Raw genomic sequence first — 67,747 nt, 5'->3', positions numbered from 1 at the left:
CTACCGCCCCTGCAACAGCTCCTGTGCAAGAGATATCCTTCGTGAGGTCAACTGGATGACCAACGTATGCAAGACGAACTTGGCGTCCATTCCTGCTTGCATAGATGGCCATGCGCTCGTCGGCGGCTAGATCTGCTGCTCGTGCTATGGCAAATCCGTTGGAATCGACCTGCAAAAAGAATGGGCCGGCGATACAAACAACCACGCGCAAGCTAGTTGGCCCGTGGCAAATGGCATTGAAGCTACATGCCACTGAGGCTGCCACTGCCGCGACTGCTACGACATTGGGGCCATCCACACGCATCGGCGTGCCCCCGATGTTGAGTGCCGCCGCAAGGCCAATTGACGAGCCCATCGACGCTGGGGTAGTCGTGGAAGTACCTTTGTGGTGGACGAAGGCGTTGATGGCGTGCTCGACGAAGGCGGCGGCGGCAACCTGGACGACGCCGGCGGCAGCGACTTGCTTTAGAAGCGGCGCGTATCCAAGGCGTGCATCCATTTCAGCATCGGCGCGACGAAGGTGGTTCTTGGTTGGGCCAGCGTGCTCCGGCTCGTGCGCATTGCGGGCGGAATGAGCAGCCGTCGGTGGCAGCAAGGGTTTGGACTTTGCCGAGCGCATTGAAGGCGGGGCGGGGGCGACCACCAGTAGCCGGAGCCAGGAGAAGTGTTGGAGCGGCATGGCGTCGGTCGTTGAGCTCGTAGTGGAGAGGGAAGGCGAGGTTGGGGAGCTTGCGTCGGGCTAGGGTCGGTAGTGGGGAATTTGGGGGGAGGCAGGGAAGATGGAGTGCAAGTGGAGGGCCGGGTTGACCTTTATGTCCTAAGGAGCATTTAATAAAGACCAAAAAAAATTGTGGGGCCGAGGCCGCCCGCACGCCCATTTTACTTGTTAAAGGGGATGACGGGGGATCGAACTTGAGATCGATGGGGGCAGTAGAGGGCCCTGACTAGTGGGGTAGTATGACGGATTCTGATCGTACAGTCGACGGGATCTTGATATAGCATGACTGTCGGGCCCCGCCAGACCGACAGTGTTGCTGGCTATCAGTGTCGGTCACTGTCCAGCCCGCCACTGATAAACATTTATGCACATTTTAGTTTTCAAGATGCAAACCCATAGTAAATATAGGTTAGAACATATGAAAAAATTTATGTTGTCACCTTCTGCGTTACTTGTTCTGCTCAAAGAATTTCTGGAACAAATTTACTATATTTACTACATATTTTTGATTTTCAGCAATTTTAGGGAGTAAATGAAAAATCACTTTTTTTTGATACATTTACCACAACAAATTAATTTAAGAAAGGTTATTTGGACCCATTGTAACCTAATACAACTTAAACACATTGGTTTCAATGAAAATTAAATGTATTGTACTTCATTACCGTGATTTACATTTAACTCAAAAGTAAAAAAATGTTAATAATATGAAATAGTTGTCAGAAAATTATGATTTTTTGCAAGTGTCAATATTTATTGATACATTCATCACATAAAAAAAATCAGATCATTATCTAAATTTTACAATGTACTTCATGCACAAACCACCACAAGCCCCTGAGGTGTTTCAGAGAGATGTTGAAAAAATGAACTCCATTTGACATTTGGATTTCAAAACTTTGTCCAAATCTTGTGAAATTTTGTACAATAACCACATTTGGTATGTATAGCATGTGTGCAAAAGCATTTTCAATTTGGAGATGTTTTCTTATTTTTTGAATTTCAAATTCATTTAAATTTGATGTGTTGGGGCCAAAACTATACCAAATATTTGTTTTCAAGTTAGGAAATAGCTATCATAAGTACGTAAACATGGTTAGTACTTGACTCACGCAATAAAAAGTGAAAACAGTATTTGAGTTTTCAAGATACGAATGTGTTTGAATGAATTTAAATCATAGTCAACAAAAGTCAAACTTCTCCGATGGATTTGAAATTGCATGAGTGGTCTTAAATTTTCATGTACATTCCATTTTTGCAATCAAAAACTGATTTGGAGGAGGTTGGTTTTTGAAGGTTCTTCCAAAATGACCCATTTTGGTGTGCTTCGGCCACAAAATGAACCAAGTTTAACGTGGTCAACGAAAGTCAACCTTCTCCGATGGATTTGAAATTTCATCCGTGCTATAAACGTTTCATTGACATTCCATTTCTGCAATCAGAAAATGATTTGAAGAAAGTTGAATATGGACTAATACATCTAAGCCTCAAATATCACTAAATACAAGAAAGTCTCAAATATTGCCATAGTACAACTCAATACAAGTATTCATAGTGCAACTCAGTACAACTCAATACAACTCAGAACAATTCAGTACAACTCAATACAACTCAGTACAACAAATCAAACAATCTTATACAACCTCCCAATGGAGGCGGTTCTCTTCCTTTTCTTCGAGGTGGTGGTGGTGCTTCCTGTCTTCTTCCTGGAGGTGGTGGCAGTGATTTTCTGAGCGTTTCTGACATTACTCGGCTTTGGGACAGAGGTGGTGATAGTCATGAAAGCATGCAGGGGCAGATCAAAGTCATCATCTTCACTGGCTTCATTTGCTTCAGCATGGACAGTATGGGTACGAGGTGCATTTTCTTCAAAAACTTCAGTAGGGGCAGGAGGTGAAATTTCTTCAGGTGCATTTTCTTCAAAAACTTTAGTACGGGCAGGAGGTGAAATTTCTTCAGTTGCTTCAGCAGGGGCTTCCCAATCGTCGACAGCAGGGAGAGGCTCTTCGTCTGAAAAAGAGTCTTCTTTCGTAGCAGAATATTCTTCTGAACCTGAATCTTCATCCCAACTAGGATCTTCTGAACTATCATCTTCTAATTTGGCCTCTTCTGGATTTCTTAACTCTTCCGCTTTCCTGGCCTCTTCTGCTTCTCTGGCCTTCTCTTCTTCAGTTTTCTTCTTACCACGCACCCTATCATCAACATGAGCAATATATGAGAAATATGTCAGCAAAATGACAATAATGTAAATAAGAGTAAAGCTAACCTTTGAGGTCTCGGAGGGCTGTAAGCACACTTCGAGGAGCCAGCACGATGGCCCAATATTCTGCATCTCTTGCACCTTTGTCTTTTTTAGGAGGTTTCACTTGGCCATCAGCTGCAGCTTCGGCTTCAGCAGCTTTGCCCCCCTTCTTTTGCCCTTTAGTTCCTTTTTTCCCATTTCGCTTCAAAAAACTTTTGAAGCACACATGTTTTGGCCTGCCATGCTTTCTACCTATGTTGGGAGCAGCAAGATCATATCCAATGTTTACTTCAGGCCATTGAGATTGGTCAGTCAGTGCCGGGATCTCTTCTGCATATGCTGCCTTAAATCGGGCAATAGAGTAATAGGGTTGCAAATATTGACCCATCATCAAGTCAGGTTTCGCTGCCAGTACCACAATAGCATGGGGACAAGGTTTTCCAGTTGCTTGCCACTCAAGACAAGTGCACTCATGTAGGTCAATCTTCACTACATGTCTTCTCTTCTTATCAGTGTCTAAAACTTCTGCAGTGTAGGGGGAGGCATTGACAACATGAAGGTGCCCAAGCCCTCTACTCCTGCATACCACCTATTGGACAACAGATGGTAGCTTATCACCATGCAACATACTGGCAAGAGTTTTTCTCTTATTCCAGAGATTCATTAAACGAATCCTCAGAGTGTCCATCAGCTCATGGATAGGCAGATCTTTGATATCTTTTATCCAGGCGTTAAAACTTTCACACAAATGGTTATTGATGTGATCAACCTTTATATTAGTGTTGTGGGCACTCCTGTACCACAACAATGAATGGTAAGTCTTCGGATACACACCAAATTCAGGGCTCGTTGCCAAGATCTTCTCCATATGATACTGGAAATTGTGTGGGTTGTAAGCTCTTGCTGCTGGCCACATCCTTCCAAATACATCTCCTTGAAATTTCTTGATCAAATTAAGCCACAGATGGTCGAAGCACTCCCTCTGCTCCGCATGTGGAAAAACCTTGTGGACTGCATTCTCCAAACCCTTTTGTGCATCAGTGCATATTGCTAAGGGATGCATTTCTCCTAAGGCCTTCTTCAGTTGACTCATGAACCAAGTCCAATCAGCCTCTGTTTCTGACTGAAACAAACCATGACCAACAGGAAACATCCAGTTGTTCCCATCTAAAGCTACCGCACAAGCCAACTGTCCAAGCCACTTTCCATTCAGTGCAGTGGAGTCTATGCTAAGGTATGGACGGCATCCATCTTTGAAACCATCCACACAAGGCTTCATTGTAATAAAAAACCTATCAAAGTAAACCTTTCCATCTTTTTCATAAGTATCAATCTCTACCACACTCCTAGGACTTCTCTTTTCCATCTCTGCTTTGAAGTTGAACAACATTCTAAAGGTGTTGCCCCAATCACCATAGAGTTCCTTCACTTTGCTTCCCTTTCCAGACAGTACTGTAACTTAGTGTGCATTTGTAATCCTTCTCCAACTCAGACTTAAGCCATTTGGCAGTTGAGTTTGGTTTTGTACTCAAAATCTTCATGACCTTCTCTGCAACCCATGCTTGAGAAGTCATCCTTGTCACTCTCCTAGCAGTTGTCATACATGTATGCTCATGTGGCATCTGATTGACCCTAACCGTAGTTTGATCAGGCATCCTTCTTGCAGACATGTACCAAGGACATGGCTTCTGTTCCCCATCCACCCCCTTGCATTTCATGTAGTACCTGCTTTTCGATGTCCAGGCAGTATATGTGGCAAACTCCTTATTGACAGCAAATGTCTTGAATGACATCTTCAGTTCGTTCATAGTTGGCCACATCTTGCCCACTGCGAACTCAGAATGCTCTTTGTCATACACACACTGCAGCTCCGCTTCATGGTCATCATCCACCTCAGTACCGCCTTCTTGAATAGCCTCTTACAGGCAGCTTCGTCAGCAGTAGAACTTGCAAAAGGTACATGAATTGACGGCCTAGGCGGGGGTGGCGACGGTTCTGCCCCTTCTTCCTCATCCTTGTCCACTGGAATTCCATATAGAGTGAAAAACTTAGCCTCCGAAATTGTTTCAGGAACAAAGTCTGTCGACTCCTCTAAGATAATTTTGCTCCAATCAACATTTGGACCTTCTCCCCTAGGTCTCAAATCAGCAGGCACATGTTTCGGGGCCCAATTCTCCGGATCCCTCACTGGAGAACTCCTAGTTAGGAATGCTTCATCATTTACCGCCTCTGCTGCCTTAGATTCAACATATCCTACAACCAACTTTGCAGAGGCTCTAATTAGCTCCGCATAAATCCTCACATCTGGAGCCTCCTTATCTTCTGTCCGCCCAGCTGAGAGGTAGTGGTGATTCTCACAAGCTTCTGCCGCTTCCCATATGAACACAACTCAACCTCCTACCCTTTACCCCATGGAACAATTTTCCCAATTTCCTCTATGAATCTCCTGACTATGATGTCCCCCACTTTAACTTTCAAATTGACCATATAATTGCGTTCAATTACATCTTCGCTACCGTCATCAAGCTTCGCAATGCATGGGCGGAACTTCATAGGCACGTTCTTAGTACCATCGTCCTCATCAGTCCTAAAACGAACACAAAATTTATCTACCAATCCGCGCTCTACTACAGCTAAATTGAACCGAACTAAAGCAAATCCCCATGGAAGAAACAAAATTGCAGGTCCGTACTGAAGAAATTACCTCCTTCCAGGTTCAGGCGGTCGATCCATCCTTCCAGTCCACGACCTGGCCTGCGGCGGGCGAATGCGTGGATAGCAGGGCAAGGCTAGGCGGCTGGGGGGGGGGGGGCTGGCGGCCGGCGGCTGCGCGGGGAGTGCGTGCCGTCGAGGTGCGTGTTCTCCAAGGGAGGGGCACAGGTGCGTGGCGGCGGCGGCTAGGGCACACGATGGGGAAAATGTGTACGAATAGAATGTTCGGGCAGGGCCACCCAGGTTGAAGGAGGATCCGACGTGGCAAGTTTGTGGGACCAACGCGGTCTGATTTGATTCTCCGTGGGTCCCAGCGGTGTCACCTGGTCTTAAGCTAAGACAAGTATGCTTAGAGCCGGCCCCACATGTCAGTTTCGCACATTTTGCAGTTACACCCCTCCGGTTCGGTTCTGGCGAATGGCTCCCGTCCGCAAGGTCTGTATGAGCAAAGCTTCGTTCATGCGGTCGCTTTTGTGTTTGAAATCGTTCATGAGCTCGGTATGAGCCATTAGCCCCTTGTGATACCCCACGTAATCACCGCTTCTTAGGAGATCTTGCACGCTAGTCACTGTAGGCTGTAGCCGCTGGACTGTCAGCGCTGATGTTAAGTTTGCTGTGTAGCTTGATGTTAGAATAAGCACGGCGAATACCCATATGATAATCATAAACCTTGACAGGTTGCTCTCCAGCTTCTTCTCTAAAATTAACATGTTTCACGTAGGGTTATTACTTCATTTAACCTGTTAAGTATATCAAATCTCCTCTCCCTATCAAATCAGTCTTTTAGGTGAGATGACTAGTAACATGATATCAAGACCAAAGGTCTCAAGTTTGAGTCTCAATCCCCCTGCATTTTTTCAATATTATCCACGTCGGGCGTGGGGGAGTTTCTTTTTTCTTTCCACATCAACGTCGAATGTGAAGGGGTGTTAAGTGTATTAAATCTTCTCTTATCAGATCGGTCTTTTATGTGAGATGGCTAGACGGGGTATCTTAACAATCACATCCCAGCAGAATTTTGCAAACGGACAAAGGAAGAACAAGTGATTAACTGATTCCATCGATCCACAGAATTCACATCCTGTAGATCCACTCCATCCCCTCTTACTAAGATTATCTTTTGTCAAGATCTTGTTCTTGACTGACAAGTGACAACCGGCAGAAATCCTAACTTTGAGTGGCAGCTTCAGCTTCCACAACTGATCATAAGAAATCACAGACTGTTTATCTTTTAAGAAGTTACAAAGGGAAATAACAGAGAAGAAATGGCAGTCTGTTCGATTCTAATGAACTGACCGGCACGCACCTTCAAACAGCGATAACAGAAGAATTCTTAACGTTACATCGCAGCACCAAATACACATAGATACAGCTAGGTCCTGATCAGCCAAGAAACGAACTTATTGCACATTGCTGCATCCTTTCAGAAATAGATGACCTCTTAAAATCATGTGTAATAAACTTAATTCGAATAGATGTAAATAAGAGCAACTATTTAAAATCCTAAATAAAAAACAATTACTCCCTCCAATTCATAATAAGTGTCAGGGATTTAGAACAAAGTTGTAGTAGTTAAATTGGTCAGGTGACCATCATATTTGTAAGCTATTTGTAAAGAACAAACTGTTCTAACATATTCCTGTGAAAATAAGGAAATTACATGCTGAAGACTATGATTATGTACAGGTATCCATCTATTTACAAAGAGTACTCATTTACAAATGGATCTAGGGAACATTCAAGTACATTGTTGCTAAAACAGGACTCATGTCTCACATCATTCACTGAGCATCTGGCACTTCCCTCACAGATTCGTCCCGGACAGTCCCCATCTCAATAATCTGAATGTGTTCTGCAGGCACAGAGCCACTGTGCCTGCCATTCGGCTGCACTGGCCCAGGCTCTGTGTCACCAGCATTTTCGCCGCTCTCATGGACACCTCGCAAGTCCTCATCACCGGATTCAGGGACGGGTTGTTGATCAAGGATGGGGTTGTCGCCCATGCCATTCTGTGACAGATGGGAGTCCTCGTCGACAGCACTGTAGCTGTCGCTTACCACATTGGCCTTTCTCAACCCGGTGCACTTGGCATGAACCAGCCTCCCAATGCTTATCAGCAGCATGAGAGTGGACATGGATCCCGTGATGATGAAGAGCCCGGAGAAGCTCTGCAAAGTGAGTGGCGCGGAATCGGTGTCGGTGACCGTGCCAGCATTACCCATCAGTGGTGAAGCTGTACCGAACCATTTTGCTTCAATTTTTGAGCCCTCATCGTTCCCTCCTGCTAGGTTCAGGATGGCAGTCGAAAGATTGCGCACTAGTGGAGAACCTAGACGGAATGCCTGAAGATAAAATGAAAAATACATGATGTTAGTAATTAGACTTTATCCCCAGAATGCAGCATAGTGCTGCAATGGAAAATGGTGGATATAGCAAAGGCATTAAATGTTGAGAAGCTTACAAAACCAAATCCAGGAGTCTTGTATATGGACCTGAGCATCTTAAAATCAATTTTGTATCGAGGGTCAGAGAGGAAAGAAGTCAAATAGGGGATCTCATCAACGATAGCCGACACCCCTCCATTCTTGGACCCCTTCTTCAAAGCATCAGCATATTCTTCTTTGTCTGTGTAGTTCCTTAACTTAGTTTCACTGATATTATGATTCATCAAGAAGGACCGCACAAATGAACCATCTTGGTATCCGACAAAGTCACCATTGAGTCGGAGCTGGTTCAGATCTGTCACCGAAGGACGGAGCCTCTTTGCGGTCAGAATGGATGACAAGCTTGCTGTATAGCTCTGTACTAGAATGAGCACTACAAAACACCATATCACCACAACAATTTTTGACAAGGGGCTTTTGATGCTTTGACCTGTGCATGGAATAGCCGAGAGATTATATTGTTTTCAAACTATAGACAACTAATCAAAATACTTATATTGTATTAAATGTTGTCAGGAAGTTTAAGCTTGAAGTGCTAACCATGAGAAAATGTCAAAGTGGAGAAAACGAAGTAGAGGGCATTGCTACACTGTTTCAAACATGATCCTTCGTACTCCTGATTTCTGGGTTGTTCGATCATCCACACAACAAATCCAGTATACAAGAAGGAGACTGCAGTTGCAAACCAAAGCCTCCCACTTAAAGGCTTCACGAATGTCCACCGGATTGTTTCAGGTGCATCCTCAGCGAGCACAAGCATAGACACACCAGACTGTGTGTATGGCATTGTAAAGTCTGTGCCACTCACTCGTTCCGCGGTTATGGTCACATCGCCTACTGCTCCATCATACACCTGTTTATCCCCAGAAAATCAGCAGAGATAAAAGCTATTAAGGGTCAAGAAATTAAAATGGAACAAGTCGATACTCATAAAAGGATGAGACACAACTATGTAGAAGTAAGCCTCACCCCCAAAGACACGTTGCCTACTAGTTCGTCATAAGTACCTTCGAAGAGAACAAATTTATAGCATGGACGAGGATTTAAATTCCTCATAGCTGCCTCGAAGATATCAATGCTGTAGCCAGTGATGTTTTGTTTCTTGGAAATAGGATCAATAGCATTCACAAAAACACGAAAACCGGTTTTCTTCGGCACAGCAATCTTAAGCATTGTCTTACCTCTGCAATTGATCTTTGCTTTTACAGCTACTAGTTTTCTGCTGTTTCTTCTATCGGTTTTTGGACTATTGAAGGTGATTGTGTCACTTCCTAGCGTAAATCCAAACTTGGCACGGCCTCTAGAAGCTGTTTTAGGATCTTCAAGCCAGAAGGCACAAGATGTTGAAGAGATGCTGGAGAGGGAGAGAACCGGAATGTTGTTGCGGCGGCCCAGGTGGATGATGTGATCTGCTTTGGTCAGTGTCTGAGGACCCCAGATGATGGCTTGCACTTGGGCATTGTTGATCAGGTCCTTGGCTGCAAAACATACACAACATCAGCCAAGTAATAACAGTCAAGCTATTGACTTGTTCATTGAAGTTCCACATCAATGTGGGAACTGGGAACGATGCGGTGCATTCTTTTCACACATCCTTCTCTGATTTTCCAAATGAGTAAATTCCGCACAGAAAAAAAAATGGAAGGAAAAAAAATTTGCCCTGCGTCTCTGTAGCGAGCTAGTGGAGGCGGGCCGGGTCCGCGGGCACGGGGCACGGGCACACGGCCATGGCACACTTGCGGAAGGTAGGATGCGCAAGGAAGTCAGTGAAGAGAAACGTCGGGGTCTAAGGGACGAGGCCAGGGGACTCCCCTTGCGTTGTCTTCGCCAAGACGGCAATATAGAGGGTAGAGGAGGCGCCAGAGAGGGAACCTTGTGGCCGAAGGAGAGGAAGATGAAGGAAGCCGTGGGGAGGATAGAGGCCATGGCTGCGCCGGGTCATAGAAGGACAAGGTGCTGTAGGGTGGCCGGCGGAGGATGGGGGTGACATCTTGGCGCAGGGAGCAGGGGAGGAAGCGGCGCGTCCGGCCATCGACGGGGACGCCCACGCCGCGTCCGCTGCCTGTCTGGCTCTCCGGATGCTACGCCGGGCCGTGGGCCGTGTGGTGGGCTCCGAGGGCCGTCAATGGCGCCGAAAAGTTAAAATGCACCCTGGGTCCGGTTAACCACGGTCGCTTCTTTAGGCCCCTCCCCTCCTCCCGATCTGGCCGCTTCCCCCCTCCCGATCTAGATCGGGATCGAGGACGACGAGGAGGCTCCCGATCTGGATCGATCCGACGAGGAGGCCCCCTTCCTTCTCCCGATCGATCGCTGGCAGTGGCGGCCTGGCGGGGCGAGCGAGGCAGGCACGGCACGGCCCAGTTATAAGTGGGCCTGAGAGGCGGACCGTGCCGGGCCCCGGACGGCCTGTTGGCCACCTATAGTCCGTTGACCAAGGTGTTCTTTTTCTCGCCAGATCATGAGTAGAGGAGGCCTGGGCCGATTGAGATGGGTTGCCTACCGAAGTGACGGGCCAAGCACGGTGGGCTCACAGGCTTATTTCGGCCCCGCCCGTTAGCCACCTATAGTCCGTTTACCAAGGTGTTTTTTTTTCTCACGACCCACCTTGGTCACTCTTTTTTTTTTTCGGGTAAACGGTCACTCAACTTACCAAACATTTGAATGTAAAGAAAGAAAGAAAAACTTACCAAATGTTTGACCTCGAAAATAAAACTTACCGAAAGTTTACACATGGCCATTGAACCAAGAATACGGGCTCACACACATGGTCAATGACTTATTTTTTAGTAAAATGCACTCTGGCTCGTGGAAAAAAATCACTTTGGTTAGTTACTCAACTTAGGAAACGTGTACCCACGGTTAGTGAAAAATACACGCTCAATTCCCCAGATGTTTGGAGTTCTAATGTTCTATAAACTTGTAAAATCTCAAGTCAAATAAAAAAAAAGCTCAAGTCAACACTCAATTTTATTGTAACAATACTCCACCAAACAATTCATAAAATTGACCCGATTCAGCAAAAAATAATCCCTATGAAATTTTAATCAAATCTAAACCTTTTGCGCAACAACCCTCGCCAAAACTCATTAAGGTTGGTCACGTCATCTAGCAATGTAGTGGGAGGCCACATGCATCAGGATTCAAGCATTGAGGTCCGTACGTATAGGATTTGGCACCAGGACCATCAATGTATAATCTTGCCAATTTTTTTGCCAAATCTTTGAAAGTTCATTCACCCTCTGAAAGTTGTTTTTGCAGTTATGAAAGTTCACCAAAAAAATTCTAAAAATCATCGGTTTTGTTTTGATGTAGACATTGAGAGGTTTGGCATTGCATTGGATCCAATGTCAATATCACAGGATATTGATATTGAAATTGAATGCCAATATTTTTGTTTGGATGTTTCGGTATTCGAATTCCAATCTTGATATTGAGGTCGAATGCCAAATCGTGTTTGGATGGCAAAAGAGATGAGTTTACATTGAGGTTAAATAACATAGGGCCTGTAGGAAAAAATAACACATGCCCTGCGATGACAAAGAGAAAACCGCTTCCTCAAAAAATAAAGAGAAAACCTTATCTAGAAGGCACGGTCTCAGTCAGTCCCATTCATCTCTGCATCTCACCAACAGATCATCTCTCTAATGTTTTGGCCATGAAAAATCAAGCGAACGATCCCACACAATGGACAAATTACAAGCCCATCTCTTGTTCAGTTTTCTAATCGATTCATATTGGTAGAGAGAGATCCTATCATCCTATGCCCGCTGCTTGGAAGTGATGTGGTTCCGCCGGCGTGATGGGCCAGATTCGATGAGGTCAATCACTCGAGCAGCAAGACACGGGCGGACACTGCGGGCTCAACGGCGGGAGGAGAAAGGTAAGATGGGGGACCGGAGACAGAAGAAGAATAGGAGAACGAATGGCACCGGAGCTCATGGAAGTGGACCGCCGCTGCTGTTTAGGGTGCAGGCGCGCCGCCGCTGCGGAGAGATGGGAGGGGAGGACCGGAGGGAGGGCGTCGCCGCTGCTCCAGACTAGTCTGCAGGGAGGACGAGGAGGGCAGCTGCCTGGAGGCTGGAGGGCGCGCCGGCGGGGACAGGTGAGGCCGGTGCTGTTCAGTGGTGCCGATGCGCCGCCGCTGCAGAAAATAGAGAGAGATGAGAAGGTGTGGGAGCGTGACTGGGTGAGGAAGGAGGGGAATCGGGGAAAAACCGAAAAAGGAATTGCACGGAGCGAGCGTCGAAGGTGGGTCTCGGTGGAGCGGCCCGAACTCCCGAATGTCGAGCAATGTCGAGGCTTGACCATCTGAATTGGGCCACGACGATTTTGTACTACGGAACCCAGCCCTCGAGCCGGAATACCTCGAACGAATATTTTAACCCGCCAAACAGGTTGAATCATGGTATTCGAGACTTACGCAATACCAATATCTAATATCAATCCTCAATGCATACATCCAAACACAGTGCAAGAAATTTTATCCATATACTACAGTTTCTGAAAGAAAAAAAAAGGTGTATCTTTCTAAATATATACAGTCTCGTCTAATTTCTGAAAAACAATTTTGTATAAGTCCACCTCATTGGCTTTGTCCACGGTCATACTTGTAACGCTAACTTTTCGTGCAGAGCCAGCTTAAGAGACACCTTGTTAAACAGATTGTTTTTGTTATCTACTTCTAGCTAGATATATGAGGGTGAAATAGTAAACGACATATAAGGGCGAGTGAACGGAGTTAAGTTATATATTCATCTTTCTTGTGAGCGTCTGTGAGCTAGGGCATATAGGCCATGTTCTCCTATGACTTTGGTGGTGTGTTTCAGCGGACGAACCACACGCGATGACCGGGCCGATGGCTACTTGGCTAACCGGGTCGCGCGCTGGAGGCTACTGACTTTGTCGTGGGGGAATAAATCACAATGAATAGTGATATTAATTCGTATGGAAGGCCTTTGTTTGTGCTACCTGGTACTCCGAAGTTTGTTTTTGGAGTATCGGGGTACCGTAAAAAAAAGTCACAAATGGTCGTGGCCGGTGGATATTCTTAATTTTTTGTTTGAATGTTGTCGATTCATTTCGAATCTATTTAAACGTTGAGCTAGATGATACATCTACGACTCTGGAAGTACACTTAATTAAGATCCTTTTTTTTTCAGGTACACTTAAGATCCCTGTGGTGAATGAATCCAAAGATCCATGTACGGCCGTTCCAATCGATGATTGATTAAGCATCTTCAATGTGTTATCATACAAGCATTACAATGGGTTCTATGTTAACTAACCAATGAGAGGTGATAGAATATAAGTATTTGTTCTCTTTCTTGAAGCTTGTACGCATAATCTACTACATAGAAGTACAACCATGTTCTCTTTCTTCATTTAATAATAGTCACGTCATCCAAATTTTCAAAATGACAATTTTACCAACACCTATCTTACAATTATTGGAGATGCCTTTATTAAATAGCTAGCGGAGAGTATTAATTGGAGTGCGGTTACCTGCATGCGATGCCGTGACGATCTCTCCACGGGAATCCCTGACGAGCAGCTCCACCCGCGGGGCGTAGCTCGGGTGCTCGAGGAAGAAGTCGTCCAACGCCATGGAAATGCAGTCGCGCCTCTCCCTCCCGGCGTCGCTCGTCAGGTCCAGCACCACGCCCACCCGCACCGCCGCCGCCGCCGCCGCCGCCATGGCTGCCGGCGACGATGCAACGGTGCTCGAAAGCACGAGCAAGGAGAGGAGGAGGAGGAGGCCTGCTGCAGGAGCAGCGACAGCGCGGGGGGGTCGCCTTGCTGGGCGGCGGCACTCCATAGTCTCCATGTGGTTGAATTAAGACTCTAAATGTAGGTTTCTTTCTCGCTCTACTTGGATGTATACGGCGGTTGAGTTGGTGTATGGCAATACGTGGCAGTATGCATGGGTATATGTAAGCTGATTTGTACCGCGTAGCGAGAGCGACGTACGTCGACCCGGCCGGCTGCGGTGTGGCCGGTGGCGAAGTTTCCTGGAACATTCTTCCAAGTTCCAACAGCGCAGCTAGCCGATACAAAATACATGCTGCTGGCAAGATGTACCTTGTGGAGGGCGGCGGTCCCCTGGACATAGCATAGTCCTTTCAGGCAGTGGCCGTTTAGTCCATGGTCCGTTGGATGGTCGGTGCAAGTTCCCCTCCCCATGTTTTTTTTTCTTCCTTCTGTTGCTGTATATCCCTCTCGCTTTTTGCTTTGTATTACTCTTCCTTTTCTCTCGCCAAGCAAAGAAAAAATAGGCAAATTCTGAATATACACAGTAGGTAAATCACCAACTGTACTTTTTCCTTAAAAAAGGCAAATGCTGGCCTGAAAAGAACAAACATTATACTGGCTGTAAAATAACTAATGTCAGCATTATAAAACAAGCTAGTTCCAGAAATTCTTTTAAAAAGCAAATATGCTAGGTATGCACGAAAGTAAGTAGTGAATCAGTGAAAAAAACAACAGAGTCGGTTGTAAAATGGTGAATAACTATTGCAAAAGCTATGACATGCATGAACAGGGCCGGCCGGAGGAGAAAGCAAAAAAACAAAACAAATTAATAAACAGAGAAACGAAAAATCCCAGGTAGTAGACCCGTCCCTTTGGATGTTGAAATTCATGGGTCAACGGAATTGAACCTTCAATTCAATTCCGTGATGAAATGGAGTTGCTACACTCTTCTTTTCTCGATCTCTTAGATCCGAAGCACCATGATCTGCTATGACTGAGACAATGTATATATGTCTGCTAGCTTTCCATTGGAGGAGTAACACTATTTTTTAGACAAAGTAAACGGCGCCATCGGCCTCAAAGACTAGTTTTTTTACGGGCGAAGACTAGTTAGTTACTGTACTTGTTTAATCAACAACATAATGAAGCCTACGTACGTCGCCACAATACTTCCGAGCGCACGGAAGCTTCCTATACGTGTGAGTGAGCTAGCCCATCCATGTCGCCGTCTCTGATCCGCTTATTTCTTTGGTTATTTGTCGGTCAATTTTACGTCCTGCCAGAGATTGATAGATTTTCGATGACGTGAAGGAGATAAATTATTAAGCTAGAAAACAAAACATGGACAAATACAATGGAACAGACGTAATATACTCTTTACAATATTTCGTGCTATGACGTAGATAAGACAATTGAAAACCAGACATGTCCACGTTACGTACGTACGTGTCACATTCTTTTGGCAATGTCACATTCTACTGGCAGATCTCCCACTCCGGCCATCTTTACACCCTGCTTTGTCATTTGCAAAGACGATGTTATGCAACACTGAAGAAAGCATGAACACGTCAAGTTGCGAAGTCACTCCAAACGGAAATGGAAAATTGGTCTGGGTCAGAAAAAGGTCGGGTTTGAACAGGGAAGAAGAAACTGCTTAGCAAAATACGCTTCCAACATGGACTTGCCATGTCCCTCCAAATAGTGAGTCCATCATGTCGGACTCAGAGTAGTTGGTTAAATTAATGAGGTAAATCACATGTCACATGTACAAATAAGGGATAAAATTAAAATGGGGTAAACACTGACACAAAATTGCCAGACATGGGGTACAAAGTGGAATTATTCACTCAAAAAATAATAATGCCAGCATGCGTGATTAAACTGATAGAGTTAATTCCACTTTTTACCCCCAAGTTTCAATTTTTTGACAACTTTTACCTCATTTAGTGAGATTTTCGTTTTTTACCCCGTTTAACAAAACTTGTGCCAGAAATTACCCTATTTTAGATTTTGGGCGGAATCCCATTTTTTTTACAATTCGGCCCCACATGCAGGCGTACATGGCGTGCCAACTAAGATGCCAATGTGGATCGAACGGGTCCTCCCAGTGAACCGAACCGGTCCACCCCACGAACCGGACCAGAACCAGCCGCAGAGGCCTGCACCCCGCAGGACCGGTCCCAACTAAAAAGTTGTTGAGACGGTTGGCTGGGATATCACACCAGTGATGAGCGAGAAGCTTGAGTCAGCTAAGAGCAAAGCAAATTACAGCACTGCTTTTCAATGTGGTGCTGGGATTTGGCAAAAACTGTGCAAAGAAGACTTATGAAGCTAGACACACACGGCCGGAGTACATTCATAGTGAGTACTAGACGAATAACTGCGCTTCCCTGCGGCGTTGTTTGACACTCTTTTTTTGGGACAGTCATTGTCTAGCTGATCTCATGAAACAAGTTCATATTGCCACACTCAAGAAACAACATAAGAAATCTCACGAGTTATTAATGGGAAAGAACACCAAAAGAAGGTAAAATCTCCAAAATCATTCTCGTTTCCCATAAATGGAAAAGGTCAAAGTTCTGGAAATGGTTGACGTAGATGGAAACTCCGTGTCCCATTTCCATCTTGCGGTCTTGCCTGGTGGTGGCCGGAGAAGGATCGAGTGATCCACCCACGGCTCGCGACATCGTGCTCATATGCACCCCACATCACTATTAATAATCCTTGCGGACAACACCAAGTCCTGGCCTGGATGCACATCATAGAAGAGGAGGAGCAAGTTCATTTGAGATAAGTAGCTCAAATGAGCACGTATGTTCGAAAGCAGGATACAGAGTCATTTACTTAAACTACTGCAAAATATTCAAGCTAGCGAAAAGGTTTGAACAATGAAACAAAATGGAAAGAAGAAAGAACGAAAGTGGGGAGAAAGGGGAGAACTGAAGAGTGGAACTCACTGGACGACAACGACAGAAGGAAGAAGCGATAAGACCCAAAGCAAAAGGAAGAAGACACGAATCTTTAAGATATTTCGGACGGCCAGGACGTCGTCCGTTTTTCAACAAAAAAGCAGGCGCCTGTAGAAAATAGCATAAAAACATGCACAATTTTGCATGGCATAGAAAATTTAGGACTGCCGTTCCCAGACCTTGGATTTCGGATCCTTCACCGAGCTCAAAAAGATCAAGCTTGCAGCCGACAGAGGCCTTACATGGCAAATCTCAATGACCTGATGAAAACCACTACCTGAAATCCTGAATCCTGAACTACCTTAGCCGCACTAAAAGAATCTTGAGCTAGAAAGACTCACCGGCGATGGATGAAGATGACTGCGTAGCCAGCCTTGAGAAAATATCTGCATTGCACAAAAATTTGCAGGTTACAGCAAAGCAGAGAAGCAAAGGGGGGTAGAAGCTGTCGCGGTACATACTCGGTGGACGCGGCCCCTCGCTGGCCGGAACTGAAATTGTCGATGTAGCGCACGCAGCGCCAGCTGCTCCAGGGGCACCGTGGTGCCGACCGAGGTGACGCAGACCACCCCGAGCCCGAGGGTCCCTCCTCTGGTCCCTGCAGCGCGTACACAGTCGGGTCATCAACATGAGCACCCGAACCCAGTCCTCTGTTGGTCGGGCGAGATGGGGGAATCCAAATTCGGGCATTGGAGGCGGGCGAACTTGCCGGCGGAGCGGGGCAGGGAGGGGCGGGCGACAAAGGCGGCGAGGCTGGTGGCGACGGCGTCGCGGTCGGAAGGGCGCGGCCGCGCGGAAGAAGGCCGCCGCCTCGTCCGGAACCCAGCCTGAAGGCACAATCGGGTCATGGTTTTACGACGACAGATGTGGCCACGTAACGCAAATGAACGGTGATAAAGTGACCACGTAGCAGCAGGGAGACGGCAGAGGATTCTCCGCCCTTTAGACCAGAGAGAGGCATGCATTGCTAGCCATTGACCGCATCGAGCAAGTCTGCATTGGAGTTGCAGGAAATTCCCACCACCGACCACTGGTTAACATCGGTCCTACGCGGTATGCCTGAACATGCATATATATATATCCACATAGTATAATATATTTTCCACGACGACCAGTACAGTACATATATGCGCTTGACTTACTGTTACTGGCGAACAGCAAGTAACAGTAGTACTACTACAACACCCAGACTCAACAAGTAAACACAATGGACCGCCCAACGATCATCACCATTCGCCTGCTGCTCGCACTCCTGATCTGTTCGCTCGCGAGCACCGCCGCCGCCGTCGTTGCATCGCCGGCGGCGAAGGTGCGGGTGGGCGTGGTGCTGGACCTGACGAGCGGCGCGGGGAGGGAGAGGCTCGCCTGCATTTCCAAGGCCCTCGGCGACTTCTTCCTTAAGCACCCGAGCTATGGTTCCTGGGTGGAGCTAAGCGTCAGGGACTCGCGCGGGGATCTCGCCGCGGCGGCACACGCTGGTAAATTAATTAACCACATATTGCCTCCTCTTTTTCTGAATTAGCATGTCCCTCTACTCCTCTAGCTCCATCCTCCAAGCTAGGTAGGCTCAGTTTAAGCAGGAACAGAAGTTATTAACTTCCTCCGTCTCATAATATGAGACACGTACGCATCCTTAAATTTTCAATTTAATTAATTAAATATGCATGTTTAAAAAAAATACATCATTAGATTCATTATCGAAAAAACTTTCTAACGACATAATTTTTTAATTATTTAATTTCTATTTAGTTATCTAAATTGATGATCTAGTTCCGATGCGTGCGTGGCTCGTGTCATGGGACCGGACTGTAGTACTCCGCGTGCACTCACGGAATCCCGAGTGGCCGGGCGCGTATACAAATGACTTGCGCAGAGGGGTACCACAAAGTACTTTTGGCGTCTCGCATGCAGATATGAAAGTGGGCACTTCTCGCATGCAAGTGGGGGGATACAATACTGTACGTACGTGAATCTCCATGCATCGATCAGCGTTCCTCGTCATTAGCCAAAGTCATGGGAGTCGAGAGGTGCGTGCGTGCCTCCTGCGGTCAGGCAGCCATCGTGTGTGGTTGCCCACTAGCTTGCCCGAGCATGCATGACGATTTAATCAAGCGAGGGCTCCATCTCCTCGAAGAGAACCTTAATTTGTTGTCGCTTGGGACAGAAGAAGTATAACTTTTCGACTTTGACAGGATTTTATAAGAAAAAAATAACATATGTAACATCAAACAAATGTAGACATATGTGATAACAATCTAATGATACTAACTAATATACTTTTGTTGTCCACAATATTATTTTTCTATAAACAAGGCCTGATGATACTACATTACTTTGGGGTTGTATATATTACTTCATCCGATTCATAAATAAGGGTTTTGGATTCAGTATAAAGTTGTACAATAAAATTTGACTTAGAGCAAGAAACGGAAGAAGTATGTAAGTGCATATCTATGCACGAAATGCATGGTGTGTGTTAGCTAACCTTTTTTCTTGTCCTTGCAACATAATGCCCTGAACCAAGGGAAGAGAGAGAAAATAACTAACCCCGATGCATGGTGCGTGTTAGCTAAACTTTTTTTCTTGTCCTTGCAACATGATGACATGAACCAAGGCAAGAAAAAATAACTAACCCCCTTCCTTTTTATGGGATTAATTCAGGCTTTCTCTCCCCATAGCAGGTAGGTTTGTCAGAGACGTATTTTTTGAAAGAAAACTGTTCACAAGGATTTGAACGCAGGATTGTACATCCACTCCCCAACCAATGTCAGAGACGCATTTTGGATCTAGGGATCCATGGATCCCTTATTTCCTTTTTTTTTTAAATGGAGCTACAAATGTTCATCATGTACCTACCAAATTTCATGAAAATGTATTTTCATTTGTGGGATACCACAGGAAAAAAGAGAGAAATATATATGGATCTAGAAAGTTTGTACTCTTTGCCACTATAGATCCACACTTCTTTTTTGTAGCTTACCGGTGAAAGTATTTAGTCAATTTTACAGATATGTACGAGCTTGAAACAATACACAAGACATTTTTTTTAATATTTTTGTAAACTTTTAAATATGTTATTTCATTTCATTTTATATATATTTTGTAAAAAAAATTACTACGATCCGGGAGCCAAAACGCCTCACTTAAGTACAATTGTAAAGAGTTTGCATTCAATCTGACAACATATCACAGTATGTGACACCTCTAAAATTAAATAAAATACATATGCGACTTGTACTTGGACAAACGGTCATTTTGGTCCTAGGGCCGCCCCCGCGGGAAGTCAAGAAGCCGGCAGTCAAGTAATACAAAGTTGCTCTGAAAAACACCTCTTGGTGTGCCGGTGCAGTCGTTGGTGCATTATTACATCCAACATGTTTCAAATTCCGGTGCTTACAATTATACTTTAGGAGTTTCCTCTAGAGTATTTCCATAAAAAAAGTAATACAAAGTTGCTCTACAGTGTCGGAGAATGTACTCCGAGGTAAAAAAAATATACAGAATGTAAAAGAATGCAAAAACAGTTACAGATGTTCTTGTCCTTAGGTTTAAAAAAGAAGTTTGTTGCTTAAAAAAATGTTTTCTAAAGCACATACGTGTCTGGTTACTCCACCTAAAATGTTGTTCACTTTTTCACAGAAAAAAAATTTGGACTCGCAAAAAACACAAAATATGTGAACATGTTTTCTTTTCCTTCCAAAGAAAAGACGTATGAGTGCTTTTTTTAGAACCACAAATACTGTTAAAGGACTCTTTGGCGCTTAACAGCGCTCTGCGGACGAAACTGGTGCAAAAAAATCCCAGATGAGACCCACCCTGATTTCTCTCTACCTGCCTTCTTCCACGATCCCCTGCCTTATCTCTTCCGATAAAAAAACTCTCTTCCCACAATCCCCACGTGCACGATGCTTCTTCTTCTCTCCTGACTTTCTCTACCTAGCTGGAGCGAGGAGGTGGCGGCGGAGGTGAGACAGGGCGAGTCGGAGAAAGATGCAAGGTTCTTGGGGTTAGAGGGGTGGCGGGGGCGGTGGTGGTGGCGGATGGGGCAGGGTGGTGCGGCGAGGCGACGCGGGAGCGCGCCGGCTGTGGGTGGCGGTAGACAGCCGGTTGGGCCAGGGACGGCCGGCGGCTCTCTTCATATCGCGGCGGAGGCTGCCTGGTCGGGACGACCACGGCGTTCACACCGGTCGGAAATCGTCCGCCCGGCACGGTGGTCCGCCAGTTAGTTCTCCCCCAAATACTGTACGTACTGGTAATGCAATGTTTATTTTTTTTACTCCCTCCAGTCGGAATTACTCATCGAAATATTACATGTATCTAGACACTTTTTGCACATCGATACATTCGTATTTGGGCAAATTTGACAGGAGGAAGCAGTCGTGAGTACTGCGTGCAGTGCAACAAACTACTTTTGCGATCTGGTAAAGAAAAAAAATACTATTGCGGATGACACAAACGCCTCAAGCCCGCAACCTAGCATCAGCGGCCGGTGGCGTACTCCCCAGGCCATCGCTACGCTACGCCGCTCCCTCGCCCGCCCCCGGCGGGGAGATGCCGACTCCAAAGTTCTCCGCGTCCCGCCCTACCACCCACTGGCTATGGCCGCACCACCCCTATTCCCTTACTGGCCCAGCGCAGCCATGGGTTCAATCTTCGCCGCGGCCTCCTCCGCGTTCGCCGTCAAGGTTCTGAGCCTCAGACAAGTGCGCCCTGGCCGGGTCCGTGGACGGGGCCCTGCCTCCACTGGCTCGGTACAGAGCGGTAGAGCCAAAAATTCCATTCTTGTTTAGCATCTCTGAAGACTGAAGTGAATGCACCGAACGGTTCTCACTTTCAGGAAACTTCAAATGAATGATGGGACTGTTATACCTATTTGCTTGGCTATGTCTAATTTTGTGATTCTCCTATGTGCTTTGCAGTCAAGGACCTCATCGAGAATGCACAAGTGCAAGCCATCATCCGGGGCCCTCAGATACTGACCGAAGCAGATCATGTCGCTCGCCTGTGCCGCCGCAACCACATTCCGGTTCTCTCCTTCTCCGGCAACTTTCCAACATTGTGTACCTTCTGGCTAGAACATCCTGTAACAGCTTCCAGAGGCCATGCCACGATTGGACTTGCACTTGGAAGTGACACTATAACCTTCCATAATGCGAAAGCAGGTAGACGAATTGGCAGAAAACTACATACGATAAAATCAAGAAAGGATTGCAGGGGTGAAACAGTGCTCAAGATTGCCGTGCCAGATAAGAAAGGTTTTTATGTTTTTGTGAATGCTATTGATCCTATTTCGAAGAAGCTAAACATCACTGGCTACAGCATTGATGTCTTCGAGGCCGCTATGAGGAATTTAAATCCTCGCCCGTGCTATGAATTTGTTCTCTTCGAAGGTACTTATGATGAGCTAGTAGGCAACGTGTCTTCAGGGGTGAGGCTTACTCCAATATACTTGTGTCTCATCCTTCTAAGAGGATTAACTTTTTAACATTTTAGTTCCTTGTCCCTAAATAGCTTTTCATCTCTGATGATTTAACAGGTGTATGATGGAGCAGTAGGCGATGTGACCATAACCGTGGAACGAGTGACCAGGACAGACTTTACTATGCCATACACACAGTCTGGTGTATCTATGCTTGTGCTTGCTCAGGATGAACCAGAAACAATCCGATGGACATTTGTAAAGCCACTAAGTGGGAGTCTTTGGTTTGCAACTGCAGTCTTCTTGTTCTATACTGGCTTTGTTGTGTGGATGATTGAACTACCCAGAAATCAGGAATACCAAGGATCAAGTTTGCGACAGTGTAGCACTGCCCTCTACTTCGTTTTCTCCACTTTGACATTTTCTCATGGTCAGCACTTCCAGCTTAAACTTCCTAACAACATTTGATACCTCATTGTTTGTTTGATTAGTTTATCACTGTAATTCTAATATTATATAGTCTCTTGGTTATTCCATCACAGGTGAAAGTATAAGAAGCCCCTTGTCAAAAATTGTTGTGGTGGTATGGTGTTTTGCTGTGCTCATTCTAGTACAGAGTTATACAGCAAGCTTGTCATCTATCCTGACCGCAAAGCGGCTTCGTCCTTCAGTGACAGACCTGAACCAGCTACGGAACAGTGGTGACTTTGTAGGATACCAACATGATTCATTTGTGCGGTCTCTCTTGATGAAGCACAATATCAGTGAAAGGAGGTTAAAGAACTACACAAATAAAGAAGAATATGCTGATGCTTTGAGGAAGGGATCCAAGAATGGGGGGGTGTCAGCTATCGTTGATGAGATTCCCTATTTAACTTCTTTCCTTTCCGACCCTCGCTACAACAATGATTTTAGGATGGTGGGCTGCATATATAGGACTCCTGGCTTTGGTTTCGTAAGCTTCTCAACCTTGGTATATTGGTAATTTGTTCTTGCAGGGCTTAGTTGCTAACTTGCTAACATTGTGTTTTTATCTTCAGGCATTTCGTCTAGGTTCTCCGCTAGTGCATAATCTTTCAATTGCCATCCTGAGACTAGCAGGAGAGGATGTTGCTGGCTCAAAAATCGAAGCGAAATGGTTCGGCACAACTTCACCACCAATGGGTGCTGGCACGCTCACTGACACTGATTCCGCGGCTCTCACTTTACAAAACTTCTCTGGTCTCTTCATCATCACCGGATCTATTTCAACTCTCATGCTTCTGATAAGCATTCTGAGATTGGTTCGTGCCAAGTGCACTGGCTTGAGAAGGGCCAACATGGAAAGTGTCAGCTACAGCGACGCCGAACATGACTCCCATCCGTTGCAGAATGGCATGGGTGACAACCCCAGCCCAGATCATCAACCCCTCCGTGAAGCTCGCAATGGAGATTCCCAGGGTGTCCATGGGAGCGGCCAAAATGCTGGGGACTTAGAACCTGGCCCGGTGCAGCAAAATTGTATGCATACTGGCTCTGTGCCTGCGAAACACATTCAGATTGAGACGATCATTCTCTGAGACGAATCTTCTAGGGAAGCGGCAGATGCTCGTGGGTCATCTCTTGCCACTGAAGCGATGCTACATTCCACACCTTAGATTAATTAGATAGAAATGTGGTACATTGTAAAAGGATCATCGGTATGACTTTGTGGGCACTCAGGGCATACCCACATCCACATGTACCTAAAAGGGGTGCACCGACACCCGGTTTGGAATGGTTTCTTAATTTCTTTGGTATATTTCACCATATCTATACCACTAATGACAGTGGTTTCTTGTTTAATGCATCCATGATTGATTCGCGGCTATCGGCATCATCAGCAACCAAAAATCAGGGGTGTTTGGTCATCCCAATGGTGCCGAATAGGGTAGGAGGTGGCCATGATTATGGCAATGGTCAAGGTAACAGTTGACCTCACATGGTTTCCTGCTGCAGTAGCCCAAAAGGGTGTTGTTTCAGAATGTACATATAGACTATAGAGCTAAGGAATTGAAGCAACTTCGATTCTGAGTGTTTAACAATCAGGCAACTAATAAGATTCTAACTTGGCACACGCCTAGTAGACTGGTCGCTATCCTCTTCGAGAAATAAGACTGGGTGACAACAAATTCAAGACGTTAAATCTGGGGAAAATTAGATATACATCAGCCACTAAAACTGCTATTTATATGGTTTGAAAAGCAAAGCATTACTGCAGTGAGGCGCCCATCACTCCTCAACTTCTTACACTCACTGTCATAAATGCACGTGCGTTGCTATACAGAGTTAAAAATGTACATCACATATATTAGTTTCTTTAAAATATTTATGTGCTCATATTTTTTCGATTTTAAGTTAACAATAATTCTCTAAATATTTATTTGAATTTTTTTTATCTCAAAAGTATACGTCAAACCAATCAACTATAATAAAAAGATCACGATACATATGTAACATATTAATTGGATGGCAATCAAATAATTATCTAGAAAGTAGTCCGGATATTATGAACAAACAACCACCAACTTGAATCTTTGCAAGTGTAAAGATAAAGATTCTCTTGGCAGATTGGCAAATTCCCACAGAATATGAAGTGTCTTTTGTTTCTTCGATGCAGGCTATGCAGAACAATGTCGGCATCTCAGCCACTTCAAAATCTACCTATGCAAGATGCTACTACTTAGTAACAGTTAAATCATTTTATGTATCTCTCCTCCACATATGTAACAGTTATTGGAGACGCTCTAAACTGGTGTTGTTTCAACATGTACATATAAAACTAAGGAATTGGAGAAACTTCGATCCTGAGTTTTACTGTGTGGTTACTGCCCCAAGGTATAAATCAGACAAATGTGTTTAACAATCAGGCAACTAATAAGATCCTAGTAGACTGGTGGTCTATACTCTTCAAGAAACAAGACCAGATGACAACCAATTCAGATGATAATCTGCGCATCAGTCACTAAAACTGTAATTCCTAACTAAATTATATGGTTTGGAAAGCAAAGCCTCACCGCCATGGAAACCGGCAATGAGGCACCCATCACCCCTGAGCTTCGACACTCATTAGTAGATTGGCAAAAAAAAATATTCTAGAATACTAGTCTTCTGTTTCTTCAATGCAAGGCTATACAGAACAGTGTTGGCATCTCAGTCAGTACTGCTCATCTCGATCTGGATGGAGTGCGCGGGCACAGAGCCATTGGGCTCATCGTCACCAACACTTCCGCTGCTGCCATGGACACCCTGGGGAACATCATTTCTGGCTTCATGGTGGGGTTGAGCAGTCATAGACCCATTGCCCATGTCGTTCTGCCCTGGACTAGATGCTACGCCGCCTTCACTTTCACCATCCCCATCGGCACTCTGCATTTCAGAATCTCTCACTTTGGTGTATTTGGCATGAACCAACGTGGCAATGCTTATCAACAGCATGAGACCTGAGATACATACAGTGATGATGAAGAGACCAGAGAAACTTCGCAAAGTGAGAGGTGCCGAATCTGTGTTGGCGATGCCATAACTCTGCAACGGTGGCGGTGTGACTAACCATTTTGCTTCAATTCGTGCGCCCTCGCCTCCGCCTGTCAGGTTCAAGATGGCAACTGAAAGATTATGCACCAGTGGAGAATCTTGAGGAAATACCTGAAAGCAAACATATGATGCTAGTTAGACCATATTGTGTAGTCCAGAATGCTTGTTGTAAGGATGTAGAGTGAATCTGATGAAGCACTAGAGTGGGAAGCTTACAAAACCAAGCCCAGGTGTGTTGTATATGCGCTTAACCATCTGGAATTCCTTCTGGTATCGAGGGTCAGAGAGAAAAGATGTTATATAGGGGATCTCATCAACAATAGCCGACACTCCTCCATTCATGGACCCCTTCCTCAAAGCGTTAGCATATTCTTCTTTCTTTCCATAGGCCTTTAACCTCTTTCCAGTGAAACCTTGATTTGTCAAGACCGAGTGCAAAAATGATCCAGATTGGTATCCGATATAGTCATTAGTTAACAGGAGGTGATCAAGATCTGTCACTGAGGGCCGGAGCCTCTTTGCGGTTAGAATGGATGATAAGCTAGCAGTGTAACTCTGCACTAGAACTAGCACAACAAAGCACCATATCACCACAACAACTTTTGACAGAGGGCTTCTAATGATTTGACCTGTGCGTATTATAATGAAGCAATTAGAGTATTTCAGGACTACAATAACCACTTATGATGCATAGAGAACTGTTTGATGAGTGCTAACCATGAGAAAATGTCAAAGTCGAGAAAGAGAAGTAGAGAGCTGTGCTGAGCTGTCTCGAACTCGACCCTTGGTACTCCTGGTTTCTGGGCCCCTCTATCAACCACACAACTAGGCCAGTGAATAAGAAGCCACCAACAGTTGCTAACCAAAGTTCGGTCGTTAGTGGCTTTAAGAATACCCATTCGATTGTTGATTCAGAGTCATTCTCGGTGAGCACAAGCAGTGAAACGCCAGACTCGGTGTATGGCATTGTGAAGTCCACATGGACAGCTCGATCAGCAGTTATGGTTACATCACCCACTGCTGCATCGAAATTCTGGTCGTACGGAACAACAGATACGATGTCAAGTACATGATTCTCAAAAAATAGCATGCAGGTAAATACAAGGAGCAAGGCTCACCCCTGAAGTGACATTGTGCACGAGCTGGTCATATGAGCCGATAAAGACATTGAACTCGTAATCAAGATCATATGGTAGCTTCTTCAAAGCTGCCTCAAAGACATCAATGCAGTAGCCAGTGATTTCTTGATCAGTTGCATTCACAAAAGCTCTAAAACCTGGTTTTTGTGGCACAGCAATCTTGAGTTTCTTCGAATAGCCTCTAGCCAAAGTTCCTGTGTTCCTTCCCGCTAAGATTGTGGCATTCATTCTCTCAGTTTCTGGATAACAAAGGTTTTATTATCATGGATAACAAATGTTCTCAAGCGCTATGGGGAAGAAAGAGATTTGTATCACATCAATAAGCTAGCCCAATTCCTCCACAATGACTAACAAATGAGAATGTTCTCAGGTAACCATAAAAATAATTCCTCACACAGCAGAGGGAAGATTGCATGTTTTATGTGATACTGTTACAGTTACGTTCCTGAGGAGAATTAGTGAATTACACATAGTCCAAGGGTGCATTCAATTTGTTTTCTAGTCGAGAAACATGTGAGATACTACGTACTACTCCCTCCGTCGTTAATTAACTGTTGTGGTTATCCACAACAGTTAATTTGGGACACAACAGTTAATTTGGGACGGAGGGAGTAAGCAAGGCCACAACAGTTAATTTGGGACGGAGAGAGTATTATTCATTGCATTCATAGCGCATTAGAATTCTGCTATAGGAGAATTCTTCGTACAAAACTATAGCAAAAATGCAAAGGCAGCCGCAAAAGCAAATTAGACGAAGGCTAAGACCCCCAGATTAAAAGGGAAAATTATGCCGGGTGGACGAAAGATTGAACAGCGAACCTCCTCGATGATATCTCGAATCGGGATTTATTTGGAATCCCCACCTAGGTTTGGGCATAGGCGCGGCGGAGCACACGCACGCCCGCGGGTCTGCCTCTTCGGCAACAGCAATCCCCAGTACCCTAACTACGCCCCTGCAAGCCGCCGCCGGCGGCGGCATGCTGTGATGTTGGAGGTTAGAACAGGAGAGGTAGATAGAATTGCTTGTATTGCAACCGGCGCGGCGGCGAGGTCCTCCTCCGTAAGGAGCATTCTGACCGTTGTCCGGCGAGAGCTGTGTGGAGCTGCGCGTCCCACCCGGCCACCCCTAAACGGCTTTTTTTTTTGTTGAGCGAACCCCTAAACGGCTAAACCTATCGTCTTCTACGCTCGCCAGGCCACCCGGCCCATCCATCAATAAGGCCGGGCGAGCGTTGGCCCAAAAAACAAACATTATGTGATTCTAAAAAAAATTATGTCAAAAAAAATCATGCGTTATTTAAATTTGGCTAAATTCTATCGTGACATGACAGATGCATTTTATTCATTTTTTCCTGATTTTTTTTACTTACATAGATTAGACCGTTGTCTTTCATTTCGAAAAAAATTACTAAATCAACTACGGCCATTTTGATTTGCAAGATTCCAACGAAGTGAAAATATGTAAAAGAAAAAGACGTGACTAGGAAGCGGCCGTTGGCTGGTTAAGACCGGCCAGCCAACAGGCCAAAATAGGTAGTTAGTTTCCAATTCAAATAATTAGACTAATACTTATAAGGAAAACATTTGATGTCGCTGGGCAACGCACGTCCCAGTTTTCAACGTCAGTAGCTTGCCCTCGTATTTAATTCCGTTTGTTCTTTTTTCAAAACACCATAATTTTTAAACCGAGCGTCCAAATTATAATCCGTTTTCACCGTTGGCTCTATCGCGACGAGATCTTCAAAACTAGATCTCAATTGGATATATTTTGACAAATATTTTTCGAAAAGCAACTTTTTGTTAAACAATGCAACTTTCTCATACTTTTTGTGCAATTTTGTCAAGGCCGTTACATTGTGCCGACAACTTTTCACATACTAGCAATATTTGTTGCTATACTGGTAACTTTGACTCACGTACTATCGACTTCTGTTCCTGTATCAGTAACTTTGACCATCCAATTTTGACGCTGTACTGGTAACTTAGGTATTTTATTATACCGATAACTTTGACTACCAGCATATCAGCAACTTTGGCTACTATAGCAGCAACTTTCACACACATACTAGCAACTTTGGTTTGTTTACTGGCAAATTTGATTTACGTACTAACAAGTTTGGTCTCCATATCGGCAACTTTGGCGGCTATACCGGGAACTTTTCACATAATAGCAATTTTAACTCAATAATAGTAACATTGGTTTCTATGTCGGCAACTTTGACTACCGTATTATCAAGTATGGTTTTCATACCGGCAACTTTCACTCACGTAGTACCAACTTTGACTTTTATACGAACAACTTTCATTCACATAGTAGCAATTTTGGCTTTTATATTGGCAACTTTGACTACCATACTAGAAACTTTGGCTTCTATACTCACAAATTTTCATTCACATTCTGGCAACTTTGGTTTCTATATATACCAAGAACTTTTACTGTCATACTATTGACTTTGTATGTTGTACCGGCAACTTTTACTCACATATACTAGCAACTTTGGCTGCTGTACCGGCAACTTGCACTACATACTAGAAACTTGGGAACCCATACCGGCAACTTGGACTCACATACTAGCAACTTTGGCTGTTATATCGGCAACTTGGACTCGCATACTGGCAACTTTGGCTGCTATACCGGGACTTTGGCTCGCATACTAGCAACTTTGGTTTCTACACCGGGATCTTTGACTCACTTGCTAGCAACTTTTCCTGCTATAGAGACAACTTTCACTCAGAAACTTTGGCTCATATACTCGCAACTTTGACTCTTGTGCTAGTAACTTTGATTCACATACCGGCAACTTTGACTCATATACTCACAATTTTGACTCACGTACTAACAACTTTAGCTCTTATACTGGTAACTTGGACTCTTATACTGGCAACTTTGGCTCCCACATGGGAGGATTTTTTGCTCTTCTCTAGCAACTTTAGCTCCATCACAAACAAATCTAGAATGCCTCGGTAACAAATTTGTGTGTTTATGCTGGCAACTTTGACTCGCATACTAGCATTTTTGGCTTATATATATGCCTGTAACTTTCACTCACATACACGTGACCACTCGTCTCCTCACTTGATAATCATGTCAATGTCGTCTAACGTCGACGGATACGCAAATGTAAGAAAGTTATCCACATTTTAGGTATATTCATACCTTGTAGTACAAAAACAGTATCACAAGCAAGTTAACAACAAAGGAAGTCAAGTTAGGGCTGAAAAGTTGCTTTATTTTTAAAGAAAGTTGCTTTTCAAAAAAACTTCGTCAAAACATATTCATATATGATCTTGTTTTGAAGAGCTCATCGCGAGAAACGCAACCATGCAAACGGATTAAAATTCCAATGCGCGAGTGAAAAGTTATGGCTTTTTGAATATTTCAAATCGGAAATAAATGCAAGGAATTGCATGCTCTACTCTCTGCTTGCATGCAGCCATGTGGTGTATTAAACTAAACGACAAAAAAAAATCACGTGTGGCCTCCGCTGTGGCTGGTCGAACTGGCCAGCTCAAGCGTGGGCTCACGGAAAAATAAAAGTGCAGCTGCATTTGTTAGCCGTTGGGAAAACAAAAAACACAAAAATACAATGTTATGTTCACTCCGGTCTTATGGAATCTTATTTGCAACATGTCTGTCTAATTGCAGCAGATAAAAGCAAAGAAGTCTACAAGAAGTTTGAGTGGATGGAGAAAAAATGATATATAATGCAAAGTAGTCCTTCTGAAAAAAGATCATACTTCCTCCGTCACATATTATGAGACTCAAATTTGTTCAAATATGAATGTATCTATACCCAAAAAACGTCTAGATATATGTAATATTTCGTCACTTGATATGGGACGGAGGCAAATTAAACAGCTCACGTAGAAAAACATTCCTAAGAATTTCAGTCGTCCACAAATTTTCTACAGTAAAAAATCACTTTTTTTTGTCTCGTAGTACTTGAGTCTTTAATTACCAGCTGCTTGTACCGGCGCCGCATCTGCCGATGCCTTCCCCATAGCGAGCAACATGACGAGCAAAGCGACGGTGAGCGGGCACTCCATTTTTCTGCGCGGCCGGTCGAGTTCACCACCACACCGTAACACAAAGATCGTGCTTGTTTGTGTATATATATTTTTTGAGAGAGGATTTGTGTATATATAGACACTGAGAAGAGTAAACAGTGTACTACACATTTGGAACTTTGCCCGGAAATCTAATTGCGGTAAGCGCGAACAGGCCGGTCAGGATGTCAAATTTCCGCATAAGTTCGCGGTCGAGGCGCGGAACCTGTCGATTGGCCTAGCTGGCTAACTGTCCAAACTCCCAACTGACCCTTTCCAATTCCGACCGGAAGGAAATCGGCACGGCACGGGACGGGAGTACCAATATGGGGTCAGCTCATCTCACCATCACTGGTGTCACAACTCACAAGCTCTGCAGGCACCTGCACATTATGGTTGTGTGCTGCATATTCTCGCCATCAATGGTATATTCCCCTCCGTTTCATGTCAAGTGACTTAAATCTGTCTAAATATGAATATTTTTAACTATAACCAAAGACCCCGTCCCGTTTCATCTTCATCAAAAATGAAACGACAGTCTTACAACGTTAACGACCAAACCGGCGCATTACAGCACACACATCCTAAAGGATCAACAGCAACAACAAAACAGAAGAAACGACATTTTTTCAAGCGAAAGCAAAACGCCAAGTATGGTCCAAATATGAATGTATCTACTCACTCCGTCCAACAAAAGATGTCTCAACTTTGACTAAATTTGAATGCATCTATACACTAAGTCATGTCTAGATACATCTAAATTTTGACAAACTTGAAATATTTTTTATTGGACGGAGGAAGTATGTTTAAAATCGTCTAAACACGTATGATAGAAAGTCACTTAATATGGACGGAGGGAGTACGTATAATCTGACTTTGAAGACCCGATAAATATAAAATTAACGGTTCAGTGCATATATACGGTGCTCGCATATATTACCTGTAGTCAGTAGTCGGTCTTGGCTTGTGCATGCATCTGATTGAGTTCAATTCGTGCGTGAGTTCTTCCAGAAGGAAAATTCGTGCCTCAGTGGTCCGGGCTTTGCTTCTTCCGGCGCTACGTGTAGAGTGTTCCTGAGGTCAGACATATACGTGTAGTGTATAGTGTGGATGTGGGTAGTTGCGCAGAAGCTTTGAAGCGGCGCTGCGCACTGACTGACTGCAGGCAAACTGACAATTAACCCAGAAGAATGGAAGAATTCAGGGGTCGTTGAATCTACCGTTACATGTGGCTGGCTGCGCTTGTTCACAATGTTCAGGTCTGGTCCGTCCGTGTGGACGACGGACTTGAAAATAATCCGGTCTTCGTTTGTCCGGTCACATACATGTCATTCCAATGGTATCCTTAAATTTTGTCTAAAAATGTCCTTATTTTAATTATTTGGGGGAGCAAATGGACATGTGTCCTCTCCATATCCGCTCTCATCACTCATCCACGTCCCCAAAATTCTTATCCCAAATTAGCTTTTCCTTCTCTTTATCATTTCTTCTTTTCTTTTCACCTTTTCTTCTCATTTTCCGTTATGGGGCCGGGGCAGACAAAAGAGCACCGGACAATATCCGGACATCCCAAACCTCCTCCAAATTTGGGCAAGTTTGGGGATGTGTCCAGACAAACATGACATTTTGTCCGTTTAGGAGATGTCATTAGAAGATGATTTTGGAGGCAAAATGTTCATATCACCAAATAAGACATTTGAAATAGCTTTAGGGATGCCATTAGAGATGCTATAACTCATCCAGGCATGGCATCTCTGGCCATAACTACGTACGCAAGTTTACTTTGGAGCGTTCAGTTCAGTTCAGTTCAGTTGCATTCCAACTACCGAGATGAAAATAGCAAATCTCGTTCCGGCGTCTAGCTAGCTAGAAAAAACCATCGTGCTAGTTCCTTTTAGTCCAACCAGCAGCACGTACAGCTTAATTAATTAATTGGCTGATCTGATTTCTCGTTAACATACTAGCAATATCGACTGTTCATCATAACCAAGCATCAATTCCAAGTTAACTCCACGTGAACTCTCACCAATCAAATGTGGAAAAAAACTTTCGTACATACATATATTGTACAAAACTGGACACGCTATATTTTTAAAAAAGTTTTGCTACATCTGATTTGCCTGATTTTTGGTTAAAATAAGTCGATTTCTCAACCGTCAGAAATGATTTGTGCTTTAAGATTCGAAACAGATGGTAAAAAAAGTGTAGAATGAGATTTAAATATTAATTCAACGATTCTAATTCGTCAACTTCAGTTTAATCATTTTAATTAAAAATCTGACAAACTTAGTTAAAGCCACACCCTTAAAATAAGGTGACACATTATGTCTTGAGTAACTCTTATGTCTTCGCCCTAACATTACTACAAAAATGTCTATATCTCACGGCACATCAGTAACGGGTCTGACGCGACCGTTACTGATGAATAACATCAGTGTCGGTCGCGGCCGCGACCGTTGCTGATGAACAGAGCGGGGTCCGTCCGTCCCCGCCCAGCCATACATCAGTGACGGTCGCGCGAGGCGACCGCCACTGATGTACCATCATTCGTCGCGAAAGACATCAGTGGCAGTCGATTAAGAGACAACTGTTATTGATGAACCACACATTAGTAACGGTCACCCTAACGTGCCCGTTACTGATGTGTGGTACATATCAGTAACGGTCGCTCTCGGCCCGATCGAGGTCGCTACAGGAAACCCATCAAATCAGTCATTAACACTGCCTGGAAAGTTGCGAGCAAGGGAAAACTAGCTGGTAAAGGCTATAAAGACGAGCCTCACCACAACCACAAGTTCCCTTGCCAGCAACAGCCGGCCGGCAGTGTGTACTATGGCTACTACTGCTGTCACATCCTTATGGAGAATGCCAGCATGTTCAAACCTGAGTGGAAGGGGTCAATCGCGGCTGTGGAAGAGTACTGGCGGCGCCGAATGACAATGGCACACCGACCTAAATGGGTCGTGTATAACATTCAAAGGGAGTTCGCCCATCTCATCAACAATGAGGTCATCAAGCTTAGTGGGGACTTCTACGAACGCGTGGAACAAGTGGTGACTAAGGTTCACCCACAACAATAGCTTCAAACTTGATTTTGCTATGAAATTTTGACACTTTGTAATCAATGTCGTGAAGTGAGATACATTTGTATTCTTTATATGCTTTAAATGATGCGGCTTTATATACATTTGTATGCTTTAAATGATGTGGATGTGTATTTTTTGTGCTATGTTGTGCCAAATATATATATTTTTCTGTGTATTTTTTGTGGTTTTAATTATTTTTTTAATTACTGAAAATGTATCAGTGTCGGTCGCTCGCCCGACATTGATGTGGCAAAGCGACCGTTACTGATGTACCAATAATCAGTGGCGGGCGCGGAAACGTGATCGTCACTGATGATGCGTATCATCAGTAACGGTCGGTCCGTCCGCCACTGATGATGGTAATCAGTAACGGTCGCCCTGATACCCATCATTACTGGCAGGAAGTTAGTAACCGCGGCCCCGACCGTTACTGATGTTGTTTTTCGACCGTTACTGATAAGCCTTTCTGTAGCAGTGTAACCCGAAGTGGTATTTTTGTGCACATGGCTCGTTTATTCCCTGAACTCGCCTTGGTAGATGATATTCTTCGATCCAGCCGTGATGCCACCGAGGCCAGCGATTCGATTCGGGGCAAAATAACCTTCGACGGTGGTGAGTTTAGAGAAAAAACATGCCGCATGGACAAAACTATCGGTTTGGATCAGGACATGAACAAAATTTGTCCCATTTGAAAGTTGAAGGAAAACAAGGTACGGAATTTTCTTTCTTCTTCTATATAAATGAAAGACAGTGTCTCTTATATCCGTAAGTAAAATTTTCAGGAAAATGGAATAAAATGCATCTGTCATGTACGATAGAGTTTAGCCGTATCCGATGGAGCCCGCCAGCACGGGGCCCACCGCCAATCCAACTGGCGCGGACTCGAGCTCCGCTTGCTGGAAATCCTAGCCCGGCAAGCCGAAGTCGCAGCCCAAATCGCGGCCACCCAGCGCCGCCGGGAATGGGAGGCACCATTGTTGAGGAAAGGAGTGTTGGTGTTTATTGATGACATATTGATCTATGCATCCACTTGGGATCAGCCTTTGGCATTGGTGAAACAAGTGTTTCAGATTCTGGATACTCATCAACTGAAGGTTAAGTTTTGTAAGTGCAAGTTTGCCCAACCTAAGCTGGCTTTCTTAGGACATGAGATAAGTGCTGAAGGAGTAGCAACAGATAGTGGCAAGATTAAGGTGATTCAGGATTGGCCTATTCCCACTAATGTCAAGGAAGTCAGAAGTTTCTTGGGAATGGTTGGGTATTACAAGCATTTTGTTAAGAATTTTGGCATCATTAGTAGTTCATTGACTAATCTGCTACGCAAGGGCACTGTGTTTGTTTGGACTGATCAAACTGAAGAAGCATTTCAAACTTTGAAACAAGCTCTAGTTACTGCACCAGTGCTAGCTCTGCCCAATTTTCAGGAACCATTTGAAATTGAGACAGATGCTTGTGATTATGGAGTTGGGGCAGTATTGATGCAAAAAGGGCACCCAATTGCCTTTCTGAGTAAAGCCTTGGGTCCTAAAAACAGGGGGTTATCTACTTATGAGAAGGAATGTTTAGCGATTCTTATGGCAGTTGACAAATGGCGTCCATATCTGCAAAGGAGTGAATTTGTGATTAGGACTGATCAGAAAGCTTTACCACATCTGGATGATCAACGGTTGTCCACCCCCTGGCAGCATCGTGCCCTCAGTAAAATGTTGGGTTTGAACTATAAGATTGTCTACAAGAAGGGACTAGAAAACAGAGTTGCAGACGCCTTATCTCGCAAGGTTTCCATGCAAGAGGATGAGTTACTAGCTTTATCTATGTGTCAACCTGCTTGGTTGGATGAAGTTATGCAAGATTACTTAACTGATCCAAAGGCCCAATCTCTTCTAGCAGAATTGACCATTACTCCACAATCTGCTTCTTTTGAACTGCTTAAAGGCATTATTCGTTACAAAGGCCGAATCTGGCTGCCTGAACAGTCTTAGTTAAAGGACAAGACTCTCACAGCATTACATGCTAGTGCACCTGGTGGTCACTCTGGTTTTGCTGTCACTTATCATCGTATCAAGAAACTCTTTGCTTGGGCAAGAATGAAGAAAGATATTCACACTTTTGTTGCTACCTGTGCAGTCTATCAACAGGCAAAACCTGAACGGGTGAAATACCCAGGTCTCTTAGCTCCTCTGCCTATTCCTGATCAAGTCTGGAAGGATGTGTCTATGGACTTTATTGAAGGCATTCCTACTTCAGCTGGCTACGATTGCATTATGGTAGTGGTGGATCGATTCTCCAAATATGCTCATTTTATACCACTCAGACACCCCTTTTCTGCAGCTTCAGTGACCTTGGCTTATATGAATAATGTGTACAAGCTCCATGGAATGCCAGTGTCCATTGTCTCTGATAGAGATAAGATCTTCACAAGTTCCTTTTGGAAAGAGTTGTTTCGGCAGATAGATACTACTCTCAACTTCAGTACCCCTTATCACCCTGAAACTAATGGACAAACAGAGAGGGTCAATCAGTGTTTGGAAGGCTTCCTACGTTTCTTTGTTCATGGGTGCCCCAGCAAGTGGAATCAGTGGTTGCCCCTAGCTGAATTCTGGTATAACACTAGTAAGCACTCTTCTCTTGGCAAGTCTCCATTCGAGGTGGTGTATGGCCAGGAGCCACGACACCTGGGGATTGATAGACTGGAATCTTGTGCTGTACCTGATGCAGTGGAATGGTTGAGAGATCGAGAGCAGATGCGCGACATGTTGCATCAGCTCTTCACTCGGGTTCAACTTCGTATGAAGAACCAAGCTGACAAGAATGGAACTAAACGTCAGTTTGCTGTTGGGGACTGGGTTTATCTGAAGTTACAACCATATGTTCAGAGATCTGTAGCTACAAGGGCTAATCAGAAACTCTCATTTCGCTTTTATGGTCCTTATCAGGTGCTGCAACATATTGGGTCTCACGCATACAAATTGCAGCTTCCTTCAACAGCCAAAATCCATTATGTTGCACATGTTTCTTAGATTAAGAAGGCGCTTCACCGAGGTGAATCAGTTCTGCCCGAATTGCCTGATCAGACCAACTTGCCTGCTATTCCTGAGCAAGTATTGGACCATCGTCAACAGCTGCGAGGTGCTTCTGTTGTTTCTCAGGTTTTAATCAAATGGGCGCACCTCCCTCCAACCCTAGCAACCTGGGAAGATGCAGTTGCTCTTCGCACCCGGTTCCCACGTGCTCCGGCTTGGGGTCAAGCCGTTGGTAAAGAAGGGGGGGATGTTACGAACCCTGATGCTGTGGAGATGTACCATGATGCTACAGAAGTGTTGCCAGAGGAAGAAGACACCGAAGTTACTGATGGAACTGAATCTACCCAAGGAACATCTTCAGTTCCGATTGACAACAGCCTACCCGAAACCGGAGTTGGGCCCAGCCCACCTAGGCCCAAGCCCAGGAGGGAGAGGATCCCGTCCAGGAGGTACGCGGGGCCTGAGTGGACCAAGTAGCGTATATGAAGGAGCTTCTTGCGCAGGAGGAAAGGCATCGAAGAACAGGCAGACAACCGGCATCTTCTCATCCCTAGAGTGTTCTTCTCCTCAACTTGTATCTCTCCTCACCTTACTCTGATTCTGGATTGAGATCCCAAGACATGTATCGCTACTAAATCATAGAGTGAGACTATATCGTGGTGCGTAATTGAGAGATTATATTGTGGTGCATAATATTATGTTGGCCCTGCTGGAATCGTCGACCTAAGTTGATCCTAAAAGGATGCTGTGTCGAACTTTAGACCTTTCGGCTTTGGTAGAAGCTTCTTGCAATGTGCAAAATGCTCTAATGTTATACCGCAAACATACAGTACTCATCAAGCTCTGCGAGGTTCATGTACATGTAAAACTACACACCTTCAATCCATAATAATTGTCCGGTGTACTAAATCAGCGGCACTTATTATAGATTTTTCCGAATCGGGCTACCCCATTTTCCATTCCAAATGAAACGGAAACAACAATTGTCTCTTACAAAGCAAGGTAGAAGAGAATGGGAAGCGGATTCGGGCACCAGCAACCCATTGTAATACAGCCGGCTCGGCTGTAGAACTATGGGTTACACTTATTATAGATCGGAGGAAGTAACTCTTAAGGGATTGAAGAAACTTCGATTATGAGATTACAGTATGTGGTTACTACTCCAAGGTAAAATAAGATTCTACAGGATTCAAGAAACTAATGTAGTATAAATCATACAAATGTGTTCAACAATTCTAACAATCAGGCAGCTTATAAGATTCTAACAATCAGGCAGCTAATAAAATTCTAAGTTTCTAACAATTAGGTCGTCTATTATGTCCGAGAAACAAGACCAGATGTCAACAAAATCAGACAATAAATCTGCACAACAGTCACCAAAATTGCTATTCCGAGCTAAATTATCAGTCATATAAATCTGCAGATTGGCAAATATGTTAGAATTTGGTGGGCCTGATCAGCCCAAACCCAAGTTTTAATAAATTCTAAAAATTTCAAAGGCCCAAAGTGAGATGCGGGGTGTGGGAATGTGAATAGTCCCACATTACTGAATCATATGGTATTTAGTGAACACCAATCCACCTTGGTAAATGATGTTACTTAAATACCATCTTACTCAATGTTTAGCCCATCTAAGGGGACCGAGGAAATATTTTTTTCTAGACTGACATCATCTTTGTTTTTGTCTTTGGAGGTCTTTTTTTTTTACATCATTCCATCCCACAAGAAAGCTCCTCATGAACCGTCTTGGGTCCGCCCATCTCGCCGACAAAAAAGTATTGCATGACCGAATAATTCAGGGAGCAGCCTGACGAGTCATCTACAAAAAAGGACCCTCCCCGCTGTGCGCCCACCTTACATTATCTCCCAGGTTCTTATTGATGAATGGTCAATACCATTGGCCCCAAGGGAAGATCTTCAGACAGAGATTACATTTGGAATCTAAATTAAGTGATACTCACTCCGATCCTAAATTGTTGTCGAAATATTACATGTATCTAGATATTTTTAAAAAATAGATACATCCATATTTGAGCAAATTTTAGTCAAAAATTTAGGATTAGAGGGAGTAGTTTAGAGTGAGTGAGACCAACATATAAGAGATCTTGCTTCTCACCTAGTAAGCAAGTGAGAAAGGGAAATCCCTACACGAGCTCCTCCTCCTCCTCCGCTTGCCTCGTCACGACGCGCACGTCGCGTTTCGTGGATCGAATTCAAGCCGGATCGGGTCGGTGCGGGGCCGGACTTCCTATCTTTTTGTCACGCGCGCGAGATATTTTTGGAATTTGTTACGGACGTGTTCAGATTTTGTGGAGTCGGTTCAGGTTTTCTAAACCGAACCGACCTATACCTACGTGACTATATATACAGCCGCCCCGTCCCTCCGATCGGTACGCAACACAACCGTGCTAGGGTTTCGCCTGTCTCTCGCTTTTGCGCCGTCGTCGTAGTCTACTCCATCCCGAACGCCGGCGTGCACCAGCGATCAGAAGAGCAGGTCTCCAGAACCTTTCGCCTTTGCAATCCTGTACGGGAGAGAGCGAATAAGATTTTTGAGAAGCGTTCCACGCGATTGCGCGCTTCCATGCAACCACGAGTCGTCTACCTCCTCGAACCGGCGGGTGCACGACACGCCGCCGTCTTCATCAGCAACTTCGTCAGGCGAACGCAACTGCAACGGCTTCCTCTCCACTACAACAGTTCGTACACCGTGATTTGATTTACTGTTTAGCTATGATCTGCGAGATTATACTATTGTTGATTGTGTTGTTGAATACCTCTAGTATATTCGAGATGCATGTGCTAGTTGGTACTGTCATCATGTCTATATTATGAAATTAATCATTAATTTGTTATTTTTGAAATTGCTTAATTTTTCAACAAAATATCCGCAGAAGAGGCTGTTAATAACAGCGCGTCAGCATCTCAGCCAGTACTGCTCATCTCGATTTGGATGGAGTGCGCGGGCAAAGAGCCATTGGGCTCATCGTCAGCAACACTTCCGCTGCTCCCATGGACACCCTGGGGAACATCATTCCTGGCTTCATGGTGGGGTTGATCAGTCATAGACCCATTGCCTATGCTGTTTTGCACTGGACTAGGACATCGGACAATATCCAAACCTTCAGTGCCCATCTTCGAGCAGGACTGACAATACGGAAAACGCAAAAACAAGAATAAAACTCTTGTTGACGCCGTCCGTGGGATTCGAACCCACGACCACACGGTTAAAAGCCGTGCGCTCTACCAACTGAGCTAGGACGGCTCGCTAGTGAATAGGTTCCGTCTTTTATTTATTTCTTGTATAAATATATCCTCACATTTTATGTAACTTTGCCTAACAACATAAACTCATACTTTTATCTTTTTCGACGTAAACTCATCATCTGTGTTCAAACCATTTATTCTCTCTTCTCCGCGATGTCTTTTTATTTTCTTTGGGATATCCTAGGTATAGACAACCCACGGGCCATATCCCACTGTTGGTGCCTTGGTTCGGTAAATGTGCACCCCAAATTTTTGAAAACAAAACTTCAGCATATATATTTTGAGAAAAATTGGAGTTTCAATATTCCCTGTCCATAAAGTTTGAACCCGGCCCAATCTCGAATTCGCACACCCAAGACCAAGAGCCTGCCTTCTAGACTTCTAGTTCTCCCCCCGTTCACAAACAAAAACGAAGTTAGTTTTGCTTCCCCACGTTCGAAACTCGCCCCCCAAATTCTCTAGAGCCGCCGTCGGATGGAATCCTCCAGACGCGCCCGCCTCCCATAAACTCGTCCCCCCGTGGTCTCCCGCCCGCCTCTCTTCCCCAAATCAATTTCAAATCGCGCGGCGTCGGATCGGCGTGAATCCGCGGCGGCGGCGGCGGCGATGGAGGTGGGCGACCTGCACAAGGTGTGGGAGATCCGCGCGCTCAAGAGAAAGCCCGACGAGCCCTCCGCCCGCGCGCTACTCGACCGCATCGCCAAGCAGGTCCAGCCCATCATGCGCCGCCGCAAGTGGCGCGTCAAGGTCCTCTCCGAGTTCTCGTATGCGCCCTCGCCAGCAACCCTAACCCTAAGCCTTCTCCTCATTTCCCTTCGGCCTATCTCTCGTTCAGTCTCGTTTGCGGGGTGTGTGATTTTTGTTGTGGCATACCAGGCCTAAGAACCCCAGGCTGCTGGGGCTCAACGTCAACGGTGGCGTCGAGGTGAAGCTGCGGCTGCGGCGCGCCGGCCGGGACTACGACTTCATCCCCTACGAGGAGGTGCTCGACACCATGCTCCACGAGCTCGCCCACATCGCCCGCGGGCCCCACGATGCGCAGTTTTATAAGCTCTGGGACGAACTCCGCAAGGTTCCTATTTTGATGTTTCTGCTCTCGTATTGCCTTGGAAATTTTATGATTCCACTTAATAGCGGTTCCATGCTACTTGTATATATGCATTCGCTTGGACTCTGTAGCTTGTCTGCAGGAGGCTATAAAAATGTAAATTGTCCATAATCACCTGCAAGTTAGTACGTTTCATGAAATCTTAGTTCAACCGATTTTAAGCTTAAAAGCACTTAACCCAGGATTGATATTTTTCTTTGGATGGTTTCCTCCTGTGCTCATTAACCAATAATACATATGGCATGGAATGGAACTGACCATATTTAGTACTCCCTCCGTTTTTTTATATAAGGCGTGTAAATTTTGTGCCAAATTCCGAAATATAAGGCGTGCAGCATTGGCGAGGAGAAAGTCGGCAGCCCAACGGGAAACGGTGCAGACGTGGAGGAAAAATCGGTAGTTTGCTTTGGGTGGTTGCACGCATTTAGGAGTGCAGGAGGCAGTATGTTTCGTGGGAATTGACCTGCACGCAGGTAGTTGCGGTTGGCTGGCTCGCCCGTGGAGGGAATCAAGTACCTGCGCTAATATTCATGCCAACGGATACACGCCTTATATAAAGAAACGGAGGGAGTACATATACTGTCTGCGTTCTGAATTGAATTAGTCATAACAGAAGTATGTAAGTTAGTAGCCCCTTTCTTTATTTGTTTGAATCATCATATTTTTGTCTGTATGGTAACCTACCTCACCATAGCAATTGTTCAGAACAAAGAATAAATCAATACTGTTTAGATTTTAGAAACAAGTGTTGGTTATTCAGAGGATCTGTCACAATCGAACGTGGGATGCTACAACAGAATTGTTGCTTGGAGTTTGAGTTATTTAGTACTCCCTCCGTTCCATAATTCTTGTCGAAATATTACATGTATCTAGACACTTTTTAGGAATAGATACATCCATTTTTGGGCAAATTTGAGACAAGAATTATGGAACGGTGGGTGTACATATACTGTCTGTGTTCTGAATTGAATCAGTCATAACAGAAGTATGTAAGTTAGTAGCCCCTTTGTTTATTTGTTTGAATTATCATATTTTGTCTGTATGGTAACCTCACCATAGCAATTGTTCAAAACGAAGAATAAATCAATGGAGTACTATTTAGATTTTAGAAACAAGTGTTGGTTATTCAGAGGATCTGTCACAATCGAACGCGGGATGCTACAACAGAATTGTTGCTCGGAATTTTTGGTAATACAAATAATATGACTATTCTATACAATTATATATAAAATGTTGAATTTGAGTTATTGTAATTTTCAGTAATTTCTGAGGTGTGAAAGGCAGTTTCTGTTTTGCCTGCACAGTTGAAATTTACCTAGTTTTTTCATTACCATGACAAGCTTATGCTGCTTGTGAATAATGATTCAGGAATGTGAAGAACTTGTTTCAAAGGGTATCACTGGACCAGGACAAGGGTTTGACGGTACAGGCAGGAGATTAGGTGGATTTTCAATACATCCACCACCACCATCTCTCCGGCAAGCTACATTAACTGCAGCACAGAAAAGGGCAAGGAATGGGGCTCTATTGCCATCCGGCCCAAGAAAGTTGGGTGGAAATAATGATATTATGAGTGCACTTAGTCCAATACAAGCTGCTGCTATGGCTGCTGAGAGGAGAATGCAAGATGACTTGTGGTGTGGATCACATGATCAATCTGGCATTGATGATTCAGAAGATGTTGTTATTCTTGAGAAACCACCTAACTGGCCAACAAGGGACAGAAAAGACACAGAGGATGGAAAAAACGCAAAAGGTGTTTCTTCGAGCGGTTCTGGAGAGTCCAGCACTTCATCTGGATTTCAAGTTGGAGCACAAGGTGATTCCTCTTCGTGTAGGACGACTGATGCAAGCATGAGTTCTCTCTGGGAGTGTAGTTCTTGCACTCTTCTAAATCAGGTAAATTGACTGGCTCATTTTGTTTTCTGACACTGTGCCCTGAAGTTAGTTTGAAACACATTCATACCATTTCACATACAAAACTAAAAGAATGGTGGCTAACTTGTTTGCTAAGCAGAGGTTTCATAATACAAATTCTCTTTTATATTCTAAGTGGTGGTTCTCACTGGATGAATTTCATTATGATATTCTAGCATAATCTTTGTAGGCCACCGAACACAGCGAGTGTGTAAAAGATTCCGACTCTAATAGTGAGCACATATCTATGTGGTGCTTTTGCTGTACACTAATCCAAACTTTAGGTGGACATCCAGCTCTTGAGAATTTGTTTTAAACTTGGAAGCTGCATATGGTACACCTATAGACAAACTGGATTACTGATGATTTTGTTATTGCTATATTTGTTTCTTCACATTTGATAAATTACATTTGGACAAATAATCTCCTTCCAATATTCTGAATCCACATTTGCAACATGCAATGTAGTTAGTACTAGGCTAGTTAGTACTTGTCATTGGCAAGGTTTAACTAGTACTCCCTTCGTTCCATAATTCTTGTCGAAATATTGCATGTATCTAGACGCTTTTTAGGAATAGATGCATCCATTTTTGGGCAAATTTGAGACAAGAATTATGGAATGGAGGGAGTATTAATTACTCCCTCCTCCCTCCGATCCATAATAAGTGTCTCAGAATTATGGATCGGAGGGAGTAGACTGTATCAACAGTGTAAATTAAACTCCCTTAACTATTACTCCCTCCGATCCTAAATTGTTGTCGAAATATTACATGTATCCAGACACTTTTTAAGAATAGATACATTCATATTGGTCAAATTTGAGTCAATAATTTAGGATCAGAGGGAGTATAAACAATTTATGTATTGTCAAATGTCAATGCAAAGTGATATAACTTCTTTTTGAATTTTCCTGGATATATTGGTATTCTTAGGCTAATTAACACCTTCATTATGATAAGTTATAACTCATTTTCTTGTCTGTGCACACTATCATCAATGTTTCCTTTTCAGAGATGTTTGTTTCACTGTATTTTTTAAATAGCAATGGCTTGTATACTATGTATTCTAACTACTAGGGTTGGGCATATGGTTACCAAAACCAAATACTACGGTATATGGTACTCGTACGGCTTACATATTGGTAATCGTAGGAAGTTTGGCTGCATCCGTATAAAACAGGAATATTCATTTCTTTTACTGAACTAACCGAACAGGCCCAGCCCAACCAGCAGCCTCGAGCTAGTCCTGGGCCCTTGCCTCTTGCGCGGCTGGGCCTGGTGCTTGCCATGCTTCTAATAGTGGGAATAGCTCATGAGAACTTTGTTGTGTTTTCCATCTATCCTATTTAATCTGCATACACACTAAACATGCAGGGTAAGTCTATTACTAAGATCATATGCATGGACCATGATGATATGTTGTGTTTTGCTTGGCTCCTCTTTGATGTGGCTGCCTGATGGATTGCTAGACATGTTGTACTAGATATTTTTTTCCACCCAAACACTTTGTACTTCATAGTTAGATAATGTTGCAATGACTCAATTTTCCAGGTGTGACAGGCAGTCGACAAGTAGTTTTAATTTTGCATCAACTTTGGTTAATATTGTACTTACCGTGCCAAAGTAGTTTGGTATTTACCAAAACTGAACCGTATTGTTTTCTCCTACTGTATTTACCCAAGTATTAAAACTGTATTTACCAAATTAATTGAATGGACAACCCTACTAATTACTGATGTTTCCCTTTCTTTGATACATTTAATCTGAACTTTTGTAGCCTCTGGCACCAATATGTGAAGTTTGTGGGACAGCGAAACTTAAACTTGCAAAAGCCAAGTACACAACTTGGTCATGTAAATTCTGTACCTTAGAGAACAACACTAAGCTTGAGAAATGTTCGGCATGCGATCAGTGGAGATACTCATATGGACCACCTGTAGCCACATATGGTTCAAGCTATGATTGACATTCAGCGAAAGCTACAATAACACGGTAAGTATATACTGAGTCAGGTGTTCTACAATTATTTTGTCTATTGTTAGCCATGTTACTCGTGTCTAAACACTCACATAAAAGTCTTTTCTAGAGATGGCAGAAAACATAGCACTTCAATCACTTGCTTAATGCATCGGTATGTAGTGTGCTATGCGGCTACGCCCAGCAGAGTAGTGGTTTATTTTGCTGGTAACTTTTGTAGGACACTCTACACCCAATGGTCACCCTGAAGCCTGAACGTATGGTGATACAATTTGGACCATTGGGTTTTTGTCCTTATTTTGTTTTAAAGGGTTAACACCAAAAGTGGTACAGTTGTAAACTGCAAGGTGATACAAAGGGTTTGTGCAAATTACTAGGCATGTGTGGGCTTTTAATGAGTTTAAGGCTTACGGTGTTGCATAACATCATGATTTCGTCTGAAAGACAAGTGTCAATAGTGATGCTCTATTTTATTCTAACAGCGATTTCATGTGGTTTTGGCAGGATTACAGGTTTGGGCAAGCACCTGCTGCAATGTCCATAGATTCCCTTACCAGCAGCAGTTGCCTCTGTTACCACTGCATATCAAGTTTACCAGGTTGCAGAAAAGAACATCTGGTAATATTCTGTGTGCCTATTAACTTAGTTCCCAATTCCTTCTTGGAAGCACTGAATCATGGTTATGCACCGCCCAGGTAGTTTCCAGAGCTTGTACGGTTGCACCTAAACGTGGTGTGTGTGTGTGTCTATATATAACTCATTTTGTGAATCCGGAATCAAGTTTTGTATCCTTTGGGTGGCCCAGCTGACAATTATAACTCATTTGCAAAGCAACTACTCTCTCCGTTTCGAATTAACTGACGTGGATTTGTATAGATTCTTATACAAATTCATGTCAGTTAATTCGGAACGGAGTGAATGTAGTATGTTGAATTTGAGTGCCCTCTGATTCGGTCCTCTTTGATTTGCATGATTCCCAGCACATAAGAATAGAAAAAAGAGTATAAATTAGATATCATGGTACGATGAAATCTAAAATATATATTTTTGCAAGTATGATTGCATCGCATGAGCAAAGCTCGAGAATGTTCTTTTAAGATTAGTTGCTTGCCATAGTTTTGGTAGAAATAAAGAATCCACGAGGTTGAAGGCAATAAATGATAGAAATATTCTTCAGAATATCATGAATAATTTCTGTGGTTTCACCTGTACAAAATCTTATAAAAATAAATAAATCATGGAATACACATGAGGGTTGAACGTTGCAAAAATTCCTACTCCCTCCGTCCAACAAAGGATATCTCAAGTTTGTCAAAATTTGGATGTATCTAGACATGACTTAGTGTATAAATGCATTCAAATTTAGTTAAAGTTGAGACATCCTTTGTTGGACGGAGGAGTAATAAAGATCCCAAAATTTCCATGGAATCGGTTTGACTAAAAAAGGTACGAGTATAGTTTTGCTGATTGCAAGGTCGCTCGTGACGCATTGCTCTCCTTTGCTTGGTGAAGGTCATTGTTGTTATGTTAGTAGCTGAGCACATCATGGTTAGTTTAAAGGTTTCTTTTCCATTATTATATCACTATATGGCAGGAACTGGAAAGCGAAGCCAACAGACTCGGTTCATTGATACTTGCCGAAGACACAACAAATATTCTTCGTCACACGTTCTGGGTTAATTAGCTCACTGCTGATTCAGGTTTGTGGAAGACTTGCCTGCTTCGTTGTCACGGGGAGGTAGTCGTCTCCGGACGGCCGGCTTCATACGTTGACATCTCGTGCATTTTCCATACCCTTTTTCTTGGTTAGGCACCAATTGATGATCATTCGGGCACGTGCTGCGAAAGCGAGCATCTTCTGTCGTGCATGAATGGCCAGGTGTATCTGATTTATTATTTTTGAAACGGAATCTGATTTATTATAACGTTATGCTGGATAGGTTCTTAGCAGTACGCGCTTTGTCACATCCGCTGCAAAATACTTCTCTTTTCTTTGCAGAGCTACGGCCGGCCACACCAACCTTCGTTAAGCAGAAAAGGGAAGTACTCCCGTAGCAAGTGACGAAATATTACATGCATCTAGATGTATTTTGATATAAGTACATTGATATTTGAACATGAACAAATTTGAATCACTTAGAGCATCTCCAACAGATGATGTAAAATAGGACTTGTGCCCAAAAAACCTATTTTTAGGGCACGGGCAGCAAAACAATACCCTCTCCAACAGATGATGTGTCTTATAATTTTAGCGCATGCCTCAAAATTTCAACCCAAGTGATCTATATTTAGGGCAGTGGCCTTTCCTCCCCCCCCCCCCCCCCCCCGCGCGCGCGCTTTCTCCTTCCTCTTCCTGCGCCGCCGGCAGGGCTGCCGCCGCCGCACCGGCCTTGACCTCCATTCCCCTTCCCCCGACCTACACCGCAGCCGCGAGTGCGCATCGCGGCCGGTGGGCGCCGCCACGGCCCAAGGAGTAACCGGCAGCCACGCCCGATGCCCAAGATGCCCCGGCCGCAGCCCAGCAAGAAGGGAAAATGGGGCGCGATGCCGGCAGCCGAACAGTCAGGGAAGAAGAGGAAGGCGGGCACGGGTCGCGGCCATGGGCTCGCAGGTACCGTCGACGAGTCGCCGCCGCAATTCATGCCGCCACCCGCACCTCCTACCGCTCCACCGTCACCCGCGTCGCCGGCAAGGGACGCTGACGGCCGAACCCCGGTGACGCTGACGGCCGCCCCTAAGGTGTTCGATGGAATGTCCGGAAGGTAAGTTTTTTTTTTCTGTTTTCTATTTCTCATTAGGTTTCGATGTTGTGTCAATTTCTATAGCTTGGACGATGAGGAGTGTCAATTTTGATATTGTAGCTTCGACGATGATGAGTTCATGGCATTGGAGGTACCATGGGTGGCATGGGAGGCATTGGAGGCACCATGGGTGGATTCATGGCGTCCATGGTTGCTCCCATCCCTCCATTTGGAGCTTCCACAAGTGGTTTCAATGGAGGTATCGTGGGTGATGGAATGGGTTCATTCAATGTTCCCATCAATGGAGGCAATGAAGGCAAGGAAGGGGAGACACAAAATGATATTTGAACTATGTTTTGTGCTATGTTTGAACTATGACTTTGTGATATGTTTGAACTATGTTTCCTGCTTGTGTGAACTACGTTTGTGAGTCGCTGACCTTTCATATGTGCTTGGGATGGTGAAGCTATGATCTTGAATTATGCTACTCATATGCTTGTGTGAATGACATGTGATCATTTGTCAACTATCTAGGTTCATACGTTCATCACATGTGTGTGAATTTGTAAAGTGTCAAGTGTTGCCATATGCGTGCCCTATTTACATCATTTTGATTTTTCTCGGTGCCCTATTTTACATCATCTGGAATGGTTTCCCTATTTTAGGACATGAAAAACTGCACAAGTGGTGCCCTATCCTAATTTTTCAGTGCCCTATTTTACTTCATTTGTTGGAGATGCTCTTAATATGAGACAGAGGGAGTACAATTTATTACTTCCTCCGCATAAGTGTTGTACTAAATCAGTTACACTTATTTTGGATTGAAGGAAGTACTTTTTTTTACAAGTATGACATGTCATCATGCGCATGCTGCTAAGTGGAAAATCATAATCCTCCAATCAGCTAGAATAGACTTGTGACTTGCGAGAGAGAAAAGCACATCTATTAAACCAAAGAGAAGATCATAAGGGCAATTTGGACGTCCCAAGTTTACTCATCCTTGTTTCTAAAGACTTTGGCATTGCGTCGCTTCCAAATATTACATATGACTTCAAGGACAACCAAGGATCACACCTTGTTCTTTCTGTCAAGGCACCAAAACTCAGTTGCCGGTATCCACTTGAAGTGTGTCTCAAGCCTTCAATATCTAGGTGACTGAAGCATAAGGAAGCAGCGGGCCATCCTCTTTGCAACGAAGCGGAACGGTTCTTTGAATCCGCCTTTCATTTGTGAATAAGCGGCCGGTTTGCAAGCCATCTGAAGAGTTCTTCCATATCACCAGGATAGAGAAATCATACGGTCTCGAAGTGAAAGCTTGCAATAAGCTAATCTTGTGGGTAAGGGTTTCTCATCGACGCGCTTGACACGTCAATTTGATCTCCATATTCAAATTAAACTACTATGGCTGATGACAGTCTCGATGGAAGAAGGCTAATGAGTCAGAGGACAAAGTATCAAAGACTGAAAGGTTTGGTCAAAGCAAGTGACAAAACAAGACGCAAGAGGGAGGCCACTCTTCCACAAGCCAAGTCATTTCCCGACTTCATTTGTGAGATTGCACCAAAAAGATGGAGGCCAACAGAAATGTCCTCATAGACAAACAGCTTGAGGCGGGCTCTAGATCGAGGCCATTGCTCCAACCATAGACAGGAGGCGGATGAATTCTCAGCCGACTCGATGTGCAAAATCATCTCCGTAAGGTCGACTTTTCAACGAAATCTAAGATCCACTTTTTGCATGCTTCTCTTTACCACTTATCTATTTTTTTAATAATGCCCATAAGAGTAGAACGCTGCCAACGATGGAGCATGGCCTTTTATCTATGAAAATGGCCAAAGCAAAATGCGGCAAGATTTAGCCAAATGGTGTTTTTATAAAGAAATTTTTCTACAAAATTTAATTCTACAAACCAAAAAGTTCTATTAAAAAAATTCAGGAATAATGGTAATCTAAAAAAATACTCCCTTCGTCCGGACTTACTTGTCTCGTATCGTAGTAGTAATTTTGGTTGGAGTGAGGATGAATTTTGCTGAAATCACAAAAATTACAGTCCTACAGAAGTCGCATAAAGATCATACGATCCAACGGCTCAAAGTACTCTTTTCTTGAAACCAAAAGGCTACTTTGCGCATCGTGACCATGGGCATGGTGCCGTGGCGTCTCGTTACCGGATAAGCTCGTGTCGTGTTCCCCTGTCCAAAATAGCCATCACCAACAACCCAACATCGTACGGCAGAGATATACTACAGTTATAAGCAAGAAGGCGCCACTCATCACTGCGTGTCACGCAGCAAATTCGTTTTGAGCTCTCTCCTTTTCGGCTTTTTCCTCTCTAATGCCAAGCGAAGCAGCGGACGCCCTTCCTCGTTCCGGCCCGGCCGACGCCCTGTCCCCTCAGCTCAGGTCTTCCTCCAATCCCACCCAACTCCGTTAACCAGAAATCAGACGAGCCCCGCCTCCGCCGCCGCCGCGGCACACCAAACCCTACGCTAATCAGCTCTTCTCCCCCGTGCTCCCCAACACCGACGAGGAGAGCGCGCGATGCGTCCTGCCGGGAGTCTCCCGAGTCCCCAGCCGGGCACGCCGGGGCGGCCTCGCCGGCGCCCGGATCTCACCCTCCCGATGCCGCAGCGCCCAGACGTCTCTTCCTCTCTCGCCGTGCCCCTTCCCCTTCCTCCCCCGTCCTCCCTCGGGCTCGCTCAGCCACCGGCGGCAGCGGCAGCCGCAGCAGCGCCGCCCCCGCCCCCTCTCGGGGAGCTGGAGCGGGTCCGCCGCGTGGGGAGCGGCGCGGGCGGCACGGTGTGGATGGTGCGGCACCGCCCCACGGGCCGCTGCTACGCGCTGAAGCAGCTCTACGGGAACCACGACGACGCCGTGCGGCGCCAGATCGCGCGGGAGATCGCCATCCTCCGCACCGCCGAGCACCCGGCCGTCGTCCGCTGCCACGGCATGTACGAGCGCGGCGGGGAGCTCCAGATCCTGCTCGAGTACATGGACGGCGGCTCCCTCGACGGCCGCCGCATCGCCGCCGAGGGCTTCCTCGCCGACGTCGCCCGACAGGTGCTCTCCGGGATCGCATACCTCCACCGCCGCCACATCGTGCACCGCGACATCAAGCCCTCCAACCTCCTCATCGACTCCGCGCGCCGGGTCAAGATCGCCGACTTCGGCGTGGGGCGGATCCTCAACCAGACCATGGACCCTTGCAACTCCTCCGTCGGCACCATCGCCTACATGAGCCCCGAGCGGATCAACACCGACCTCAACGACGGCGCCTACGACGGCTACGCCGGCGACATATGGAGCTTCGGCCTCAGCATCCTCGAGTTCTACCTCGGCAGGTTCCCCTTCGGGGAGAATCTCGGGAAGCAGGGGGACTGGGCCGCGCTCATGGTCGCCATCTGCTACAACGATCCGCCGGAGCCGTCGGCCGCCGCGTCGCCCGAATTCCGGGGATTCATCAGCTGCTGCCTGCAGAAGAACCCAGCCAAGCGGCTCTCTGCCGCGCAGCTGCTGCAGCACCCGTTCGTCGCCGGGCCACAGCCGCTGCCCCTCGCCGCCCCGCCGTCGTGACGATCATTCATTTCGTATGGATCTCGATCCAGTTCTGCACTCCCGGTCCCAGGATCAATCCAATCCAAATACAGCGTCAGGTCGATCGTTGGAGTTGAGGTGGGGGGAATCTTGGGAAAATTTCTAATCGAAACATTTGGGGTGTTCTCGCCCATCATCGATCCATCATCCGTTGTCCCTGCTTTTCTGCTCCAGTTAAGTTCTTTTTCCTCTCCTGTTTTTCGTGATGCTTCTTACTTCCAATTTATGGTCAACCGTACGCCTAGTAGTTTCGATTTACGATCTTGTTTAGCCAATGTTGCAAAGAAATCAGCCCCCTTCACAAATCTCATCTGTACATGTAGCAGAGCAATTATACATGCCAAGGAAACCTTTTGTTAGCAGTATAGATTTAGTGTTTGTTTGATAGAGCAGAGAAATTGTGGTGGTGCTGGCAGCGTTCTGCTCCTTGCAAGTTGTAGCAGCTCAATTGATAGGTTTTATTGGATTCTATGCTGATTGGATAGAGTGGAATCTGGAAATTTGGTTGTAAAGAAGAGGAGTATTACTATTGGTGAAAGTTGCCTCTGAACCTCCTCTGCCTTGTCTGTTTCTGGGTTCAGGTTTGCCTTATGTTTGCCTGCTTTTGGCAATCGACATGTATACTTCTATATGGTGGGTTATTTCAGGTTTCAAATTAACCCTTCAAACTTTGAAAGGAGAGACTGTCAGCCCAAGCATATCGCCAAAGAGGGTATTCTGGCCATCTAATTGTTACACTAGCATCCGCCTGAAAAATGGAATACTCGTCGCTGGCGGGGATGGGAAGCTCTCTCCATGGCCTCAGAACCACCTCACCTTTAGAGCCCTACCCAGGCAATTAACGACATGGTCTTATGTGGACAGAGGATACGTGCTTCTCAAAATTTTGCCGAACAGCTGATCAGCTAGGTAGCGATTAATATCTGCCTTTACTATGGCCTATGGGTATAGCGATTTGATTTCTGCGTACAAAATCAAGACAGTGATTTGCCTGTCCGAAATCTGTTGGAGCAAATAATACAAAGAATTAAACAAGAGAGAACTAACTGAGTTGCTATATTGAACATAAACAGGCAGAATATATTTTGACCTAATAATGAAATTATAGACCCTTGTTGTACAATATCAAGAGAAATTACGGGCCCTCTGTTTCTTAATATCTGTACATTTGGAGTTGTCATAAATCAATTCTTCTTTGACCGATTTGTAGAAAATATATCAACATATGTAAAACCAAACAAATGTGATATAAAAATATATTTGCTAATGGTTTTAGTGGTACTAATTTTGTGTTTGTTTCTAAGAACTTTGTCAAAGTTGACAAGCTTCGACTTGAGACAAAACCAAATGTATAGATATTTCGAGACAGATGGAGTATCTATTGGTGTGAGATAAATGTTTCCACCAACCACACCATGCGTGCTGCTCCATCTGTTCCTAATTAGTTGGTGCCGGCCTTTTTGCAAAAAAAACCCTGTAAATTTTCGAAATAAACCTGCAGTCCACATCTTCAATTAAACGTGGATTGTGCGTTAATTCGAAAATTTACAGGAGGGTTTTCGCGAAAGTTCTAATATAACGTGGAATGCATGTTTATTTCCGAAATTTACATGGGTTTATTTGCAAAAAAGCCGGCGCTATTAGTGATGGAGGGAGTAACAATTTATACCTCTTCTCGACGTTTCTTCACAGCTCAAGGTTTTAGTCATAGCTTCTGCAGTTCTCTTCTACACCAACTAGTATTAGCGAGAAAATGCAAGAAAGAGAGAAGATGGGAGTTTTTTTGGCAGCAATAGAGAAGAGAGGGCTTAGGTTGAGGATAGAAGACATCGGGAAGGGAACACCTAGGATGAAGCAACCAGGGTGTGCTCGGTATTTTTTGCCCTCGCAAGAAATCTGAAGTAATTTCACGGGGCAGGTGAGATGCAGGCCCGTTGGATAGCTCGGGGGTGAAGGATCGGTGGATTGGGACCCGTATGGAAGCGTTTCCGGGCGGCGCGGCCGCTGCGCCTTGGCATGCGTGTTGCGCACCGGAGCGCGTCTTCCTTTTCCGTCAAGACTCAAGAAGCGGACAAGCCAGGGTTTCTTCAGGAACTGCGAGATGTTAGGGATCTCCATGCTGGGGCTGTGACGGGGGATTTCAACCAGCATCCTCGGAGTTCTACCTTGTGGCAGGTTCACCTTCGGGAAGAATTTCGGCAGGCCGGGGGACTGGGCGGCGCTCATGGTAGCCATCTGCTACTCCGATCCGCCGGAGCCGTTGGCCGCCGCGTCAGCCCGAATTCCGGGGATTCATCAGCTGCTGCCTGCAGAAGAACCCAGACAAGCAGCTCTCTTCCGCGCAGCTGCTGCAGCAGTAGCACCCGTTTATCGCCGGGCCACAGCCGCAGCGGCCCGCTGTTGTGACGATGACGATCATTCATTTCGTATGGATCTCGATCCAGTTCTGCAGTTCCGGTTACAGGATCAATCCAATCAAAATACAGCGTCAGGTCGATTATGTGGGGGGCAATCTTAGGGAAAAAAAATCCAAACAATTCTGGGTGTTCTCGCCCATCATCGATCCATCATCCATTGTTACTGCTTTTTTGCTGGGGGACTTTTTTTCTCCAGTTAAGTTCCTTTTCCTCTACTTCCAGTTATGATCTTGTAATAGGAAAATCTATGTGTTCAAATGATTTCGTACAAGACTCCTCACACACACACACACGATATATACTCCCTCCGTTCCTAAATAATTGTCGTGCTAAGGGCCACTGTTGCAAATTTCATCTGTACAGGTAGCTTGTGGCAGAGCCATTTCATGCCAAGGAAACCTTTTGCTAGTACATATTTTTAGTGTTTGATAGAGCAGACAAATGGTGGTGGCAACAGCTTAATTGATCTTTTATTGGATTCTATGCTGATTGGATAGAGTGGAATCTGGAAATAAGAATCGAACCTGCTCCCTTTGTTATATGATGTGGTTTCCTCCAATGTTGTTGCTCTCGTTATTTTGGTGTAAAGAAGGGACCATTAGTGAAAGTTGCTTCTGAACCTCTTCTGCCTTGTCTCGTTCCAGTTTTGGTTTGCCTATCTTTGCCTGCTTTTGGCAGTTGACATATATATTTGTATATGGTCGGTTACTTCAGTTTTGCTTTTATTCTATACATGGTGAAAACGAGTTGGAAGAAGGATTGATGAACCATGGTAGATGTCAGGAAAGACCGAAAGAGGCACCACTTCAATTCGAGATGTGGGGCAAGTGTTCAAAACTTTTTCTGAGAGTCGGTGTTGCTGGCTAAGGGCATCTTCAACCATGGTTACTACATGGGTACCAAGAAACACTAGACCAATGTGAATAAAACCTTAATATAATAAAAAGGTAGTGGTTATTTAACGAAGAAGTAACCGCCTCTACACGGGTATCAAGATAAAGAAAAGGATGACACGTGGGTTCATCAAGAAAAAAAGAAAAAAAGAAAAGGCATATTGAAGAAGAAAGAGAAGAGAATTAGTAATGACCACCATTGAAGATGTCCTAACAACCTTTCATGATTAGTTTAATCAAACTGTGGATAAACGTCCATGATTTAGTACAGCTTGAGTGATTTGGACATATGATGATATCCTATTCATATCATATTTGTCGGCCGTATCATTCAGGCCTAACCCATCATTGAATTGTGCTATCTTTTCCGAAAGGGTATCGAATTCTATTACTTGCTCAGGCCGGAATTTCTTGTCACCGATTTAGTACAAATTTGTACTAAATTAGTGACATGTTTTTGTTGAGAGGAAAATTAGTGACAAGTAATTCCGATCGGAGGAAGTATGTTTTCTTAAAAGGCATGCGAACTTGAAGCCCAGCTTGAGATTGAAGCCACTTGTTCTCCCTTTGTAGTTTGGTATGTAAACTTTGGACCTCCACAAAAGCTTGTGATGCTTCAAAAATCACAATCTTCTCCGAGGATCCGAACGGATCATGGCCTCCGCAAAGGCTAATTTTTAAGGGTTAATTGGATTTATACCTCTCTCTATTCCACCGGTTGAAGATATGCCACTACAAAAACTTGACTTAGAGAAATGCCACTCTAACTTTTTTTATACCTCTATTCATGCCATTTTGTCCAATACCAGCATGTACATTGTCTAACTACGTATAGACATAGCTTTATACGAACAGTTTTTTCTCATCCAAAGTCAAACAGTTCTATTCGTCTTATCACCCACGCGCTCCTCTTAAGAGTAGACTCATATTACTGTTTTTGATTTTTTGTAATTTTTATAGATTTTTCTGAGAAGTTTGAATTTTGGGCCAAATTTGATTTTTTGAACCTTTATGGCGCCTGGAAAAGTCAAATGTACTGCCGAACTTTATAAATAGGGGTATTATGGTAAATACTGTTGTACACGCTGAAATACATGTATTTTATGAATAATTATCGGTGTTAAGTGGACATAATGGCATTGATAGATGTATAAGTAAGTTAGAGTGGCATTTCTTCAAGTCAAGTTTTTGTAATGGCATATTTCCAACCGATGGAATAGAGAGTGGCATAGATCCAATTAATCCAATTTTTAACTGACTGTTATTTGAAATTTGTTTACGTGAAGGAAAGAAAAATAGGAAACAAAGCAAAATTGATTCTTCATGAAGAGTCATACTTTTAAGCCAAGAGTTGACCAAGGGTCAGCTAAAAGTTAACATTTTTACCGTTGTACAACATCGCATTTTTTTTGAGAGATCTACAACATCGCATTTAACGCTAACAAATCATTTATAGTTAGCTTAAATCTCCTCTTCTTCACTTGTGTCTGGTTGTGAGATCTTCCTCTCCAGGCTGAAATTTCCTCTGTAACTGCAATCACCTCTGTACTTTCTTCTTCTATCTAATAAAGTTTACGGCCTCTGGCCCTTCGAATCATTTATAGTTAGTTTAAAGACACAACCAACCATACGTGTTATTTTATTCTTGATTCAATACTAACTCTACTATTGCGTGTGCACTTAGGAGATGCTAATGTCTGAGACTAACAAGTCGTGAACGATCTTTAGTGAAACTTGCTCAGTTGTTGTGACTTTTGATATTGGCATTTCTGCACGCAAGACCTACTTAGATTAATTGTCAGTTTGCCAGCTAACCCATTTAATTATTTGCATATATTGTCATATGCAAACTTTGAATTGCTAATCTCGTAGCAAAATTACTCGATTGGATGAGTTTTGACTTGCAGAGGCTTTTGGAGAATTGCCAATTAGAAAGGAAAAAGAGGATGACCCTGAGGAGAAGGCAAAGCAGAGGATGAAGGCATACTTGGAGATGTGCAAGAAGCCGCTCACGCCCAAGGCGATCGAGGCAATTCGTGTCTTGGCTGGCATCAGCGGAAAGGCACAAGTGAACCTCGCTGCGCTTGGGTTCACTTGTGATGATCTATCGACGCTTTCTCAGGAGGTTAATGTATAAGCTTGTGACTCCTGACAGTCGTTGTAGATGTATCTTTGGTTGTGGGCCTTTGTCGTCACCAATGATCAATTTTATTCGGTTGGAGAGTTGTCGGCACAAGGAGCATTTCAAGGGTGGATTGATCGTGCAAGTTGTTTTTGAGATGCACCCTGTAGTGAACTTGGGTTTGGGTGCTCTCGTTTCCGGTTCAGATGATGTTCCTTAGGTTGTATTTTCTAGTTTCTTTCTAGACCCTCTAAACTCTACCTCCAAGCTCTATTGTGTTTTTTATGTGTTTTCCCTCTGTTCGGTTTTGTCCCGGTTTCCCTTATAAACCGGGCCACTTCTTCCGCAGTTGAATTTTTTTCGACTGTTTTTTGACAATAAATAACCCGCTGAAAGTTGTTTTGTCAAAAGAAAAAACCATGCATTGCTCGGTACTAAGCTGGGATTCTATTTCTCTGTCTAGTTCAGCCAAAAGTAGTGGCATGGCATCGGTTTTAACAGATCTCGTCACTTCAAAGAAGTTTTTTTTTCTTCTTGACAGACTTCGACTTTGGCTAGCCCTGCCTGACATTCTGACTCATGCTAATTGCTTTAGCTAGAACATCCTAGCAAATATTGCATGGGACCGGTGCTATGTATGGACCATTCTCTTAGTCCTCCTCTTAGGACAGTGAACGCTCTCTTGTAACCAGATACCTCGGGCCAGATACTCGTAGAACACCCAAGCCAAAGGAATAAAACTGTTTTAGTTGGAAATGTGCCCGATGTGAGTACACAATGCTATCATGCAAGAGGCAAATACCGAGCACATAAACGTTGCCTTGACCCAAGCGTTCCCTTCCCGATGCCTCCTATCCTCAAGCCTCTTCTCTTTTGCTGTGAAAAGACACTCTTCTCTCCTCTCTTCATTGCATTGTTTTTGCTAATAGTAGCTGGTCTAGCAGAGAATTTAAAGTGCCAACTAAAAATCAAATGACTTGTGAAGAAGCATTGAGAAAACTCACTCGACCGTTTTGGTCAGGTGTATATAAATTGTTAGCGATGGATGGTGTGGTTGGTGGGAACATTTATCTCAGTGAATTTTGTGACATATCTATAAACTCCATAAAATTACAAACCACTAAATACAGTTAATTTAGCAAGTGCACATGCAACCTGTCGAGATCATCAACCTGTCTTCTAGTACCATCTTCTAATTTTTCCATGTCCACATCTCCTTGCGCGACATGGTCCCCTTCCCATGATGTGCTAACCGCCGCCGCCTCGCGCTGCCGCGCAGTGCCCCCGCCGCCGCTGCGCGCTGCACCAGCCACGGGCGAGCTCCGTCCCCTCTGCCCACAGGCTCAGCCCCGGCTGCCGCCAAGGGCCGTCCCCGCCGCCCCCGGGATCAGCCCCGACCGCTGCGTCCCCACCACCCATGGGCTCAGCCCCGGCCGCCACCGAGCGCCGTCCCTGCCTCCCCTGGGCTCAGCCCCGACCGCCGCGTCCCCGCCGCCCACGGTCTCAGCCCCGGCCGCCGCCGAGCGCCGTCTGCGAAGGTACACAATCCACATGCTCTCTAGGTTATCACACAGAACTCCAAGATGACAAATAAATCTATCACCTTTAGAAGGATTGGTTACTTCAGTACTGCTTTGATAAGTTATCTCTGAACATCAAAAGGAAAAGAAAATATATAACACCCCTGCCTCCTGTGACATCTGAAGATCCAATCATCAGGTTTATTCGGCATAGGCCATAGCAGTTTCCATATTCCGTTTTCTATGTTCTGGACGGAAATTGGGTTCCTGGAGATAACAATGCTACTTTCATTATGTTCTGTTTTCTGTTGCAAGCTCACAACCGATACTGATGATGTGAATTTTGATATGGTCAAAAATACAGCAGTGGTTATTATTTTGGTAGACCATTGACCATATGCTCTGCCATCACTGTGGCCTTAATGAACAACACAGCTAATATGCTCATGAATTTGTAGATATGTGCAATTCTATGGACAGGGCTGCATTTTATGAATTTGGTGTGTATAGTGCCACAATATGAAACCATAAGTTGAATTGAAACATTGACACTGTTGGGAATTGAAAAATAATAATGAGATGAGGTAATAACAGGGGAAACAACAAGCGACTATGGTCCCGAGTGGAGAATAAATTACAGAGGCATTAGTATTCGGAAACAGCCAAACATGGTTAGAGTGATCCGAATATATCGAAATTATTTGGTTACAATACACAAGAGAGGATTTAGTGCAGAGAATTGCAGATCAATTGTTGTCAGCCTATCTTCCACGTGCCATGTCACATATGAAATAATCTACAGTTTGTATCCCATCAGAGAACTACAGAGAAATAATATTCAGCTTCAACTATTATTATCTTGGATAAATAATATATTGTTTATTTTAGCTTGCATGCAAGCTTAGAGCCTGAATAATAGTCCCCTCAAAATGACTTTATTACCAGTCTGTTGGTTTGGGGTACTTGTGGTTCAGACTGTCAAGGCTTAGGCATGCAGATTTAACTGCTCTCTTCAATCTACTATGTTTTTCTCCTAGGAGCAATTATCATTTCGGCATTAGGTTTAAATACTCCTTTCAGTGCAGCGAATAGAAATTCCAGTGACAAATATATGTGCTCTTTTGGATTACCATCACTGTTATTTCTTCTGGTCTTCATGTTGATGTATATCTGAATGAAACATATCAGAAATACATATCGACCATATGGCAATCCATGTGTGATGACTGATACGAGGTGAAAATATAACAAGAAATCTAAGGTAACAAATATTAATCAGTGTGGAAACTGCAGTATATACTATATACCAATATACTATGATGCATTTTCTTTATACTAGCCTTATGGTTCGAGGTGCCATTTCTGTAACTTTGTTTCAAAGTAACTTTTTTCCATTTGAAGTGTTAGCCTTGCATTGCTTTCTCTTTAGAAAACTGGAAGTTTCGGGATTATATCAATTGATGGTCTCTTAGCTGGATACTTGCAAAATGAAATGCTTTCAGCAAATTAAATTATTTTGAGGAAAAACTGAACTCAGATTAAAGTCATCATCTATTGCAGGGTGCTATGGTACAGATAACCATACCCCCAAAAGTTGAAAAACAATTTCGTCCACTGCTCTCTCTAGGTTCTGTCTACATGTTGACAGATGTTAGCGCTGTTCATGCTACATACAAGAAGTTCATTTACCACCACCAAAGCTACATGCTTCAGTTTAAAACAAGCTCAAAGGTCCATCTAATGCAATCACGAGGAGTAAGTATTCCTCAATTTGCCTTTGATTTCTCCTAGTTTGATCAGCTTCCGTCAAAAGACAATCAATCCAAACCCCTTTTAGGTATTGCTTAACAAACTTCCTGATAATACATCTTTTTCCAAGCAACAATCCAATTTCTACATGCTTTTTTCAAACAGATTTGATTGGATTCATTAGCTACGTTGGTCCATATGACTACGCTAGCCCAGCGTCTCAGTACAAGCTCAGGAACATCCATATCCGTAACCAAGAGTAAGTCTTTTTCCCCATGTAATTTTCACTTCTATTTATCTAAATACATAACTCATTGGCACTATTTTCTCTTTGTAGTGAACAAACACAGGAAATAAACCTTTGGGGCGAGGATGGTGAAACATTTGACGAAAGTGCGGTCCTCAGCAAATCAGATGGGAAGATTGTTGTTTGTGTTTTTGCTGGCCTGACCGTTGGAAAGTATTTAGGCAAGTTCTCAGGAAATTATGATTTCTATTGCATTATAACTTTATTAGTTAACCCGAGGCATCTCATGGAATTATTACTTTAGCACAATTCTTTTGTTCTGTAGCTGTTTGAGTATTACAGTATTTATCACATTCTTGCACTAATCATGGGCAGATGTATTGTTTAATATCCGCGGCAATGCTCGGGGTAACCACTAGTTTGTTTCAATGTTGTACAACAAGGGGCTGTGATCTTTTATTGGGTTCAAACTTATTCTGGTTGTTCAGATTTGATATATCAACTCATTTAGTTTTCTCTTGGTTAATTAATATGTGCAACAATGCAAGGTAAACTGGCTCTGAAATGAAAAGATTGATGGTGCACATATGTATCAGGCCTCCACCACGACAAGGGAGAGTGAGTATATATTGATTCTTCATATTCTTTGATCCAAAAGATTTTGGACAGGCAAAGCACTGTCTTATTTGGGTCCTTCCGTAACTCTAAAGATTGTATGTAGAAATCAAATCGCCATACCCATAGTAAAGGCAGATATTAATCGTTGTTTTGGTAAAGTTTGGAGAAGCACCTATTATCTGACCACATAAGACCATGTTAATTGCCTAGTTACGGCTCTAAAAGTCAGGTGGTCGTGTTCCATAGAACTGACATTGAGAGTCCATGGATAGAGCTTTCCAGTCGGCCCGCCAGCGATGAGATGCGATGGGTATGCCATTTTTCTGGTCGGTGCTAGTGTAACCAATGGAGATGGCAAGAACACCCTTTTTTGGCAAACATCAACAGCACTGATTTCAATAAGGTTATTAAAGAAAAGAGACAAGAGAGCTTGGGCCGATTTCGATAACGAAATCAGGAGCCGAAAGCTCCTTATTAAAAAAAAGGCCCTGGAACTGCACGCCCATGTCCCACGCCCAACAAGAGAAAAGAGAACTGTCACTGATGCCTTGTTAAATGCTCTCTGTATCTTGGACATTAAGCCACCAATCTGTATCAGAGTGTTCCCACAGATGTTTTTGATTCTTAAGTATGTCCAGCTCCGGCCTAGCCATTGTGACGTGGCCATTTGGAGAGCCTAAAGCACCATGCCACCATTGCGATGCAAAATCTTTTTCTGGCTTGCCATTAGGAGTAGGTGCCAGACCTCTGATCACCTTGCCAAGTGTGTGTCATGCCGTACAACCCTTCCTGTGCCTTTTGTCATTTCTTGCGTGAAGATGTTGATCACCTCATCTATGATGATGTTGCAGGGTCGTTAAAATTTCATTTGCAAAATTTCCACGCAGTTACTATGGCAGCGGTCAGTAAAGAGGGGGGGCACTTCGATAGGAGATGTGGGGCAAATGTTCAAAACTTCTTCTGTTACTCGATGATGTTGGCTAATAAACCTTTACGATTAGTTTAATCACACTGAGGATAAACCTCCATGATATAGTACGGAGTACATTTATACTGATTTAGACATATGATGATATCCTATATTGGAATCATCTTTGTCGGTTTATCATTCAGGCCTAACCCATCGGCATTGAACTGTGCTACTCCGTATCTTTTCTCAAAGGGCATGCGAACTTGAAGCCCTCTCTTCTCCCTTGATAGTTTGATACGTAGTATGTCAACTTCCGACCTTCGCAAAAGCTTGGGGTGCTTCACAATCTCTTCGAAGGCTCTGAATAGATCTTAGCTGTTTAGGAGATGCTAATGTGTGAGACTAACATTTCTGCATGTTGTGACTAAAGATCTTCAGTTGAACCTGCTCGCTTGTCGTGACTTTTGAGATTGACACTTCTGCATGGAAGATCTTCCTAGATTAATTTTTGTCTCAAATCGATGCTATGCCTAATGCTCTGTTTCTGCCAAAAGTAGTGGTATGGCATCGGTTTTAACAGATCTCATCACTTTAAAGAAGTTTTTTTTTCTCTTCTTGATAGGCTTTGACTTTGGCTACAACGGACGGGCATTTTAACTCACGCTAATTGCATTACCTCGATGTTCCACCCAGAGTGATCTTTCGGAACATCCTAGCAAAGTCTGGGACTTGTGCTTCGTAAGAAGCATTCTCTTTAAGCCCTCCTCTTAAGACAGTGGACACTCTCTTGTAACCAGATACCCTGTTTATTCTAGGCATTATGCTCATGCCTGATGACTGCGGGATGATCAGACCGTAGGGTAAAAGGGCCCAGGTACTCCCTAGCACACCGAAGCGAAGCGAACAAAGACGTTTCAAGTGGATAAATGCGCTAGAGGCGAGTACAAAAACTCCAGCTGGTGCTTCGCAAAACAATCTTGCCCACTTCCGCTCAAACTCATCAGGTGCCATGCTCATGTCGACACATTCACCGAATTCATTAGACTACCAGGCCCGCTCCCCAAAATGAATCGAGCTTCTCCTGAGCCTTTTTCATCATGTGCCACCGACAATTTCGACGGACAATGTTAGGGAAGTCCTGATCCGTAATTGTATTGATGGGAGCTTGGCCACTCATTGCATCCAGGTACGTCTCCAGCAATCAACAAAAGCTGAAGCTTTTTCATCCCTCATGAACTCGCAGCCCAACGCCCAAGCGTTCCCTTCCCGGCGCCTCCTATCCTCAAGCTAACCCCTCTTCTCTTTTGCTGTAAAAACTTCTTGCATTGTTTTCGCTCATAGTAGTTGGTGTCTGAGGGAATTTGAGGTGCCAAAGAAGTCAAATGACTTGTGAAGAAGCATCGAGAAAATGCATTCGACCATTGGTCAAGTATATATTACAAATTGTTAGCAATGCATGGTGTGGTTGGTGAGGAACAATTATCTCAAATCAGTTTTGTGAGATATCTGTTTCCATGTTGTACAACAAGGGGCTCAGTTTTTTTAGTGTGTCCAAACTTATTCTGGTTGTTCAGATCTGGTATATAAACTCATTTATTCTCTCTAGGTTAATTAATATGTGTAAACTGTGCAAGGTAAACTGGCTTTAACATGAAAAGATTGGTGGTGCGCATGTATATCATGCCTCCTCCAGAACAAAGACAAGTGAGTATATATATTAATTCTTCATATTCTTTTATCCAAAAGATACCGGACGAGCAAAGCATTGTATTAATTGGGTCCTAACTCTTAAGATTGTAAACAGAAATCAAATTCTATGTACCATGATTCCATGTTAAAGGCAAAAAAATATTGACGAATTTATTACCAAGGTGGTCGAAAAGAAGTCTACCAAAGCAAAAAATAAAGTACAAGACGAGAGCAGCCGCTAGGAACAGAAACCCTAGCCGTCAGAAGAAATTTTTCGATCTCCGGTGGTTACCCTCGTCAGTAACAGCCGATTTGGTGTTGAGAGACCGGGGGACCACGGATCAACGTCTGGCATCTAGTCTTGTGTTCTTTTGTTAGGTTTGTGTGTTCTTGACGGTATCATCTTGACGCTGGAGATGCATGGTATCGTCTAGAAGATTATTGTCCCGGTTCCGTCCTCGTCTTGGTGCAGGCATCACAGCTTACTCCATGGAGTCAGTGTTTATCGCAGTTCGTCTTTTGATGTTTTTGGTCTTTATCCTTGTCGATTCATCGACGAAGCACACTATAGAAAACCCCTCCAGTGGCGGTCAAAAAATGGGGTTGGTGGCGGTGATCACGCCCGCCACCAACTCTGCGTCACTGGAGGTTTTAGCACCGATGGCGGATACAATACCCGCCACTGCTGCACCGAGATCACCAATGACGGGTAAAATACCCACCATCGAAGACCTACAAACCACCACTGTAAATCCTTCCGGCACCACTCGAAAAGTACGTGGAGTACAGCAGTGGCAGGCGAAGTACCCGCCACTGGACATTTCTAGTGGCGGTCTGTGGCCACCGCCACTGGAACCTTTACCAGTGGCGGTGGTGTCTAACTGCCACTGCTATATGTTCAGTGGCGGTGGTTTATAACCACAGAATTATTTCCGCACTGGTACTATTTTTTCCGAAAATAAATAAATGAATTATTTATAAAAAGAAATATTTCTGAGCACAGAAATAGCAGGAATACAGCACAGCACGGACAATAACAGGAATACAGCAGCACAGTATACAGCACCAAAGAAACATAATAGCAGCAAATATATTACAAAGTTCCACACGAGCTAAACATTCAAGTCACATGTATGTATACAAAGTGTTTGAAAGAATAAGCCACAAATAAAAGTGTTCCACACAATTTAACCATTTTTGGCGACAATCCCGCCGCCGTAGTAATCCCCGCTCGTTTTGAGGACCTCCTTGTTGAGGATTTCGCCGATGTCCTTTGGGATCTCGTACACGAGAATTTTTGAGTTGTGCCCTAACTCGGCGTTGGCCAGAAACCAATTCCTCACTTCTTCAAGGTCTTCTTCCCCTTCGGCTGGAAGTCGTCGATGAACTGCTGAATAGTGTGCGCGTAGTAGTAACCACAGTAGACGGATCCTTTAGGCTGTTGCTCGCAGGGGAACCTGAAAGTGTGCCTGACGGGAGTGTCAGGATTGCGGCTGAAACCAGGCATCGCGTACCATTTCACTGCGTCACGATAGGCTGCGTCGATGACATTTTTGATCGGCTTAAAGTCGCATTGTGGTTCATTCTGCTTGCGTCGTAGTGGATCAAAATATGTGACCCCTCCAAGATCGAGGCAGATGGCGATTGTCACCCAATGGCCGCTGTTTCACAAAAGGACGCACATTGTATTCGTCAAATAATATAACAAGCAAGTCTTCCGACGGAAAAAGATGTATGTATTCAAGCGAATTGAAAACAACTTACTGTAGATGGTACAATATCAATATAAACGGCGGTCTTGGTGCTTCAACATGAATTGAGTGAGATATTTAATCGCCAACCTTTTACTTTCGGCCAACAATGGGTCTGGACCAAGCAAAGTGGCGTTGAAGAGAAGGGGGTCGGCGACGGCCATCCCATATTGCTTCACCCTATAGGCATCTCTCGTGTAGTGTACACACCACAGTCTTAATATGGCGTTGTCGAGGCACTTGCGGTTGAAGAGGTGAAACAAGTCGAGGAAGTCAATGCCGAAGGTAACATCGTTTTCCCTCTGGATTTCCCCCTCTTGTTTTTCCTGCGTCTCAGGAAATCAGAATTGTCCAGTTTATGGGGGACCTACATCCCAGATGGGGTGGATGGGGCTCCAACGAGGCCGATGCTACTGCGGCTCTCCGAGGGACAGGTCTTGGTACGGATGGCTTCGGGGCTTCGGGTTTGGGCGGTGATGGAAGATTTTGGTTTGCATTGTCGTCGCTGCACTCCGCCGCAGGTGAGAAGTCGGGTGAGGCGCCAAGCGGTGACGGAGACGTCAGGCGCCGGGCGGGTGGAGACGGACCGAGGCGGGGCGACGGAGATGGAGACGGAGAAGGCTCCGTAGCAAGGACCACCAACCTCCTAGGCTAGATGACGTAGGAGTTGACGCAATCCCTTAGGGTCTTCGTCTCTTCGTGCGGAGGATAAGGGACCGGTTCGTCCTCGAAGCCCTTCAGCACGGAGTCCACCTGCATCCTGACCATGTCGTCTCGTAGGGCCCAGAGGATTCCCCACCGTCGCCATGTGTAGCCGACATTTGACGTCCTTGTGCGCATGACAAACATGGGCAACATCATTAATAGATTGGAGCATGATAGTGATATTTCACTATTTTTCATAGCGCGGGAAGACGCTTACCGTGAGGTTCTCGTCGGGTGGCCCAAGCAGGTCAAGCTGGCACTGGTGGCGCTCGTGGATGCCTCGGGAGGTCTCCAGTGGCATTGTGTTTTTTGGTCCGTTTTAACCGCCACTGGAGGGGGATCACGGATGGGGTTTTCTGTAGCAGTGGCATCAATCACAACTTGTCTTGCAAGGGGTGTAGGTCCCCGGCCATGGTGTGTTTAATGATATTAAGTTCACATTGTTTGGAGTGGGAGGCTTATGCGGCTTTTCAAAACCCATGAGGTTAGTCCACCTTGAGCAAGCATGGTGTTCTGCAATTTCGTTACCGGATACATGGAGAAAAATAAAGATGCAAAAGTTGAATCTAGAGATGTTGATTTCGAAGAGCCCTGTTGAAGCTTTTAGTTTTACCAGGAATCTTTGTTGCTTATGTTTGCTTCGACTGTGAATAAAGCCAGATTTTTGTTCTAAATTTTTTTACAAAAACATGACATACACACGAGAAGAGATGGCAGGGACTAGGAAATGTTCTAAATAGTGAAGGCAGATATTAATCGCTAGTAGCTGCTGTCCGGCAAAGTTTTGAGAAGCACCTATATTCTTTCCACATAAGACCATGTTGTCAATTGCCCCGGTACTGCTCTAAAGGTGAGGTGGTTGTGTTTCACATAATGGTCGCCATGGGGAGAGCTTTATGTCCCTGCTGCTAGAGAGGAGTATACCATTTTTCACTTTTCAGGTAGGTGCTAGTGTAACCATCGGAGATGGCAAGAACACCCTCTTTTGGCGACATGCTTGGCCTTGACGGATTATCCATGTCCCACGTCCAACTAAGAGAACAGAGGACCGTCGATGATGCCTTGTTAAATGCTCCCTGTATCTCAGGCGCATTAAGCTTCCAATGACCATCAGAGTGTTCCCACAGATCTTTTTGATTCTTGAGCGTGTCCAGAACATATCTCTCTGTGAAGTGCCAGACTCGGTCACCATACCGACCTTTCTTCGCGCCAGCCACTAATTTCCAGTGTGATCAGACCACCATCGGGAGAACCTTAGGCACCGTAACACCTTTGCATTGCAAAATCTTTTTCCTGGCTTGCCATTTGGAGAAGTTGTTGCTGGACCGCTGATCACCGTTGTCTGCAGCACAACCCTTCATGTGACTTTTGACATGTATCCTGTGAAGACGTTGATCACCTCACCTTAGGTTGCTGGGTCA

At 44.4% G+C, this 67,747-nt stretch overlaps 8 protein-coding genes and 1 non-coding gene across 19 annotated transcripts; 5 read left to right on the top strand and 4 right to left on the bottom strand.

Annotated features, from left to right (window-relative positions):
- Nucleotides 1-7,240: 7,240 nt before the first annotated feature.
- LOC100842609 (glutamate receptor 2.9) lies at nt 7,241-13,946 on the bottom strand. 2 transcript variants are annotated; one of them, XM_024457133.1, is made up of 5 exons: nt 13,619-13,946; nt 9,086-9,594; nt 8,657-8,969; nt 8,134-8,546; nt 7,241-8,014 (listed from the first exon to the last, which is right to left on the bottom strand). In XM_024457133.1, the coding sequence occupies exons 1-5, from the start codon at nt 13,938-13,940 to the stop codon at nt 7,454-7,456; spliced, it is 2,118 nt and encodes a 705-aa protein (XP_024312901.1). In that variant the 5' UTR covers nt 13,941-13,946; the 3' UTR covers nt 7,241-7,453. The 2 variants fall into 2 exon arrangements, with proteins under 2 accessions (XP_024312901.1, XP_010227924.2); XM_010229622.3 differs by lacking the exon at nt 13,619-13,946 and adding an exon at nt 9,989-10,304.
- A 2,360-nt stretch (nt 13,947-16,306) lies between these two features.
- LOC112269951 lies at nt 16,307-17,871 on the bottom strand. 3 transcript variants are annotated; one of them, XM_024457504.1, is made up of 6 exons: nt 17,543-17,871; nt 17,295-17,431; nt 17,175-17,219; nt 17,013-17,093; nt 16,822-16,941; nt 16,307-16,612 (listed from the first exon to the last, which is right to left on the bottom strand). In XM_024457504.1, exons 1-6 carry the CDS (start codon nt 17,796-17,798, stop codon nt 16,436-16,438), a joined length of 816 nt encoding a protein of 271 aa, XP_024313272.1. In that variant the 5' UTR covers nt 17,799-17,871; the 3' UTR covers nt 16,307-16,435. The 3 variants fall into 3 exon arrangements, with proteins under 3 accessions (XP_024313272.1, XP_024313273.1, XP_024313274.1); XM_024457505.1 differs by lacking the exon at nt 16,822-16,941; XM_024457506.1 differs by lacking the exons at nt 16,822-16,941; nt 17,013-17,093.
- A 154-nt stretch (nt 17,872-18,025) lies between these two features.
- LOC100841999 (glutamate receptor 2.8) lies at nt 18,026-24,076 on the top strand. Of its 2 annotated transcripts, none has more exons than XM_024457503.1 (5): nt 18,026-18,311; nt 21,753-22,261; nt 22,370-22,682; nt 22,795-23,207; nt 23,293-24,076. In XM_024457503.1, the coding sequence occupies exons 1-5, from the start codon at nt 18,041-18,043 to the stop codon at nt 23,809-23,811; spliced, it is 2,025 nt and encodes a 674-aa protein (XP_024313271.1). In that variant the 5' UTR covers nt 18,026-18,040; the 3' UTR covers nt 23,812-24,076. The 2 variants fall into 2 exon arrangements, with proteins under 2 accessions (XP_024313271.1, XP_014756315.1); XM_014900829.2 differs by lacking the exon at nt 18,026-18,311 and adding an exon at nt 21,279-21,594.
- A 984-nt stretch (nt 24,077-25,060) lies between these two features.
- Nucleotides 25,061-28,082, bottom strand: LOC100841695 (glutamate receptor 2.8). Of its 3 annotated transcripts, none has more exons than XM_010229621.3 (6): nt 27,766-28,082; nt 26,926-27,185; nt 26,525-26,840; nt 26,024-26,436; nt 25,727-25,918; nt 25,061-25,639 (listed from the first exon to the last, which is right to left on the bottom strand). In XM_010229621.3, the coding sequence occupies exons 1-6, from the start codon at nt 27,923-27,925 to the stop codon at nt 25,424-25,426; spliced, it is 1,557 nt and encodes a 518-aa protein (XP_010227923.1). In that variant the 5' UTR covers nt 27,926-28,082; the 3' UTR covers nt 25,061-25,423. The 3 variants fall into 3 exon arrangements, with proteins under 3 accessions (XP_010227923.1, XP_010227922.1, XP_014755876.1); XM_014900390.2 differs by having other exon boundaries at nt 25,571-25,713; nt 25,824-25,918; XM_010229620.3 differs by having other exon boundaries at nt 25,061-25,918.
- Nucleotides 28,083-40,294: 12,212 nt separating this feature from the next.
- On the bottom strand, nt 40,295-40,367 carry TRNAK-UUU. Its single transcript has one exon. It is a non-coding gene; the product is annotated as a tRNA-Lys (tRNA).
- A 388-nt stretch (nt 40,368-40,755) lies between these two features.
- On the top strand, nt 40,756-47,599 carry LOC100845977 (DNA-dependent metalloprotease WSS1). 3 transcript variants are annotated; one of them, XR_002962382.1, is made up of 7 exons: nt 40,756-41,133; nt 41,246-41,441; nt 42,846-43,376; nt 45,171-45,385; nt 45,875-45,988; nt 46,965-47,070; nt 47,181-47,599. XR_002962382.1 is itself a non-coding variant. In XM_003564125.4 (5 exons), the coding sequence occupies exons 1-4, from the start codon at nt 40,976-40,978 to the stop codon at nt 45,357-45,359; spliced, it is 1,074 nt and encodes a 357-aa protein (XP_003564173.1). In that variant the 5' UTR covers nt 40,756-40,975; the 3' UTR covers nt 45,360-45,385; nt 45,875-46,204. The 3 variants fall into 3 exon arrangements, 1 of the variants encoding a protein (XP_003564173.1); XR_001405225.2 differs by having other exon boundaries at nt 46,965-47,599; XM_003564125.4 differs by lacking the exons at nt 46,965-47,070; nt 47,181-47,599 and having other exon boundaries at nt 45,875-46,204.
- Nucleotides 47,600-47,743: 144 nt separating this feature from the next.
- Nucleotides 47,744-48,719, top strand: LOC106865813. The gene is made up of 2 exons (XM_014896634.2): nt 47,744-48,132; nt 48,232-48,719. Exons 1-2 carry the CDS (start codon nt 47,864-47,866, stop codon nt 48,539-48,541), a joined length of 579 nt encoding a protein of 192 aa, XP_014752120.1. The 5' UTR covers nt 47,744-47,863; the 3' UTR covers nt 48,542-48,719.
- Nucleotides 48,720-50,376: 1,657 nt separating this feature from the next.
- LOC100845371 (mitogen-activated protein kinase kinase 5) lies at nt 50,377-54,606 on the top strand. Its single transcript, XM_024457624.1, has one exon. The coding sequence runs from the start codon at nt 50,653-50,655 to the stop codon at nt 51,682-51,684; it is 1,032 nt and encodes a 343-aa protein (XP_024313392.1). The 5' UTR covers nt 50,377-50,652; the 3' UTR covers nt 51,685-54,606.
- Nucleotides 54,607-58,327: 3,721 nt separating this feature from the next.
- LOC104581623 lies at nt 58,328-61,149 on the top strand. Of its 3 annotated transcripts, none has more exons than XM_010229618.3 (3): nt 58,328-58,675; nt 60,572-60,665; nt 60,744-61,149. In XM_010229618.3, the coding sequence occupies exons 1-3, from the start codon at nt 58,555-58,557 to the stop codon at nt 60,955-60,957; spliced, it is 429 nt and encodes a 142-aa protein (XP_010227920.1). In that variant the 5' UTR covers nt 58,328-58,554; the 3' UTR covers nt 60,958-61,149. The 3 variants fall into 3 exon arrangements, 1 of the variants encoding a protein (XP_010227920.1); XR_729665.3 differs by lacking the exon at nt 58,328-58,675 and adding an exon at nt 58,686-60,412; XR_001405495.2 differs by lacking the exon at nt 58,328-58,675 and adding an exon at nt 58,686-60,494.
- The last annotated feature ends 6,598 nt before the right edge of the window (nt 61,150-67,747 follow it).

Source organism: Brachypodium distachyon, chromosome 1, assembly GCF_000005505.3.
Source record: "Brachypodium distachyon strain Bd21 chromosome 1, Brachypodium_distachyon_v3.0, whole genome shotgun sequence".
Lineage (NCBI taxonomy): Eukaryota > Viridiplantae > Streptophyta > Magnoliopsida > Poales > Poaceae > Brachypodium > Brachypodium distachyon.
Note: the sequence above shows the minus strand (reverse complement) of the source record. Positions and strands in the feature narration are given on the sequence as shown.

Bases quoted from the DNA above. Each gene is read 5' to 3' on its own strand.
- LOC112269951 (XM_024457504.1), bottom strand. From the start codon at position 17,798: ATGCATGCCTCTCTCTGGTCTAAAGGGCGGAGAATCCTCTGCCGTCTC. The intron at 17,220-17,294 runs GTATGTACCGCG...TGTGCAATGCAG, and splicing joins CGAGGGGCCGCGTCCACCGA to ATATTTTCTCAAGGCTGGCT. The intron at 16,942-17,012 runs GTCTGGGAACGG...TATTTTCTACAG, and splicing joins TGAAGGATCCGAAATCCAAG to GCGCCTGCTTTTTTGTTGAA.
- LOC100842609 (XM_024457133.1), bottom strand. From the start codon at position 13,940: ATGGAGACTATGGAGTGCCGCCGCCCAGCAAGGCGACCCCCCCGCGCT. The intron at 9,595-13,618 runs GTAACCGCACTC...TATGTTTTGCAG, and splicing joins CGTCACGGCATCGCATGCAG to CCAAGGACCTGATCAACAAT. The intron at 8,015-8,133 runs GTAAGCTTCTCA...TTTTATCTTCAG, and splicing joins AGACTCCTGGATTTGGTTTT to GCATTCCGTCTAGGTTCTCC.
- LOC100845977 (XM_003564125.4), top strand. From the start codon at position 40,976: ATGGAGGTGGGCGACCTGCACAAGGTGTGGGAGATCCGCGCGCTCAAG. The intron at 41,134-41,245 runs GTATGCGCCCTC...GTGGCATACCAG, and splicing joins AAGGTCCTCTCCGAGTTCTC to GCCTAAGAACCCCAGGCTGC. The intron at 43,377-45,170 runs GTAAATTGACTG...GAACTTTTGTAG, and splicing joins CTTGCACTCTTCTAAATCAG to CCTCTGGCACCAATATGTGA.
- LOC100841695 (XM_010229620.3), bottom strand. From the start codon at position 27,925: ATGCCGCCGCCGGCGGCGGCTTGCAGGGGCGTAGTTAGGGTACTGGGG. The intron at 26,841-26,925 runs GTGAGCCTTGCT...CCGTACGACCAG, and splicing joins TGCACAATGTCACTTCAGGG to AATTTCGATGCAGCAGTGGG. The intron at 26,437-26,524 runs GTTAGCACTCAT...TAATACGCACAG, and splicing joins GACTTTGACATTTTCTCATG to GTCAAATCATTAGAAGCCCT.
- LOC104581623 (XM_010229618.3), top strand. From the start codon at position 58,555: ATGGGCTCAGCCCCGGCCGCCACCGAGCGCCGTCCCTGCCTCCCCTGG. The intron at 58,676-60,571 runs GTACACAATCCA...TTTTTCAAACAG, and splicing joins GCCGAGCGCCGTCTGCGAAG to ATTTGATTGGATTCATTAGC. The intron at 60,666-60,743 runs GTAAGTCTTTTT...TTCTCTTTGTAG, and splicing joins ATCCATATCCGTAACCAAGA to TGAACAAACACAGGAAATAA.
- LOC100841999 (XM_024457503.1), top strand. From the start codon at position 18,041: ATGGACCGCCCAACGATCATCACCATTCGCCTGCTGCTCGCACTCCTG. The intron at 22,683-22,794 runs GTCAGCACTTCC...ATTCCATCACAG, and splicing joins CACTTTGACATTTTCTCATG to GTGAAAGTATAAGAAGCCCC. The intron at 23,208-23,292 runs GTAAGCTTCTCA...TTTTATCTTCAG, and splicing joins GGACTCCTGGCTTTGGTTTC to GCATTTCGTCTAGGTTCTCC.
- LOC100845371 (XM_024457624.1), top strand. From the start codon at position 50,653: ATGCGTCCTGCCGGGAGTCTCCCGAGTCCCCAGCCGGGCACGCCGGGG.
- LOC106865813 (XM_014896634.2), top strand. From the start codon at position 47,864: ATGCCCAAGATGCCCCGGCCGCAGCCCAGCAAGAAGGGAAAATGGGGC. The intron at 48,133-48,231 runs GTAAGTTTTTTT...TTGATATTGTAG, and splicing joins TTCGATGGAATGTCCGGAAG to CTTCGACGATGATGAGTTCA.